Source organism: Jaculus jaculus, chromosome X (assembly GCF_020740685.1).
Source record: "Jaculus jaculus isolate mJacJac1 chromosome X, mJacJac1.mat.Y.cur, whole genome shotgun sequence".
NCBI lineage: Eukaryota > Metazoa > Chordata > Mammalia > Rodentia > Dipodidae > Jaculus > Jaculus jaculus.
The window spans coordinates 133062360-133134448 of NC_059125.1; the positions used below are offsets into that span (position 1 = coordinate 133062360).

At 40.9% G+C, this 72089-nt stretch overlaps 2 protein-coding genes across 2 annotated transcripts; both read left to right on the plus strand.

Moving 5' to 3' along the window:
- Positions 1-20770: 20770 nt before the first annotated feature.
- LOC101607328 (zinc finger protein 449-like) lies at positions 20771-31231 on the plus strand. Its single transcript, XM_012947797.2, has 4 exons — positions 20771-21130; positions 22648-22840; positions 23828-23929; positions 30423-31231. The coding sequence occupies exons 1-4, from the start codon at positions 20771-20773 to the stop codon at positions 31229-31231; spliced, it is 1464 nt and encodes a 487-aa protein (XP_012803251.2).
- A 4385-nt stretch (positions 31232-35616) lies between these two features.
- Positions 35617-49539, plus strand: Sycp3 (synaptonemal complex protein 3). The gene is made up of 8 exons (XM_004653806.1): positions 35617-35740; positions 36645-36696; positions 37169-37203; positions 38339-38456; positions 39422-39521; positions 43899-43997; positions 49257-49361; positions 49486-49539. The coding sequence occupies exons 1-8, from the start codon at positions 35617-35619 to the stop codon at positions 49537-49539; spliced, it is 687 nt and encodes a 228-aa protein (XP_004653863.1).
- The last annotated feature ends 22550 nt before the right edge of the window (positions 49540-72089 follow it).

Below are 72089 nucleotides of genomic sequence, written 5' to 3' on the forward strand. Positions count from 1 at the left end.
TCCCAGCAGTCAGTGTTAATTCCTTTTTTTCCCATGAAATAACAACTGAGAGACAATTATTTTCTTTTAACAAATACTACCTATGATCCTGGATAATAAAGAAGGTGAGGAAAAGTGGATATCTTACAAACTATTAATTTTCTGATGGTTTATTTTTGACAATATAAGAAAATATTTCATATTGTAAGTAATTTGCTCATTTTAAAAGAAAGAAAGAAAGAGAGAGAGAAAGAAAAGCAGGTAGAGAGAGAAAGAGAATTAGCATGCCAGGTCCTCTAGCCACTTAAAACAAACTCCAGATGTATGCCTCACTTTGTTTATTTGGTTTTATGTGGTTGCTAGAGAATTGAACTTGAGTACTTAAGCTTTGGAGGCAATGCCTTATCTGCTGAGCTATCTCTCCAGTCTCAAGAGCATCAAATTATTTCATGTATAATAAACATACATAAGATGAATTCACAATTGCCTCTGATACATGATTCTATGCTTAAAATACTATAGAGATATTAAGTTGCTTGATACAGCAAAGTCTATTTCTGTATATGGATGGATGCAGTAGTAATGAGGTCAGTTAGTAGTAGAGAACAGGATAGCTGAGAGTTAATTGAGAGACTACTGTTACAAATCCCAGTTCAGTTTTGTGCAGTATTGAGATGCCTGTCCTGAAATACGAAAAAATAAAATAAACCATTCGCTACTCAATTACTAGTAAAGACATTATATTGCATGTTAGTGGTAAAATGTTGCATTACTTAAAGTTGATAATAATAGTCATTAAACTAAATGTTCAAAGCATTGACCGTAGGGCTGGAGAGATGGTTTATTGGTAATGGCACGAAGTATCACACCATCTGGAGTTCCATTGCACTGGCAGGAGGCACTGGCAGGGTCATCTTCACTCCTTCTGTCTGCCTCTTTCTCTTTGTGTCTCTCCCTCAAAATGGTAAATAAATAAAAATGTTTTTTAAAAGGTCATGGGTGGCTGGAGAGATGACTTAGAGATTAAGATGCTTGCCTGTGAAACCTACGAACTTGTGTGCAACCCCTCAGGCTTCACAAAAGCCAGATGCACGAAGTGACACAAGTGCACAAGGTTACACATGTGACAAAGTGGCTCACACGTCTGGAGTTCAATTTTAGTGGCTGGAGGCCTGTGCACACCAATTCTCTCTCACACAAAAAAGTTCAGTCTGTTTTTCTTGCCACAAAAATACTTTAGAAAAAGATTCTGGAGCAGGGTGCGGTGGCGCACACACTTAATCCTAGCACTAGGGAGGCAGAGGTAGGAGGATCGCTGGGAGTTCAAGACCACCCTGAGGGTATATAGAGAATCCCAGGTCATCCTGGGCTACAGTGACACGTTACATTTAAAAAAAAAAAAAGACTATGGGGAAACATTTTGATAAATATTTAGAAAGTTAAGTGCTCTTAATTTTAAGTTGTTTCTGGCTGAAGTGAATATCTGGAGCTTAGTAATAAATTTGTGATAAATGATCAAGGCAAGAGATGGAAAGTTAGGAATTTTACATAGAAATGAAATTTTCCTACATGAAGTCTAGATTTTATTACCATAGTAGTGATAATTCTCTGTTTAACTGATAGTAGATTTCTGTATATAATTTCTGTGCCCCTTTTATTTGCATGTGTTGTGGTTATTAAGTAAGAAGTACTGAACTGAGAATACTCAACTTTTATGTAATTTTCATATGCACCAAAAATGGGTTACTGTTATGTTAGCACATTAACTTAGTAAAGTGGCAAAAATAAATTGATATTTACATTTATAATCATAAAAGAAAACTTACAATATAAAAGAGAGTTATAAAATAAAAAATGTAGATTTATGGAATGGAGTGATGGTTGGTTAAGGTGCTTGGCTGTGAAAAGCCTAAGTGCTTAGGCTTATTTCCCTAGTACCCACATAAACTATATGTGCAAGCTTTTGCCTTCATCTAGAGTTCCTTTGCAAGGGCTAGAGGCCCTAGTACACCCATTCTTTCTCTCTCAGAAATAATATTTAAAAATGTAGATTTAGAAGTAATAATGATTTATACACATATTAGCAAAAAAGGACATAAATAATAATTTTAAAATAAATATTTCCAAGGATGTTAAATAATTTATATGAACACAACCTTATTTGTGTTTTCAAGTACACTTTAAAAAATTTTTTTAGGGACAGCATATGAGAGAGAGCGAGAGAGAAGAGAATTAGCGCACCAGGGACACGGACACTGCATTAGAGTTCCAGATGCTTGCACCACCTAGGGGGTACCTGTGACTGTGTGCTTCCCTCACCGTTATGCATCTGGCTTAAGTGGGATCTGGAGAGTCAAACATAGGTCCTTGCACCTTAACCACTAAGCCATCTAAACTTGCTCTAATGTTTCCTGAGAAGAGATTGTTAATTGGCATGATGGCTTCATAAAGAAGTAGCTAATATTTCAGGCAAATACTATCATAAAACATCATATATCACTTAGCATAGGAATTTTAGAATAGTTTTTTAGCTTTCTACATTTTTTTTAATTTTTATAATACATATTTTTATTGACAACTTCTATACTTACAGACAACAAGCCATATATCCCTCCCCTTCCCCACTTTCCCCTTCATAAGTCTGTTCTCCATCATATCCCCTCCTTCTCTTCATTAGTCTCACTTTTAATTTTATGTCATTATCTTTTTCTCCTATTATGAGGGTGTAGTGTAGGTATTGCTAGGCACTGCGAAGTCAAGGATATCGAGGCCAATTTCTGTCAGGACAGTTGTATGTAAGGAGTGGTATCTATCCTTGAGCTCTTACATTCTTTCCTCCACCTCTTCCACAATGGACCCTGAGCCTTGGGGGGTATGAGATATTTCAGTGCTGGACACTCCTCTGTCCCTTCTTCTCACACTATGTTACCTTTTGGGTCATCCCAGTGGTCATCACCATATGAAAAGAGAAGCTTCTCTAACAAGAAGTGAGAGTAGCATTAATATATGAGTATGAATATTAAGTGTAGTGCTTTCAGGGCAATTTGGTGAGAGTAATATATGCATTTATCCAGACAACAACGGGCTTTATACCCCTAAGGATCATGACCACCCCTGCCATAGGCTTTTGGTTAGGTTTTCAGTACCAGGCATGTATTCCCTCCCATAGAGTGGGCCTTCAGTCCAATTACATTAGAGAGCAGTGGTTTCCCCCAGAGCAGACATGCTACTATTGCACTCGTTCAGCCATTTGGCCTGTCTGCCTGAAATTGAGACTTCCAGTGTCCACTGTTTTCACCACTGATGACTTCTGTCTCCCATAAGGCTACCTGTAGTACAGCTTTTTCCAGCTTTCATTTGGCTGGTCTACAAGGAGAAGATTTTCTGCTTAGCACCAGCTTGATTTCTCAGTGACTTTGCCGCTCAGACACGTGAAGTCTTCTGCAGTAGTGTTTTACCATCTCTTTCTCAATGGAAGCCAAGGGTCTTGACAATAGCTTATAATATTTTGGAGGCAACAGGAACCTCCCTGGCCAACAACTCACTGGAAGGTATCCCATTCTTGCAATGCAAAATTTCTAGTAACAATCTATGGCTTGTGGATGTGCTATGATACAAAAAAGTAGGTTTCCATGTATCTTATTCAGAATGTGTTGAATTTTGATTGACCTTCCTCCCTGCCCTGCTTTTATGCAAACTCTTCCCCTGAACTCACTTAGGCCTTTCCCCTCCCTGAAAACTCTTCTTCTACTTACATATATACAGTACCATCCCCTTTCCTTCCCTCTCCTCAATCCTTATAGCATTTTTCTGACTGACTTGCCTCTGCTACCAATTTTTTGGTCCAGCTCACACATAGTTCTATATATTTGTAGCTAGGATCTACATATGAGAGAAAATATGCGACACTTTGCATTCTGGGCCTGGATTACCTCACTTAATATAATCCTTTCCAGATCCATTCATTTCCCTGCAAATTTCATAATTTCATGTTTCTTTACTGCTGAATAGAAGTCCATTGTATAATGTACTACATCCTTATTATCCATTCATCTAGGCTGGTTCCATTTCCTAGCTACTGTGAATAGAGCAGCAATAAACATGGTTGTGCAAGAATCTGTAAGGTAGTGAGAAGAGTCATTTGGATATATGCCTAGGAGTGTTATAGCTGGATCATATGGCAAATCTATTTTTAGCTGTCTCAACATCCTCCACACTGATTTCCACATGGCTGTACCAGACTATATTCCCACCAACAGTGTAGAAGGGTTCCCCTTTTAGCACATCTTCTCCACCCTTTATTGTCATTTGTTTTCTTGGTGGTAGCCATTCTGACAGGAGAGAGATGGAATCTCAAAGTAGTTTTAATTTGCATTTCCCTGATGGCTAAGAATGTAGAACACTTTTTTAGATGTTTATCTGCCATCTGTATTTCTTCCTTTCAGAACTCTCTATTTAGTTCCATAGCACATATTCTAATTGGGCTGTTTTATTTCTTATTGTTAGGTTCTGTGAGTTGTTTGTATATTTTGGATACTAATCCTCTGTTTAATGTGTCAAATATAGCTATTGTATTCTAATCCAACTGCAGAACTAATCCTAGGTGTTGAGTTTGCTGCTATTCAAGTATTCTAATGGGCTGGGTGAAAGCAATGTACTGGGTTCCCTTTTTTCTGCAGCCTCACCAACATTTTTTGTCATTTGTTTTCTTTATGATGGCCATTCTGACAGGAGAGCGATGGAATTTCAAAGTAGTTTTAATTTGCATGTCCCTGATGAGTATGCAGGCAGAACATATTTTAAGATGTTTATATGCCATCTGTATTTGTTTTGGTGAGAACTCTCTATTTAGTTCCAATTCCCATTTTATTTGAGTCATTTGATTTCTTATTGTTCTGTTTTTTTGAGTTCTTGATATCTTGACGTTCCCATTCATACCTTCCTATTAGCTTGTCTTTCTCTTTGTTGGACCGTATTAAGTCTGCCATCTGGTCTTCTAGTTTAGATATTCTCTTCTTACCCTCATTCATTCTGATGGTGAGACTTTCCACAGAGTTTTTTATTTGATTGTCTGTGTTCTTCAGAGATAGAATTTCAACCTGGTTTTTCTTCAGTATTTCTACTTCCTTACTCAAGTCGTGTAATGACCACCTTATTTCATTAAGCTGCTTTCCTGTGTTCTCTTTCAGAAGTTTGTTTTCTTCTTTAATTCCTTTGTTTTCTTCTTTGGTTTCTTGGAGTATAGATACAATAATTTTTTTAAATCTTTGTCAGGCATTTCATCTAAAACAGCCCGTTATTAATGATCATTTTGATGGATTTAAAATTTTTGGTGGGACTGTATTGTCTTGATTCTTTGTGTTTCTTGTATTACAGTGTAGTGACTTTTGCATCCTGAATTGATTTGATGCTTGGGTTTTCTACTTATCTGTAGTGTTCTTAGATGTGGCAATCCACCTTTATATACTTTCAGGATATGAGTTTATGGTACCAGCTATAGCTCTTGCACCCCAATCCAGCCACAGAAGTAATCCTAGGTGTTGAGTTTGCTTGCGAAGCAAGTATTCTAGTGGACTGGGTGGAACAGTTTACTGGCAATGTCTAAACTTCAACTGAGCAATATACATACTCAGTGAAAATCAGCACAGGGTATGCAATTGTGGGGATTAAAACAAACAGGTAGTCTTATAATGCCCAAATCCCTAAGGGTGCATGTTGTTCTAAATCCTTAATCTTATCAGTTGGGACATAGAGATTTCTGTTCGGAATTGGATTCCAGGTCAGCCTGGATCTGAAGTAGCCCCTGCCCCCAATAATGACAGAAGCAAATGACAAAGGCCCTGTAAATCTGAAAGCATCAAAGGCAACAATAGTCCACCCCCAAATACAGCTTATTTGAAAATGCTAAACCCAACCAAGAATATGTAACCCATAACCTGCCCTGACATGGAAAGAGAGATTAGCTCTTCCAATGCAGGCCTATGTACCTGTAATTTTTTATTTTTATTTTTATTTTTTTTTGTCAGTCAGCCTCGTTACCATTTGGGGTGGCTTCCAAGCACACCAATGCTGAGTGCCCACTTCAATCCCTTCATGTTGTGCTGGGGAGCTGGGTTTCTGATCAGCTGTGCTGGCTGCGCTGCCACTGGGGACTGAATACAAAAGCTTCCTAGTTCTGATGGTTGGGGGATGGGGAGTGCAGACTCCTGGAGTTGCTCACGCTGTTCTGCCTGTGTTCCTTTCAGTAGCTCCTTAGTTGATCTCAGCTGTCTTTCCTTTAGATTTCTTGACTTTGCAATAAGGCTGATGAGGTTGAAATATCCCCTTGTTTGGTCTCTGCTTCTGCTGCTGCTTGACAACCCTGGTGGTATGGTGCCGTGTGGGTTTGCAAATCATGCAGATCAGCAGGCTGCAAGCGCCTCAGTGGGATTCTGGACATTTTCCTCCTTTTTGGTGGGTCTTGGTCTCTCTTGCTTCTCCCTTGTGTCTAAGAATAAGTTATACTCAGTCACTTTTCAGAAGAAGAGTGAGCTGGCCGTGGTGGCGCATGCCTTTAATCCCAGTACTCAGGAGGCAGAGGTAGAAGGATCACCATGAGTTCGAGGCCACCCTGAGACGACATAGTGAATTCCAGGTCAGCCTGGGCTAGAGTGAGACCCTACCTCAAACAAAAAAAAAAAAAAGAAGAAGAAGAAGAGTGTATTTTGCTGTGGTTTTGCTTAGTTCACTTCCTAGGCTGGATTGGCATGACTTCTATGGCGCCATTATACACAGAAGTTCCCTAGCTTAGTTTTTGACTGCACCAGTCCTTTGTATTTACCATTCAGTTGTTACAAGGTTGTATAAGCTTTATATCTACAATTGTTTATTATTTCTTTAAAGTTCTACTGTTATTTCCCTACTTCATTCTTTCCTGTACTATTAAATTTTCACCATCCTTTGAATTGTGAGAACTGTATGTAATCAGTTATACCATCCATCCTACACAGGTATGCTTATTATCTTTCTAATATATCTCTTTTTTTCATGGAAATCATTCAGCAGTTTCCAGTATTGAATTACTTTCTCAATTCCTTGACTGAATTCTTTAAGGAAGGAAGGGTTTATTTTATCTTACTATTCAAGTTATCAGTCCATCTTGGTAGGTAAGGTATGGGTGCAGGAGTTAAAGTCACTGATCACATTTAGTCCACTGTGAGGAAACAGAGAACATCTAGGTTCTTAGGTATTAGTGCATAAATTGCTTTCAAAGTTTAAGCTGCATTTGTCCATGACACATCTCTGCACAGTAGCTTTCTCTGAACCTACTGTTTGTGTACTATGATGCTGTGCTAAAACACTAAGTATAGATTATTTCTTTTGTTTCCTTCTTTTTTCATTTTTAAAATTTATTTATTTATTTATTTTATTAGTTTTGTACTCAGTGAATACAGTCAAGTTGGTACCATTGTTAGGCTCATCCATGTCCTACCCCAGCCCCCTGGCCCCTCCTTGTTGAGTTATATGGGTCATGCATTGTGGAGTTAGCCCTCAGTTATGGGTAGGAGAATGTCTCTGTGTATCATGACCCAACGTGTGGCTCTGACATTCTTTCCATCCCCTCTTCCGCAAAATTTCCTTGAGCCATGTTGGGCTCATTTTAGGTCTGCTTCAGTGATGAGGCGGGGCCTCTGTGTCTCTGGCTTTGTGATTTGGTAGTAGTTGATCTCTGTGTCAATGTCCTTCACCCTTGTGCTGGTACCTGGTTCCTTTTTATTGATTGAAATCTTAACTGTTTTTCAACTAGACTGGAATTAGTCCCAATTTTTTATTTTATACTTATAGTTACATGAATTCCCAGTATAAATTTTAGAATTATTTTTTCTTTTGATGTTTCTCCATACTGGAAAACATACCAGTTGCAATTTATCATTTATTGTCTCCCTAGCATTCAGCATAGTACATGTTTTATAGTATGCAGTAGGATAACTATATATTGAGTGTATATTAAAGATTCAAAATGTTAAGTTTTTCACTGTGTCATGGCACATACTGATAGTATCAATTCTGGGGAGACTGAGGCAGGATGATAGGGAGTTGGAGGATACCCTGAGCTATTCAATGGAACCTGTCTTCAAATGAAAATACTTGAATGTACCACATATGTTCATAACATTAAAAAGATCTACTACAGGGGCCTGGTGAGATGGCTTAGTGGTTATGGCATTTGTCTGCGAAGTCTAAGGACCCAGGTTTTATTCCCCAGGACCCACGTAAACTAGATGCACAAGAGGGCACATGTGTCTGGAGTTGGTATGCAGTGGCTAGAAGCCCTGGTATGCCCATCCTCTCTTTCTCTATCATAAATAAATAATTAAAATATTTTTAAAAAGATCTACTACAGATTATTTTCTCCTTTCATGGATTAATGTGATATTGACTGTTATAGGTAGGCTTTAACATGACCACAGAGTAAATTGCTAAAATATTATACATTTACATTTCGTGATGAAAGATTATAGCCTTTTGTATCTAGACCTTTTCTTCCTTTTTTTTTATTTAATCCAGGGTATCACTGTATTGCCTAGGCTGGCCTAAAGCTCTTGATCCACCAACCTGAGCTGCTAGAGTACTTTGCATGTTTGGGGAACTATGCATGTTTGGATTCCCTGTCTTGACCTTAATAATTCATTAAAATTAGTATTTCAACAAATTATTCAAGTTTTATACTTTCTATTATTACATTTGATTTATATCTGGTATATTGTAATTCATTATGTAGGAACTTCAGTCATACGTAATGTTAAGAAATTTTTCAACTTGACGTAATTAATGACCATTATTTGGTCATTTGAAGAGATGTGAAAGTATGGCTGGAGAGATGGCTGAGAAGGTACAGCACTTGCCTGCAAAACCTAAGGACCCATGTTCGACTCTCCACGTTCCACATAAGGCAGACACACAAGGTGACACAAGTGCTCAAGGTCACATATGCACGTAAATAGACGTACTCATGTGGAGTTTGACTGCAGTGGCTAGAGGCCCTGGTGCACCAGTTCTGTCTCTTCCTCTCTCTCTCTTTCTCTCTCTCTCACTTTAGCTCTCTTGCATAAAAAAGGCGTCTGTTGTACTTGTCTCTCAAAAAGAAATGTTGTGAAAGTAAGAGGAGACCTAGTTGGGGGAAGAAGAAGGAGTAGTAATACAGGGAGATACAATCAGGATAACTATATTATATATGAGGATAGAACAACTAAAATAGTAATATATGAATTTAATTAAAATTTCTCACATTTGAAAATTACTTTAAAATTTTATTTGTTTGTCTTATTTGGAGATAGGAAAGAGAATGGGTGCTCCAGGGCCTCTAGACACTGCACATGAACTCCTAATGCATGTGCCAACTTGTGGGTATGGCTAATATGGATATTGGGGAATTGAACCTGGGCCTTTAGACTTCCGAGGCAAGCACTTTAACCACTAAGTCATCACTCCAGCCCCTAAAAATTAATTTTACTGTAAAGAACCCAAGATGAAAAATTGCACTTTATACTAAAGTAGATTTTATGCTTTAGGATTTGGATGAATTGGAAAAGAATATTATGAATCAACTTACTTATGTTAAATGGCATCATCTATCCCAGTTCCATGAATGTTTGCCTACTCAGGCATCCTGTTGCCACAGAGCAAAGATTCAACAACAGACTTTTGCCCAAAGCCCCCTTCTTCTCCACCAAGCATATCTCCTTCCTTCCTCACATCACCTGCTCAAGACCTGGAAACCCTAAACTCTTTTGAAATATCGTCTTATCTAGCTACTTCCTGCAGTGAGGTTTGGAAGCTTATGTGACCAAGATTTCTACTTTTTGCTGTCAATGGAGTCAAGGACACCCAGGGAACTCCTATAAAAGGAGATGGTGACATCAGATAGCAGTTGGTATCCCAAGGCCATCATCATCTGAAGTTTTTGGGACCTAATGTCTAGAAAGAATAACATCCATTTCTAGAAGCCAGAAGTTAGTTAATATGACTGATGCCCTCTTGTGTCTTATATCCTCCTCAGCTTTCTTAGATGATACACTGCTTGTGTTGTATGTGACTAACTCTACTTTTTAGTGTCAGTATTTACATTTTGATGATTTGTGATTTTGGTAAATATGGTGTGAGATACTATTCCCTATAGCCAGCCTCCTGTTACTACATTTCATTTCATATACATTTATTTAAATATTACTTAATCCAGGACCCTCCAGAGTTATGCTGATAGCCCTTCGTTCTGGCTTGTGTTATGTTTTCAGTTAGTAGTAGTCCATCACTTACAACATTATTACTTCCTGGTGTGCTGATCAAGTTAGAGGGTAAATAGTTTGAAAGTTGGGGTCATGTCTTGGAAAAAATGTTGTAGTTATTATTAGTTCATTTCTATCTTCAAAATATTAAATAGATATTTAAAAATAAGCAGTGGGGAACTATACTTATTATGTACCTCCAATTAACACTAGAACAATACTTTGAGTTCAAAGAAATGTGGAAAACTCGTGCTGAAAAGCTCCCCCAACATGTAGGCAAACTGGACCTTGGGTAGGGTGCTGGATTCCTGAGCAGTTCCACATGAGTCCCAGTTGGCTAACCTGGAGGGTTGCTCCTTGTCTTCTGAGGTCTCTGCTGGAGGAGACCCAGGGACATGAGTCTGACAGGGTGCACAACTAAGTGTGCACAATACGTACACACTGACTGGTCACCACAGCCCCTATGCCCACCCCCACCCTGAATTCCCAGCACCAAGAGATTCCTGCGTGAACTCCTTTCAACCTACAGGGGGCCTCAGGAATTCAAAGTCACTTAGGGACTAACAAGGACCTACTGCTAGTTGCTCTTCTCACCCGATGTGCCCAGGTCCATCATGTTTATAGGCAGCCTGTTCGGAGGTCCTTGCAGACCCCATGTGGAGCTCCCCAGATATGCCAACAACCCAGAGGATAAAGGGTGAGTTCAGACCTTTCCCAGTAGCAACAATGTATTATGAGGTCAACGGGATGGAGTTTCAGAAAAGGTCAACTTGCGCCTACTGGGACTGGATGCTGTTGGGTGGCTTCATTTTCACTGGAGTAAGGAATAAAACCAGGAGTGGCTAAATATTTAAGACTCTTATATTAGAACACACATTAGTCAGACGAAGTTGAGATTTTGCTGTGCCATCCAGGATCAGAGCTTCAATCTTTCTGTGAGTGAATACAAAGCCATTAGGGTTAGGGCGTTCTGAAGCACGGAAAGGGCGTGGCTGACCCGTCCTTGACCTGATTAGTGGGGACCTGTTTTTCAGACCCACGGGCAGGGCACTGACTCCACTTCGTCCAGGTGCGCGCTGAGGAGCTGCCGCACTCACGGCACTGCACGCTTGGAGCTTCCAAAGGTTCGCTTGGCTGCGCAAAGTGGAGCTTCAGCAGGGCGGTCAGAGAGGCTCCAGAGCCCCGAGACCCGGGAACCTGGGCGCCCATTGTCGGCCTTCTACAAGTAAGCCCCGAACACAGAGATGGGCTTGGGGGAGGGAAGAGGAAGGGAGGGCCTGTGAACACTTGGGAGTCTGGCTCCAGCACCGGGAAGCTGCGGCACTTGTGCCCAGGGCTACTAGCCCTGGACACCTGTAGGCGGAGGTCCTGCAGAAGGTGATAGTTAGCGGCCAACTTCAGCCCTCAGCAGGCTTGGGAAGGGTGATGGAGCCAGGAGTTCGCGTGGATGTGTGCGATGGGAGCCTTGTGCACTCTCCGGACACGGGTCCATTCATGGTGGAGGTAGGGGGTTAAGCTAGGCTTCATTCGATTTTTCCTTCTTTTTTGATTTTTCAAGGAAGGGTCTCATTCACTCTAGGCCAGGCTGACCTGGAACTCACTTTGTTGGCCCAAGCTGGCCTCGAACTCACAGCAGTACTTCTATCTCTGCCTTCGGAGTGCTGGAATTTATGTCTTACATTACCATGCTCAGCTTGGCTTTTTTCTAGTGAGGGCCTAACCACCTGCTTCTTCCAGCCTTGGCCTGTGCAACATGTGAAAGCCAAGGAGAATGGAAGGAGGGCAAATATTTGGAGCAAATGAGAGCATTGTGATGTGTTGCTTTGGGATCCTGCATCACAGACAGAAAGATAGGTGCCTTGCTTGTGCTCCTAAGTGAGTGCCTCATATCGCGATGAATGTGGGTAGAGGGAAGAGTCATGACCCTTTGCTTGCTTTCCATTGAATACCAGATCACCTAACTGTCCTCTGAGAGTAAATCACTCCTTGGTAAATACATTTCATAAAATGACCTACTTTAAATATAACCACACTTATTTATTGGACTGTGTGTGTTGGGGGGAGTGTGACAATTGTCCCTACCAAATGAAAACCAGATGCTTTTGCCACATTTTGCATCTGGGCTATGTGGACGGCTTGGAAATTGAACACAGGCCTATAAATTTTGCAAGCAATCATGTGAATAACCATGAAGCATTCTTCCCAGCCAGAAATATTATTTGACCTGATCCGTTTATGACCTGGGCTGATCCACTCCTCCTTGGGCAACCTGGTGGTCCCTGGCTCCTTGGAAGTTACCATACTGATGCCAAACTTGGTGTGGATACATGTTGGGCTCTGTACAGCCCAGAACTGTATAGTTCCACGTTGGCCTCTGGAGTAGCTGGTACTACAGGCAAGTGCTACTGCACCTGGCTGGAAATTATATATGTTTTTATTTATTTATTTGAGGGAAAGAGAGAGAGAGAGAGAGGTGGATGGGTACACCAGTGCCTCCAGCTTCTGCAAAGGAAATCCAGGTTCGTGTTCCACTTATGTATCTGGCTTATCCCGGTCTTGGGGACTCAAACGTATTTCCTTTGGCTTTGCAGGCAAGGGCCCCAACCATTAAGCCATCCCTCCAGCTCAAGAAATATTTTTTTAAATACAACCGACAATGGATACTTATAACAAATAAATAGTGTGATGATACGTTTGCATAACAAAAAGTATATAATCTCTACCTATTAGTTTACTATAAGGAATTTACATGCATAAATTGATTATCTGAATTATGGACACTATGGAAAACATTATAGATATTACTTAAAAATGAGAAAAATCGCCGGGTGTGGTGGCGAACGCCTTTAATCTCAGTGCTCAGGAGGCAGAGGTAGGAGGATCACCATGAGTTTAAGGCCACCTTGAGACTACATATTTAATTCCAGGTCAGCCTGGGCCAGAGTGAAACCCTACCTCGAAAAACAAAAAAAAAAATATTTTAAAAATTGATTAATCATTTAAGTTATTCATCTTTCAAGACAAGTGGGGAATAGAATATTGTTAACCATGTACATAATAATATAGTTAATTGCTATGATTTTGTTGTTTTTAGTTAGTGCACAAAATAATAGATTTCAATACCTTAATGCCATTAACCCTCCTCATACCACTTACCGGTTCTGATGTTTTCCTTACTCTCACAAACAGTTGCCTTTTGATTTTCATGCATGGATAAATGTTCATATACATTTGTATGTGTGTTTATGTTGTTAAATCTAGATAGAAGGAAAACATGCGAAATGTGTCTGTTTTGCCTGTCAATTTCTCCCCACCACCATACTGGTCCCTTTCATCGCTGCCCCAGTTTTTTACACTTTTACATACATATAGTTATGTATACATTTCCATATATAGGCATGAATTGCAAATCAGCATAGGAGAGAAAACATGATATTTGCCTTTCCAAATATGGCTTAATTTTCATTATGATCATAATGATCTCCAGTTTCACACATTTTCCTGCAAATGTTGCTTTTTTATGGCTAGATAAGTAAAATGTCATTGTGTATATGTACCACATTATCTTAATCTCTTTTTGTTTTTGAGGTAAGGTCTCACTCTAGCTCAGGCTGACCTGGAATTTACTATGTAAACTCAGGATGGACTCGAACTCATGGTGATCCTCTTATCTCTGCCTCCCAGGTGCTGAGATTAAAGATGTGCACCACCATGCCTGTACAATATATTGAACTTTTATACTTCCCTCCAGAAGTTTCATAATTATGGGTGTTATGTTAAAGTTTATAATCTATTCTAAAGTGAATTTTGTGCAGGGTGAGGGATATGTGGTTTTTCATTTATTCTGCTGTGGCAGGAACCTTTTTTTCAATGGACACACAAACATAGGACACATATATATTGACCCCAACTAGGGCTCAGAAGACAGACCAAAATGAGTTGTGGTGAAGCAATGCGTTTATTGGGGTTACTTACAGAGCAGAGTAGGGGGCTGTTCATAGGAACAGTGGATAACTCAGAGGCAGCTTCATCACTGAACAGCCCACCCCAGAAGATGAAGAGGTGGTGATGACTCACAGGGACTGCAGCTGTGGGGCAAACTGCACCCTTTTCTGGCAGCTGTGCTGGTCGAAGCGTACGCAGCACCCTACAGGACTCGCAGTCCCCTGGGCCTGGCCACTGGGAGAGAATCAGGCACACTGTGCAGGACTTATACTATGCCAGGTGGCTGGAGTCTCCCAAAGTAGTTGTTTACCTCTTATACAACCTTAGGGAGGGGGCTTGCAACCATTTTCCCAAACTGGCTGACTTCTTGAACCCAGTTTGCCTGAAAGGCTTTTTTTTTTCTTTTCTTTCCTTTTCCTTTCATCCGGCTTCCTCCTCTGACACCCTCCCCTGCCCCCCCCCCCCATCTGCCTGCCTGCCTGCCTTCCTTTCTTTTACATTCTCAGCACAATCTATTATCATATCAAATTCATTATGTATTCAAGGATGACCTTGAACTCCTAATTCTCCTTCACCCTCCTCCCACATAGCAAGATTACCAAAATGTGTCAACACACCAGCACTGTTGAAGAGGCTGCGTTTTCTACTATGTATGATTTTGATACCATTGCCCAAACTCAGTTATCCAAGCTCACTACTTACTCAAGGATGACCTTGACTACATGACACTTTGTCCATGCTCATTATGTAGTCAAGGATGACCTTGAACTCCTGATCTTCCTCCCACATAGTAAAATTACCAAAATGTGTTAAGACACCAGCACTGTTGAAGAGGCCATGTTTTCTGCAATGGATGTTTTTGATACCTTGTTAAAACTCTGTTATCCAAGCTCATTACTTACTTAAGGATGACCTTGACTGCATGATACTTTGTTCAAGCTTATTATGTAGTCAAGGATGACCTTGAACTCCTGATCTTCCTCTCATACAGCAAGATCACATAAATGTGTCAACACACCCTGTTTCCAGCACCATTTGGAGAGTGTGTGTTTTCTTCAATGTGTGGTTTTGATACCTTTGCCCAAGCTCATGTGGCTGTTGTAGCTGTATGGCTTAGTTCTCCATCGTGTATTCTGTTATCTTGCTCTAGGTGTCTTTGGTTGTGTGTCAGTACCAAGCTGTGCTCATTACTGTGGCTCTGTAGCATGATTTTAAATCAGGTATTGTTATAGCTCTAGCATTACTTTATCTGTTTAAGACTCCCTTGGCCATCTAGAATCTTATGTATTTTCAAATGAATTGTAGAATTGCTTTTCGAAGTCCTGTGAGGAAGATCACTGAAATGTTGACAGGGATTCTATTGATTCTTTAAATTGCTTTGAGGATTAAAAATGTCCCCAAGTTTTTACAATAGTAATCTGCCAATCTATGGAAGTGAGGAGGTCTTTTCAGCTTTTTTCCTGAATGTTTTAAAGTTCTCATTGTAGAGTCCTTTAACCTCCTAACCTCCTTGAGTAGCTTCATTCATTCCTTTTTTTCTTTTAAATCAGGCATTTATAAACAAGAAAGCATACATTAATTACATAAAAATAGTTCTCAAGTAGCAGAGTAAGCCATCGTATTGTTATTAGCAGCAGTGTCATGGGAAGATGCAGGGGTTCTGGTGGTCATGAAGGTTCAGGTGAGTTTTTTTCCTTAATTGATGAAAATGTCTTTTGAGACACCTGACTTAAAGCAAGAGCCTTACCCTCAGTCCTGGGATGGGGTGTGTGTGTGATTGCTTTGAGGATTAAAAATGTCCCCATGTTTTTCAGAATTTTAGTAATCTGCCAATCTAGGAAAGTGAGGAGGTCTCCTTAATTTTTTTCCTCAATGTTGTAAAGTTCTCATTGTAGAGTCCTTTAACCTTTCGATTAACTTTATTCTTAAGTGCTTTATTATATTCTTTTTGAAATAAAGTCTCATTTTGTAGCCAGGCAGACCTGAAATGTGCTATGTAGTCCAGACTGGCTTCAATCTTGTGGCAATTCTCCTATCTCAGCCTCCTGAAGCTGGCTGGCATTGTAGACATGAGCCATCATGCCCATGTGTATTTTAGTTTTTGAAAGCCATTGTAAATGGAACTTTTGCCCCTGGTTTCCTCCTCAGTAGATCCATTATTTTTTAAATATTTATTTGTATTTATTTATTTGAGAGAGAGCTTGAGAGAGAGAGGCACATAAAGTGAGGAGGTGCACTCCAGGGCCTCCAGCTGCTGCAAATGAACTCCATACACATGGGCCACCTTACATCTTCACTATGTAAGATATTTTCATCTATTCCCACTTGGATAGATTTTGGTTTTGTTTTGTTTTCTTTCATTTTCTTAGGTTATTCAGACTTCTTGTCATGAAGGTGTGTTGAACTTGGTCAAAGGCCTTTTCTTCATTTATTGAGGTGATCATGAGATTTTAGTCCCCGAGTCTATTTTCTGAATTAAATATAATGTTTTGCAATGCTGGAAGGAAGCCACTTTGACAGACGTGTATGATGTTCTTCAATGTCCTACAGAATGTGGCTGGAAATTCTTTGGTGCCATATTTTTGCCTTTGTATTCATTAGGGGAGTTGGCATATAATTTTCTTTTAGTTGGAGAATATCTGGTTTGGGTTCCAGAATAATTCTGGTTTTTTTCCTTTCAAATTTTTATTAACAACTTCCATGATTATAAAGAATATCCCATGGTAATACCCTCCCTTCACCCACTTTCCCTTTTGAAACTGTTTTGTATTTTATTTATTAATTTGAGAGGGGAGGAAGAGAATGTGTGTGCCAGGACGTCTAACCACTGAAAATGAACTCCAGAGTTAAGCACTACCTTGTGCAAATGGCTTGCTTGGGAACTGGAGAGTCAGACCTGGGTCTTTAAGCTTTATAAGCAAGCACCTTAACCACTGAGCCATCCCTGCAGCCAGTAATTCTAGTTTTAAAAAACAAAATTGTTGGTGTTCCAATCTTTTAGTGTTTATATAGTACCCTAAGGAACCCTGGTGTTAGTTCTTCTTTAGCGGTTTTGGTAGAAAATGGGAATAGACTCATTTGTTCCTGGGTTTCCTTTATTGGCAGTCTATCATGGCTTCCATCTAGCTGCTCCTCACACATCACATCGTTTTAAGTTCTTTATATCCTCCTGATGTAATTTTTCTCAGTCATCCATGTCTAAGAATGTATCCACTGTTTATACATTTCCTGGTCTTTAAAATACCCATTCCATTTCCCATTTCTCATTTTGAAAATGTCTCATTAAGACCCATGATGTCCTTGAACTTGTATCCTTCTGTATAGGACCCACTTTTTAAAATCTTAAATGTTTATCTTCTCTCTTTCTGCTTCTGGTTATGTTGTCGAAGGTTTTGTGGATCTCATTCTTACCAACAGGCAAATCATTCTTAATTCTTTCTTTGTATTGCTCTTTTAGTCTACATTTCATTAATTACTGCCCAAATGTTATTATTTCTATCATAGTTTGCATTTGTGTTTGATTTGTCTTTACTTTTTCAATGTTTTATTTATTTGCAAAGAGAGACAGACAGAGAGAGAGAGAGAGAGAGAGAGAGAAACAGAGACAGAGAGAAAGAATGTGCACACCAGGGCCCCTCACCACTGCAAACCAACTCCAGATGTATGTGCCACTTTCTACATCTGGCTTTAGGTGGTTACTGGGGAATTGAATTTGGGCTGGAAGGCTTTCTAAGTGTCTTTACCACTGACCAGTCTGTCTATTCCCTCCTCTTATTTTCCAAGGCCTTGAGGTACATTGTTAAATTGCAATTCACTTTCAATGTGAGTGTTGGTAAGTACTAACAGTACTCTTAGACATATCATTTCAGTACCCCAACATTTCCAATAAGCTATGATTTTGTTTAAATTTGGTTCTAGGGATTTTTTTTTTTTTTTTTTGCTTTTTTGAGGTAGGTTCTCACACTAGATCAGATTGACATGAAATACACTATGTAGTCTCAGGGTGCCCTCGAACTCATGGCAATCCTCTTACCTCTGAATCCCCAGTGCTAGGATTAAAGGGGAGAACCTCCATGACCAGCTTCTAGGGATTTAAAAAAATTCTACTTAGCTGATTCTACTGACACACACAGTTTATACCAGGTAAAGGTAGAAGGATCATTGTGAGGTAAAGGCCATTAAGGGACTACACAGTGAGTACCAGGTCAGTCTTGGCTAGAATGAGACCTTACCTTGAAAATTTGTTTTCCTTTTGATTTCCTCAAATATACACAGACCATGCAAATATGTTGTTCCATGTGCATGTATTTGTAGAGTAATTTGTGTGAGCTTAGGAAGCTTGGGGGCATGGAAGTGATCCTCACAGGATGGTGAGCAGGGAGCCTAAAATTTGGTCTATTTTGTAACTAATCTGGGTTTCAATGCCATATTACCAACCAACTATTCTGTCTCTTTGTTCACTATTTCTCCCTTGTATAACCATGAGACCTCCCATGCACTGTGGTCATATTAAAAGTCTTGTGGTAAGCACAATAAAAGTTTTTGTTGGTAGTTATGAGTTGAACTGACTGAAGAAGATCGATTGGAGAGGAAACTTTAAATGTTGGATGTTAAATGTTTGATGAACAAAATTGTTACAGAGTGGATACGTGGATTGTAAGGTAAAACTATGTAGATGAAGATATGAGTAAGCTTAAAAAGAAGGCTAGAGACAAAGTACTTAATCAGATTACAGATTTCTTGAGATATAAAATGACTGTTAGCCTAGGGCTTGCATCAGACTAATAAAGTATGGGGCCCTGGTTGGTAGCAGATTGCTATGGTATGTAGGTTGTAAACTTAAATTTAACTCATTGATGTTAACCTGGTCATAATAATGGTCATGAAATACTGAATTTAGAGAACCTGACCAAGTTAACTAGGTTCCTCTATTTGTCAACCTTTTAACTATTGATAAAATGTTTTCAGGACTACTAAAATGTTCTGCCTAGACTTATAACTAACACATATTTAAAAGATAAAATGTATATGCCTTTAACACTGAGCAATCTCTCTGGCCCCTCCTCTTGTTTTTCCAAGACCTTGGGGTACATTATTAAATTGCAATTCCTTCTCAATGTGAGCATTGATAAGTACTAACCATACTCTTAGACATGCCATTACCGAAACTCAATATTTCCAGTCAGTTCTGCATTTGTTTATCTTTGGATCTACGAATAAATCCTCTCAGCTGGGTATGCTGTCACACATGTTTTATCACAGCACTTGGGAGGCAGAGGTAGGAGAATCACTGTGAGTTCAAGGCCAGCCTGGGACTACAGAGTAAGTTCCAGATTAGACTTGGCTCGAGTTAGACCCTACCTAGAAAAAAATTCCTCTTGATTTTTTTTAAAATATGCACTGACCATGCAAATATGTTGTTCTATGTCCATGTATTTGTAGAGTAATTTGTGTGAGCTTAGGAAGCTTGGAGCATTGAAGTGATCCTCACAGGATGGTTAGCAGGGAGCCTAAAATTTGGTTTTCTTTTGTAACTAATCTGGGTTTCAATGCCATATTACTAACCAAATATTCTGTCACTGTGTTTCCTACTTCTCCCTCATATACATGTGAGACCACCCATGCACTGTGCAGTACAGTAGGTGCCTGTCCACCCTCCTTCTAATTGATCTCACCATTCTGGACCTGAACATGGGCTGTTCTCATCAGCACTGACATTCGTTTGTCCGTTTCCTAACCTGCACACTAAAGGAGTGTGTCATCGTAAAACACTGTCCACACTCAGAGCTTCTGACATTAGGCCTGGCTGAGAAGTGCAGAGCTAGTTCAGCGTGGGTCCAAGAGGCTCAATGAAGCCAAAACCACAGAAAGGACAGTTTAGTCCATTTCTATATTCACCCAGAAGTGAGCTCAGAGTGGAGAGGTAGACACGTGTGGCACTGGTGATCCTGTCTCCCCCTGGCATGCCAAATCCTGACTTTGTCTACATGAACCAGAAGGCTATGGCAGGTTTTCCACATGCCCTTCGGTTGGCTCTTGCAGGTGTTGATGGTTATGAATTAATTTTGGGCACTGATTAAAATGCAGAGCTGAAGTCCCCTTCAACAACACCAGTAGGCTCCAGTTCCCAAATTGCCACCAGCTGGGGAATCAAGCATTTAGAACACATATGTTTATGGGGGCGGGGGAGTACCTAATTCAAACCACTACAGGGGGTGGAGAGATGGCTTAGCGGTTAAGGCACTTGCCTGTAAAGCCAAAGGACCCAGGTTCAATTCCCCAGGACCTACGTTAGCCACATGCACAAGGGGGTGTACACATCTGGAGTTTGTTTGCAGTGGCTGGAGGCCCTGGTGTGGCCATTCTTTCTCTCTCTCTCTGTCTCTCATAAATAAAAATAATTTAAAAAAAATGCAGAGCTGAGAAAGAGCTAGGAGTTCATGCCAGTGTGTGGGAAATGGCAAAGGTCATGGATTTGTCTCCTTTCTTGTAGGTGGCTCCTCCTCCACGAATGAACTCCCAAACAAGCTGGAATCTGAGAACTGTGGCTCCAAATAAGCTGTAAGCACATACCAGGCCCCATGGCTAGAACCAGCAGCCATGCCACAAGAACCTCCTCCTTGTTTAGCCAGCTTCCTCTTTGGCAAGATTATGGCGTGCAGTGTGAGGCGGCACGCCAGCGCTTCAGGCAGTTCCAGTACTCAGAAGCTGCAAGGCCTCAAGAAGCTTTCCTCAAGCTCTGGGAGTTCTGCTCTCAATGGCTGAAGCCAAAGATGCATTCTGCAGAAGAAATTGTGGAGCTGCTCGTGTTGGAGCAATTCCTACGTATTTTACCTTCAGACCTAGGGACCACGGTGAGAATGTATGCCCCAAGGGATCGAAAGACACTTTTCTCCCTGATAGAAGACCTGCAGAGAGATTGTGGCAGACCAGAGTGGCAGGTGAGAAAATGATGCTGTAGTCTTTGTTCTTAGATGAAAGGGGAACCGCACACAGCTGGGCCGGGCCGAGACCACCCATTGTGTCCCTGTGTCATTCAGCTGAGTTCTCCAGTGTTGTACACAGCTTTCTCTTTGGGTGGCATTCAGCACGTGGTGAGAGGTTCTCCACTGTGTGTGGCCCCAGCACTCTCTATAGTCCACCTATGTGAGTGTCCCCTCTACTACTAGGCCACAACGTTTTCAAAGAACATAACATGTACATTGGCCAAAGATGTAAGTGCATTGCTCTGTGCTCTGAAACGTTTTCTCCTTAGCTCTCCTCAAGAAGAGTGTGAAGAGCCTAATGGACTAGAGGGTGGATAGGCTGTAAAGAAAAAGATTCTCATTTATTATACAACACATGCATTGTCAATAGTCATGATTGGGTTTCACCTCACAGGAAGACATCATGAAGTGATGGCATGCTTGGGTTTGTATCTACTGTTACTGTGTTGGGACAGTCAGGAATTCAGGCCATGGAATGAGTGGTATGGGAAGTTCTGACTTGGTTGCATGGTTTCCTCAAGTGGAAGATAAGTCTTGGCAAGCTCAAAGAGTCAGCAGTGTGGACTTCTTTTGATTTGTGCACTGGTACATTCCTAGCACATTCAAGTTAGCCAAATTTCTTTCCCCCTGAACAATAGGAAATTGCTTATGTTACATATTAGATATTTGTGATCTGTATAAGTGTTTGAGAGGGAATTCCACATATGGAAGCATCAAGCAAGCACTCTGCATGGTGATGTTCCCACCACTATCCCACCAAATTCCAGTTGCCTCACCTGTCAGCATGTCTAGAATAGCGCTTGAAACTTCTCTGACCCAGTCTTTGAAGCCTGTGTTCAGGGATGGCATGTCTGAGCAAAGGGCCATGGAACACAGGAGAGGTAGTACAAGCTTCCAGCTGAGATTCAGCACCTATTTATTTTGGGTGTAGGCCCCTCCTAGTAAGATGCTGGCTTCAGGGCACCCACAACCTGCAAAGGAGTCTGCCAGTCTTTCCTGGCTCCTTAAAGAAACCTGGGTATGCAGTTTTACTTGCTCTGGGTCTGCCAGGTTTGTGTTGATTATATTACTGTGGAGGGTCTACACTTATTCTTTGTAGCACTGTAGACACAGGGCACTTCAATTGTATCAGCACTTGGAATGTGACCAGAGTATCTGGACATCTGGTAGGAGAGTGGAATGTCACCCCACCTAGGAAACTTTGGTGTGGACACAAGAGTAGCTTGAACATCTCACTCTTCCTTGTTGCATGGCTCATGTGCTGAAATTCTGGGGGCTTGAAAATGCTGGAATGAATTTGACCTGGTACCTCTACGGTGGATCTTTTCTCTTCATATGTGCTGATTATGATAGTCTTTAGAAACTTTAACTCTGCATGTCTGGCTCTCCTCCCATGGCTACTGGTTCATGGCACATTTAGAATGTGATGAGGCTAGCAGTATTTCCAGTTACAGTTTCTGTCTTTCCTCTAGGCCAACATAGATGGTAAACCCAAGGACAAACGTGGGCCAGAGCATCAATTATCCATGCTTCCACACACGCTCTCTCATTCATCTGCACTCCACGTAATGGAACCTGGCACCAATCTCCTTGGCATCCCAGAAGTAGAGCCACAGGAGCTGAAAAACTATGATGATGGCCAACATCATGCCTCTCTTGGCCTTGGTAAGGCGAGGTTTGGATTTCTCCTCTTTGTTTCTGTGGGATGTGTTGGGTTCTGAATATCAATTCCCAATGACATTGGACCCTTGGGTTAATGAAGAAGATTGGTGAGAGGAGGAAGGTGTTAAAAATTCTGCTAATGGGAGGAGTGAAGAGTGCACTTACTCACAAGGCTTTTGACCAAGAGTGTCACATGGGATAATCTCCAATGATTGTTTGAATCTTCCAGTGATGATTGAGTTGACCACTAAATTTTGAGCTATGAGGTGGCATCCCAAAGCCCACAGCCCACAGTTGATTTCATGGCATAAAAGCCTTATTCAGATGAAATACATTATAATGTGTCATCTTCTGCTGATTGGATTGTCTATCTTTTTAATTCCCAAGCCAAAATCATGTTTCTCAGAACATAATGCAATGGCTCCCTTCCCCCAACTTGCATCATCCAGGGCAGTTTTCTTTATTAACAAAGTGTCCTGTTGATTGCTGCAGACATTCCTTAAGACCTTCTATTCCCGAGAGGGCAAAGGGAGTTCTAGAAGGAGTAATACAGTGGAGAAAGGCAGCCAGTCCCAGGAGCCCCTGCAAGTATCTCCCTTTGGCTTTCTTCTACAGTGTTATCCACATGCTTTGCCCTAGCTTTCCCCATGCTAATGAAAGAACTGATGCTAGGCTTTTGCATGGATCCACTGTGCTGGTGAAGCCAAGAGTCCAAGCTTAAGCCTGAAATAAAGCTCTTTGTCCTTGAAAAAAATAAAAAGAGGTGGGTGTGGTGGCGCACACCTTTAATCCCAGCACTCAGGAGGCAGAGGTAGGAGGATCGCTGAGAGTTTGAGGCCACCCTAAGAATACATAGTGAATTCCAGGTCAGCCTGAGCTAGAGTGAGACCCTACCTTAAAAAACCAAAAAATAAAAATAAAAATAAATCAATAAATAAATAAAAAGAAAAAGAAAGAACTGATGCGAGAGTGATCACAATCTTCTCTTAGTGCCACAGGCACAGCTGAAACATGGTGATATTTTCACCAAGCTGTGTACTATTGACACAACAGTGGAGATCAAGAAAATGGAAATCAGTGAGAATAGTCCATGTGAGAAAATAAAAGTGATAAATGTACCATTTGCACATATGCTGGTCTTATGATCCATGTCCCTAGTCATTATTGCTTGGCATGGATTAACTCAAGTAACATTGTGAGGACCTGTGAAGAACCAAGCCCTTAGCTAAACTCTGGGAATTCAGGGATACACAAGGCAGAGAGAAAATCCCACCCACCTAGCAGCTCATGTTCTGGCAGGCAGTTGAGTCTCCCCATTGAGTTGCACATGCTGAGGGTATTGGGTCCATAGTGCAGCCCCTAGGAGGGCCAACTCACCAGAGAAGAAGGGTGGCCTCTGAAGAAAGGGGGAAGGACTGGATTGGACCTGTTCAGTGAGCCTTAGTAGTGAGGTGGGAGATGACTATGGGCCAGAGATACAGCATTTGCATAGGGCTGGCTGGTAGAGAAAATGTTGGCATTTATCTGAGCATGTACAAGTTTGGGTGATCATACATTTCTACACTGAACTGATAAGTGTGGAATTGGAGCTCAGAACAAAGAAAAAAAAGCTTTAGACAGATTTTCAAGTCAAATTTTGTGAAGGAAGTAGAGGTTGGAAAACAATAAAGCACAACCAACAAACACATTGTAATCAGAGCTCAGGAGCTATCTTGTCATCAAATACCATTGTGTGCAAATTCAAAGACTCAGAACCTTACTTGGGTTCCTTCATTTGCAATGACCATGGTCCCTCAAGGGAACAGGGATTGGACATTTTGACCCTTTCACACCTTCAGGCAATCTGTTTTCTCACCACCACATCCCCAGGCTAAGCCCATGTGGAGTGAGATGTACACATTAGGGGGCTGACCCACAAAATAACTGGGGCCAGGAGCACCTTGCTGGAGCTTTAGGGGAAACACTGGCGTTGCTCATTGTGTGATGCTAACCATCAGATAGGCAGGAAGGTAAAAGAAAGGGACAAGAAGAATGGAAGTGAGGTTATCCCTTGCCTTGTTCACACTCATAAATGGGGGTTCACTCTCTTTGTCAAAGGATGTCCAAGATAAACTTGGGAGATTATGTGCCAGAGGTTTCATTTCATCAAGAGCCTGTAGATATGGAGTAAGGAGTTGCAAGATCTGTCCAGCAGGTGGGCTAAGAATTGGTCAAGTTGTGCTATTAAAGGAATTGAGTGTGAGGGTATTTGGGACTATGGGGGAATAGTCTTTGGAGCAAACAAGTGTCAGAGCAGTGGGACCAGAATTTTAAAAGCTACATTAGGCTCCTGTAGTTAAATTTGTTCTGAGGCTTTGTGTCATAAAACAGAGTGACTGGCATTGAGGCTAAAGATGGCAAGCCAGCCTGGTCACAGAAGTATGCACAGTGGTCTGATTCCATATAGTCACTAAATGTGAGTACCAGCATCCCGGTGTGAAGCTGTATAGCACAGTTTGCATCTTCCAGTGATCACATGATCATAAAAACTATAGAAAAGTAGAATTGATTTTTTAAAAAATATTTTATATCTATCTATTTAACAGAGAGCAGGGGAGAGAATGGGCACACAAGGCCTATAGCCACTGTAATCAAACTCCAGACACATGTGCCATCATATGCATTCGGGTTATGTGGGTCCTGGGGAATAGAACCTGGGTCCTTAGTCTTTGCAGGCAAGGGCCTTCACAGTTAAAACATTTCTACAAGACTCAATTTTTATTAAATTACATTTTAGTTTGTGTGTGTGTGTGTGTGTGTGTGTGTGTGTTGGGGAGCTGTGCATACACATGCCACACACATGCTGCTTTGCATCCAGCTCTAGTAGGTCCTGGAGAATGGAACGTGGACCTACAATCTTAGCATGAGCAGGAGCCTTTAACTGTCAAGCCAACAGCCCCAGCCCCAGTACTGATTTGCAGCATAGAAAGGCATTCCAAGAAACAGTAGACATGTTCAGTTGTCCTCCCAAACTTGCAGCCATTTTCTTTCTAGCAATACTGTATATGCTAGGTTTTCAACCCTATCCCAGATTTTCATCTCCACAAATGGTTTGATCTTTGCCCAATTGTGAGACCTGCCTTTCCACACCCCCTTGGTTGCTAATCATAAGGAAACAGTACTGAGATGAGTGATATTGGTAACAAGTGTCAAGTGCATTCAGGATCAATGATGTTGCTGCATTTCATGTAGAGAATGTTATCAAAGGCTAGAGCACAGAAGCCTAGTGGATTGACCTGGCAAGAGTGAGTGGTGAGCAGAATGTCAGAAGATGGGATGGGTGAGAGTGTTCAGAGGATGGGTTAATAGTGCAGAAATGGAGACTTTTGTCTTCCTGAAGCACACATAGCTGAATGTGACTCAAGACCATATGGGATTGGGTGGGGCTCCAGCCTGCATAGAGAATGCATTGGGTCAACATACATTTCCATCCACATGTCATTGCAGAGCAGTTATGAAGGAGAGGGAGGGGAGGGACTTAACAATAGACAACTAGTAGGACCCAGGGCCCTGTGGTAGAGAAAGGTCTTGTGTTTCTTGATCAGGATTGGTAGTTTGATTGGCTCTTGAATCACCTAGAAGACAAATCTCTGGATTTGTCTATAGCGAAGTTTGGAGATATTTTTTATGGAGGTGAGAAGTCCCACTCTACCTGAAAGTGACACTATCCCCATGGGCTGCTGTCATGGACCCCATGAAAAGGAGCAAGCTATGTAAGCAGCACCACTCCTCACTCTTTGCTTCCTGAGCGAAGATTCACTGTGACCAGCTGCTTCATGCTCCTGCCACCATGCCTTCACTGATGGACGGTAATCCCAATCTGTGGGCCAAAATAAACCCTTCCTTCCAAAAGTTGCTTTGTCATGGATTTCAACACAGCAAGGAGAAATGTAACTTCTACAGAAAATTGGTACCCAGAATTGGAACTGTTGCTATGATACACCAGAACTTATAATTTGTATGATTTTGGCATTTACTACTCATGTCCCTTATCCAGGTCTACAGAGGAAAAGAGTAACAATTGGGGCATACAGATAATTTAAAAATGAGAAGTTTGTTGAGAGAGTGTATGTGACCAAGTTTAAGAGTGCAGAGAAGGGCTGGAGAGATGGCTTAGCAGTTAAGTGCTTGCCTGTGAAGCCTAAGGATCCCAGTTCAAGGCTTGATTCCCCACGACTCACGTTAGCCAGATGCACAAGGGGACGCAAGCATCTGGAGTTCGTTTGCAGTGGCTGGAGGACCTGATGCACCATTACCCCCCCCCCCTCTCTCTCTCTCTCTCTCTCTCCCTCCCTCCCTCCCTCCCTCTTTCTCCCTCTTTCTCTCTGTGTATGTATCTCTCAAATAAATAAATAAAAATAATACAATTTTTTTTAAAAAAAGGAGTGCATAGAAGGTGTCTACGAAGGCTGGTGTACATCTTACAGAGAGTAGTGCCATTAAGCTGAAAACTACTGCTCTAGGCTGATGCTATAGAGAATATGTACTGAGGACAATGACCGTTCATGCTAGACTCTGTCCTGTGGAAATCCACACTCCTTTCAAAGAAGAGAACCTGAACTGACTATGTCACTGATGTGATTCTCCTCTACCCAAACTAATGGCCTAGGACAGTTTTACTCATGGATCTGTACACAGAGGATGCCACTATTATCCACCTGTCCAGCATCCATCCCAAGCTGCCACAGAACTTTTCCTCATCATCTGTGTGGAATTTCCTTTCCAGACATGAGAAAAGCAAGAGTCAGGGAGTCATGGAGTTCTACTGCATAGTTTCAGAGTGCCAGCTGAGGGCAGACATTGTGTGTCAGAGGTCAGAATCCCTGCAAGAAGGCTCTGAGGGGTCTTGGTGTGAACTGTGAGAGGGAAGTCTTAGTTGCAGTGGAGACCTCATTAAGTTGGAGATGCCAGGAGAGCTGCAGGCTCAGAGTGGAGACAGCCCAGGAGAGAAGGGGGAGTGTGTCAGGCAGCAACAGTTGCCATGGTAATGCTGCAAAGCCCCTTGGAGCCCACATGATTCCATTGGTAGACCCACTATTCCCCCTTGGGCCTCGCATGTTGCATGTTTGCCTTTTTGGGACCCAGTATTTGTTGCTGTTGTTAAATCTCTTCTGCTATTTCTTCCCATTTGGAAATGGAAATGTTTGCTATGCCCCACCATATTTTGAAAATATAGAACTTGCTTATTAATTTCCCAGGGGCTCTCATTCAAGCAATTGCTTGAAGTCTTAGAACAGGCTTTGGACTTTGGACTTTTGAACACTGTTATGTCTGCTACAGACTTTGGGGACATTTCAACATTGAAATGCATTTTTTACCATGAGATATCCATGAGAATATGGGGATAAGTGATGAAAAGTTATGCCCTAAAAGTCATGTTTTGATGTCATGTTGACAAGGGCTGGGAATGTGGCGGTAATCTCAGTGGTTAACTTCACTAGAACTAGATTCACCTACTTGACATATCATAAGGGATGTCTGTGAAGGACGGTCTAGATTTGGATCAATGAGGTGGGATGACCCATCCAAACTCTATGTGTGGCTACTAGACTATTTGAATTAAAAGGAGAAATATGGCTGGTGGGGGAACGGCTGAGTTTTTAAGGCACATGCCTATGAAACCAAAGTTCTCATGTTTGCCTGCCCAGGTGACATGTACACCAGATGCAGTGATGGAAGCACTCAAGGTCACAATGTGCACAAGGAGCCCACACATATGGAGCTCGATTTCAGTGGCTGGTGGCCCTGGGATGCCAATTCTCTCTCTCTCCCTCTTTCACATAAAATGGATTATGTTGGCCTTGCATCAAAAAAGGAGAAAGCCGGGCATGGTGGTGCATGCCTTTAATCCCAGTACTTGGGAGGCAGAGTTAGGTGGATCCCCGTGAGTTTGAGGCCACCCTGAGACTACATAGTGAGTTCCAGGTCAGCCCAGACTAGAGTGAGACCCTACCTCAAAAAAAAAAAAAAAAAAGGAGAGACATCTGAGCAGCAATATTCATCACTCTATGCCTCCTGACCTAATGTCCAAGTTGGTGTATGGTTTCATCATTCTGCCACCACACCTTCCCTATCACAATGGACTGTCAACTCAAGCATTCGACCTAAATAAACCATTCTTTCCTTTGAATGTGTTTGGTCAGGTATCGGGTCATAAGAATGAGTAAAGTAAATGTGACAGGGCTGGGATCATATAGATTATGGTTTGCCTGAGGTTGTCAGACAGGAGCATTATGTGAGCATTATTTGACTTGCTTTCAAATACTACCACTTGACCTCCTCTGAAACCAAGAGGTGGAGATTTTCAGAGCTGGTCACCAACCTATTCCATTCCAAGTCCCCTTTTGATTTGAGCAGACCTTGTTGAAATTACTCCTATAACCACGCTGTTTTCCAGCTAGTCGCCAGTCTGTGCCTTTTCCTCTCCTGTCTCTGTCTCCTCCACAAACTCCTCCTTCATGCATTCTGGCAATCAATATGAAAAAATCAGTCTCCATTTGCCAATAGCATTGTAATTTGTTCTTGGTGATTAGTCTCTCATGTCAAGATCTGTGTGAAACTATGTCACTTGTTTGACTTTAAACCTGGATGGAGTTCCACCCTTTCCACAGATATGAGAATATCCTTGAAATGAGTTCCATGACCTCTTCCCTTCATCAGCTATTTGTTGTTAAATTTTGGGAGAATAAAAGACAGCTTTTGTATGATTATCCTGGTAATGTAACCCGAACAGAGGAAAATATACATGCTGAGAGGGCATATGTCAACGACAGCCTGAACTCGGAAGTAGCATGTGGTGGTAGGACCTCTTTCCTTCCATATTCCCTGTGAACAGGACATATAATACCAAAGCCTCATAATAACTGACCCACTGAGACTGACCGAGTAAAGGGACTGCTGAATTCCATACATGAAGGATGTGGTGGTTTGATTCAGGTGTCCCCCATAAACTTTGGTGTTCTGAATGCTAGGTTCCCAGCTGATGGAGATTTGGGAATTAACACCTCCAGGAGGCCGTGTATTGTTGGGGGCAGGCTTATGGGTGTCATAGCCAGTTTCCCCATGCCAGTGTTTGGTACACTCTCCTGTTGCTATTGTCTACCTTATGTTGGCCAGGGGGTGATGTCCACCCTCTGCTCATGCCATCATTTTCCCTGCCATCGTGGAGCTTCCCCATCAAGCCTGTAAGCTAAAATAAACCTATTTTTCCCACAAGCTGCTCTTGGTTGGGTGATTTCTACCAGCAATGTGAACCTGGCTGCAATAAAGGACAATCACCAGTTCCCAATAGAGGGAGAACTGTAAATCCAGGATGAAAGAGAGAAAAAGCCTTTATCAGGAAAAAGGGGTGGTGCCATATGAGGAGTAGCAACTACTCTTTAGGCATTTTCATTTTTTCCTTGTCTATATTTTTCATGCAATACAAGAACAACCATCATCTACTTCTGCTAGCTTTTTTGATAGAAAGTGGGGGAAATGAAGCACATGCATTAAGGCAGAAAGGAAAAAGTGAATAGTGTATTTCAATTTTCTGTTTAATTTCCAGGTACCAGTTTCCACAGATGGTATGAACAGCTAGAATCTCCTGGCAAAGAAACCCCAGAACAGTTTCTGGATGACTGTCTGGAGCCCATGACCTATGAGAGGCACAGCCCAGGAGATATTGCTGGGAGCTCCCACCAGGAGCAACCTCTGGGCCCACAACCCCACAAGCAGAAGAGCCCGACTGAGCAAGCTCACTGTTTTGATCAATGTGGTCAGCTCCTTACTCACCAGAAATTTCACACAGGAGAGCCAATTCCCGGTGGCCCCAGGTGGGGGATAGAGTCCTTTCAGGGGGCAGACCTCTATGAGCACCAGTACTTTGACAAGAGTCAGAGGCCCTGTGAGTGCTCTCTGTGTACCAAGTCCTACAGTCATGTTACACAGCTTAGTGTGAGCCAGGGAAAATACCCTGACAAGGAAATGTACCACTGCTCACAGTGTAGGAGGAAGTTCGTGTATAGGTCCAGTCTGCAAGCACACTTGAAAACTCACACTCAGGTCAAATCTCATGAGTGCCCCATTTGTGGGAAGTCTTTTAAAAGGCCCTCTACTCTTGCCACACATCAGAAAATGCACACTGTAGAGAAGACTTTTGCTTGTGAATACTGTAAGAAAACTTATAAATATATGTCAAGCCTGCTGAGACACTTAACTGTCCACACAGGGGAGCAAATCCCCAATGGCAGGTCTGGTAGAGTAGACACCAGGAAGGAAGAAGGCCTTGTTGCTGACCAAGCTGCCGCTTCTGGAGCTGAATTCCCCATGAATGAATTTAGCTGCACTGGTCCTGCAGAGGACACAACCCCTTAAGAACAGCCCCACTGTAGTGGACAGGTTAGTTGGGCTCATGGTAGAGATGAGCTTTGCATTTAGCTTCATGTGAAGCCTGCTTTTTCTATTCTAGAATATTCTACTTTTGTCATGGTCTCAAGTTTGTTTTCTGCAGCTAAGCAGATCTTGTTTTATCCTACAATGAATATTCACTGGTCCCAATCTAGCATAGCATAGACATAGGTAATAAGCTATATATAGTGTGGTGTTTGTTCACAGTGGGGCAACCAATCCCAGTACCCAGGTCCATGCCTAGTTGTGCTGTAGCTGAGTTATGTTTGCATTGATAACTGCCTGAATGTCACAGGAAGTATACAATTACTTCAATTTCCATGTCTTCATCTCAATGCTTGAATGGCATGACTATGTTGCCCTGAACCATTTTAACAAGCACTTGACTTGACTGCCTCCTAGCACATACTATAATCTCTGGCATCTGTACAGATTGGCCCTGTTCTTGCATCATTTGAAATATTTACAAGGCCTCCTTTGACATGAAGTGTGGACCATGTGAGAGACATATGGTAGTACCCACCACACAAAGAATTTGATTATGACATTCACACAGTGCACACACAATCTATAGATCACATGAACAATAGTGGTATGCAGACTCTGCCCTCGAGGAAGATTCCACTAGGAAGACTGTGCACCTTGTCTTTAATGCTGTTGGAAATGATGCCATCAGACACATTTTGTCTTCACATGTACCTTGGTCCTGTTTCATTAATTTGAAATTATGTTCCAATTTGAGATTTTGATAGTTTATTGTTGCACTTTCCACATCTCTCCCCTTCTTTCCCCAGAGACTTGGACAATGTTTGCACTTTCCTGTTCAGTTTAGTTTTTACTGCATTTGACTGATAAATAAATCTCCTTCTGGTTTGTGTCCATTTTGATTTTCTGAAACACTTATGTCCACGGCTCCACCAAAATAATATTTCTCATTCCTCATCAGCCTGAAGCAAGAAAATCACTGCATTCAAGACCACCTCTACTGCAAGAGCCTATCTCAAACATGCAATGAAAATGATATGGTGGTCCCTTGGTTCTTGTGTTCTCTGCAAGAAGTTTTCCATAAGATGCCCAAGGAGTCTCAGTAAACACAACTGGTTAGAGTGAACCAAGTTTCCTAGACTCAAGGCACACTTACCAGATATAAGTGGACTATGTAGAGAGAGGAAACTAGCCCACATGGTCTCAGGCTACATTGTAGTAAAGTGTATGTGGTTTAAGTAGAACTTAAAAATGAAGAAGACAGAACAGCCATGGAAATTTTTTCAGCAATACTATAGGAGTCATTATACAAGTATTTGGACTTTTCCATACACAGCCAAATGACTGTTTAGATTGAAGGATAGGCCATATTGAAAAATATATTCATGGTATGAGTGTCTGTGTTGAGAGAGAGAGGGTTTGGGTGCACAAATGCCACAACACACGTGTAGCAGCCAGAGGAATCCTCGGATGTAGACCTCCGTCTTCTGCTTCGTTTGAGACAGTGCATTGCTCTCCACTGTGTTGTCTGGACCAGCTGGCTGCAGGCCTTCAGGATCCTTTCCTGTCTCCACGAACTTTCTTGTCCTGGGTGCACTGTGACAACTGACACTCATGCTACCACATCTAGCTTTATGGGAGTTCTGAGGATCTGAACTCAGGGACTCATGCCTGCACGGTCAGCACCTTATCCAGTAAGCCATTTCTTCAGCGCATGAAAATATGGCTATAGAAGGCAACAATGCACTTTCCTGGTGGGTCACAGTTAAGGATAAGCATAAGTGTCATCAAGACATTTTTCCATAAGGATAATATCACAATCATGAGTCCACAGATTTACTCATCTAGAATTGACCTTTGGGGCCCATTTTGAAGTGAAAGTATGGGTCCTTACTCGTTGACTACTGCTCCAAAAGGGATCTCTCTAGTCTCCATGTGAAAAGTTTGGAAAAATAGTTTTATTGCACACAGGTCAGCTAAGTTAGTAACACACTAGAGTTTGCTAGCTGTGGAGTACTGTTCATGTTTCCTTTAGCTGCAGCTGGTCATCTGCATGACTGTATTTGTAGGCTTTTAGGAATATTAAAACTCTGTGTGTTAACCAGGTTAAGATGATAAACTAGTTAGGGGCTGAGAGGGTTGTATTTTGAAATATCAATTATCTTAGTTTTTTGGTCATAACCTGTTTGGTGCTTAACACCCTGTAAGTCCCTAGGAAGTATAAAAAACTAAAACGTTCATAGTTTCACAATATATAGCCAGGAAATCTTACATTATCGTAAATCAAATTTAGGTTCAATGTTCTTAATAAGTTTTTAAATTTGTTTTTCTTATTTATCTGTGTTATCATACTAAGGAAAATGCATTGTCTGATAAAACGAGATGTTTTCCTAAGATAAAACTACGCTATATCATATTTTGTCAAAATGGTGAAGAATCAACAAGAAAAAAAAACAAAATAATTAAAAATACCACCAGGACACAGGCATGGTAACACACACCTTTAATGCAGCACTCTGGAGGAGGAGATAGGAGGATCATTGGGAGTTCAAAGCTAGCTTGGCTTTATAGAGCGGTTACAGATTAGCCTGGGCTACAGGTAGACTTTACTTAGATAAAAAGGAAAGTGCTGGACAATAGTGGTGTATGCCATTAATCCCAGCACTTGGGAGGCAGACACAGGAATATAGTAGTGAGTTTCAGGCCAGCCTGGAACCACAGAATTCCCTGGGCTAGAGTGAGACTCTACCACAAAACAACAACAGCAAAAAAGATTAGACATGAATGCCAGTGGGAGATTTTATAGCTTCCATGATTCCATAGATGTACTCATCTAGGGTTGACACCTGGGCTCTCTTTTGAAGTGAAAGAATGTGTCCTTAGTTGTTTACTACTGCTCCAGTAGGGATTAGGCTCATCTCTGTGGGAACATTTTTTTGCTAAATAATGTGCTTTTGCTAGTATCACCTTAAACAATTTGTTAAAATAAAATTATCAATTATGATTTACTTTTTCCACAATTTCATTAAAATAATAAAAACCAATCTTAATCATGTAGTTGTTATGAACTTTTTATTCAATAGATTTTTGAATTCAATGTGGATTCATGTTTCTTTTTTACTGTAGCAAAATTTTAACTTTTTGTACATGCATTGTTGGACAGAGATGATATGATGAGGTGTGTTTTATATGCCCTGTGTGCATGGTGAGCTCTGGCAATTTATGTTCCTGTGAATCCTGGCTAGAATGGAGCTGGCTAGCTGTCTAAGGATTCTTCCAGTGTAAAGCACCTAGGTGGAAATTGTGGAGAGGTGTAATTCCGTCCTCCGGTCAGCAGGGGCGCCACTTCCTCCATCAGCGTGTGGTGCACCTTCCCTTCTGGCATCGGTGTTCTCACTTCCCTCCAGATACCATTTCCTGTCAGAACGTGAAGCATCAGCAGCGGCGGCAGCAGTGAGGAAAGGAAGCACACTCGTGGGTCTGTCTGTCTTCCCTCAACAAGTACTTTCAGGTTGGTGGGTTAGGCAGCTTTGATAAGTGTTATTTTATTTGGTGCCAGTGTGAAAAGAAAAGCTTGGGCCCTCTCTCCCTTGAGGAGGGTAGAAGGGAGGGAAGCCCAGTGGGAATCCCGGCTCCATTCCTCACTAACGGCTATTCCTTGAGTCTGTGTGGAGGCAGCCGCCATGTTGCTGTAATGGCTTCCTGGCAAGGTGCTGGATGGATCTCTCCCTGTAGAGAGCCCTGGTGACTGATGTCTACACACATGGCCGCCCTCCTCCTCTTCTTCTTCATACTTCCTGACCGTGCCTCGTATATGGGGTGGGTCGTCTGTTGACTTCCACATACTTCAGCATCAGAGGCTCATTCAGGGCTCCAGTCAAGGGGTGAAAGAGCGCTCGCTGGGATACGAGAGACGTGGGGGGGGGCTCTTGGTGCTCTCCACAGCTCTGCACAGCAACAACAGCAGCAACCGCACTTGGGGTAGTTGGGGTGTGTGATACATGAGAAAAATCAAAAGTAGTCTCGTGCTCTGAAGGTTTCTCTTGATCAATCACAGATACATCCACATGTCCCATCAGTGCAACGCCTTCAATCTATCCATCCCTAGCACTTACAAAAATTAAAATGTGTATTGACTAGTTTTCAACAGAAGGATTGGAATTTGCTGTTGGTGTGCTGTCACTGGGTAGCTTAGTGCTCTAGAACTGGGTCCTACTCACAAGGTACAAAGAAAAAGGGATAAATGAGTAAATGCTTTTGAAGTGAGTTGAAAGTATATCACATTGCTGGAATGTCATCTTGAAATATGAAAGATGGCTGGAGAGCTTGTTTTGGGGTTTGTATTTTAGATCAGGAAACATCTAAACATGTCTTCCCATGGAAAAAAGCGCTCTAAGAAATCTGTGGCAGCAACACCCTGTGAGGACCCACGTCTTAGAATCTTTGACTTTAATGAAGACAATGAAGATCAAAACCTGAATTTTTTTGAAGGTACAGCATATCCAAGGATGCACCTGGATGGGGCCATGCACTTCATTTGTTTTGAACCTATTACACTTAGAACTGAATACAAGTTTCTTACACCTTTTCATGTACCTTTTCTCTCATTTCATCTTCATATTCCTGCATCAGAGATCAAGACCTTAATATCGTCATTTTTGCCTTTGCAGTCCCAACATGTCTGTACATAGGATATGACTGGTATTATTTACTCAAAAAAGAGCTGAAAATATTTTCTTAAAATGATTGCAAACTGTAATTTACTTTCACGTAACCTTCAAAGACAACTTTTATATCTGCTTTAGATGTTTATGTTGGCCAACATCTAAATTAATATCAACGATAGGATTTATTATGTTAAGGATTTATTATGTTAAGCGTTTACCAAAATGGCTTACATAATCTCATGTGCCTTTTTTTCTTTTCAATACAGTAAATCAACCTTGGATGGAAACCACATCGTCAGAAAATTTTGGTGATGTTAGGTAATATATTGAAAAGTAATATTTGCTTATTGAAAAATTTACTTTAGGAAAAGTTTTTTGTGGTTGTCAATACTGCTTGGTACAAATTTAATATTGTTGAAGCAGGGAAGAGAAGGTTTAAATTATAAATATATGTAAATAAAAATTTTAAAGTGAGTAAAAATTATTTTTATGTTATTTCTTCACAGTGGTGAAGTACAGAATGTAATGAAAAACTTTGGAGGTATGCTTAGGAGATATTTACACCTTATATATGATTGTTTAAATCCATGTAATTAATTCTGTGAAGGCATATTTTAATTTATGTAGGCAAACATCTAAATGAATATCAAAGATAGGATTTATTTTGTTAAGAGTTTACCAAAATGACTTACATAATCTCATGTGCCTTTTTTTTCTTTTCAAAACAGAGAGTCATCCTAGGATGGAAACCACTTCGTCAGAAAAAGATGGTGATGTGAGGTAATATGTTGAAAAGTAATATTTGCTTATTGAAAAAATTACTTTAGGAAAAGTTTTCTATGGTTGTCAAACAACTTGAGTATGTAGAATACATGCTTTGTCAAAGCTCTTCTAAACCAAACCTATTATATTATGAGCCCTTAAGTAAAAAGAGTGCTTTTGGTAGTATTGGGTAATAAAATGGATCCATTTTACTGCTTGGTACAAATTTGATACTGTTGAAGCAGGGAAAAGAAGGTTCAAAAAATCTAAATATATGAGCCGGGCGTGGTGGCGCACGCCTTTAATCCCAGCACTTGGGAGGCAGAGGTAGGAGGATTGCCATGAGTTCAAGGCCACCCTGAGACTACAGAGTTAATTCCAGGTCAGCCTGGACCAGAGTGAGACCCTACCTCGAAAAAAAAAAATCTAAATATATGGAAATAAAAATGTAAAAGTGAGTAAAAATTATTTTTATGTTATTTCTTCACAGTGGTAAAGTACAGAATATGATGAAAAACTTTGGAGGTATGCTTAAGAGATATTTATACCTTATATGTGATTGTTTAAAGCCATGTAGTTAATTTTGTGAAGGCATATTTTAATTGATGCATTGTATGGTTTTATATGAATTTCAAAACATATTTATGGTTACCATCATAGATTTTGTTAACCTTTTCCAAGATATGAAAAGTACAAGTAATGCTTTTTAAATATTTATTTGTTTATTTGAGGCACACAGAGAAGCAGATAGAATTGGCACAACAGGGCCTTTAGCTACTGCAAACCAACTCTAGAGGCATGTGCCACTTTGTGCATCCTGCCATACATGGGTACTACAAAATCCAACCTACCCCAGGCCAGAAGGCTTTGTAAGCATGTGCTTTACACAGTAAGCCATTTACCAAGTCCAGATGCTTTTTAAATAGAATATTCTTATGTATTTTATGTAATTATTTATAATAATAAAACATCCATGTGAACCCTTTCAACTGAAATTCTTTCATAAATTCAGAAACTCATATCTTTTACTGAATTGTTTTCCCATGAAATAAGTAAGCACTATACTTCCCCCCCACACACCGTTTTTTTTTTTTCTTTGTTCATTTTATGGTTCCTAAATTTAAAAGTGATCTGGAGAAAAATAAAAATTGGGATAAAGTTGTTTCACATGTCTTTCAGCTTTCAACCATTTTGATTTAGCAAACAAGCACCTTTACCACCTGAGCCATCTCTCCAGGATCCTTTGTTGATTTAGATACTTTATTGACTTTACTGGTTGAGCATCTGTCAGAAGGTCCAAAGTGCAAAGTACTATAAAATATGAAACTTTGGGGCATCATGTTCATGCTATTCTTAAATTAATTTTAAATATATTGGATATTATCAAATGAGCCTTACCCATTTTGTAATTGCCTCCACCACGACAGTGCTTTTTTTTTTTTTTTTTTTTTTTTTTTTTGAAAACAGCTTACAAAATGGAAGGTTTCCTGGCAGCATTTTCCTTCACACTTAGATTTTATTGACTCTCCCTCCCATCATCTCCTATTTCTCCTTCCTAGTCCCCATCCCTGTGTGAGCCCTTCAGCTTCCAGTGGATCCCCTTCCACTTTGATATCTCTTGCCATGCTTGATATTAACAAATATTTATTATTCCTCATAGCTCACATTAACAAGGCTGTTGTTGCTAAGACACAAAGAATGGAAACTTCTACTGAAGCATCTTTCCAGGCTGGTTACCAGAAAATCCAAGAAACTTTCAAAGCAGAACATGAGCTAATGTAAGATTGTTTCTTCTTTATTGCCATGTTTATATCATTTCACAGTACACAAAGTGCAAAATATTTTTGAAATACCATTATCTTCTATTGACTCTTATCTCTCGGGGAAATATTACACTTTAATTTTCACTACGAATGTAGTCCTGTGGCCTCCAGGTATATAGAATGGATATATTTCACAACAGTCAAAGGTGGTTAACTTTTTTCTCTAGGAAATAATAACTAGGGTTTTTAAAATGTAATTTATTTGACCCTGGAAACAAACTAGGAAAGAAAAAGTAGATATCACATGAGCTTTTAATTTTATGATAATTATTTTTGAAGTGTAAAAAATATCTATTTTAGTCGGCCGTGGTGGTGCACGCCTTTAGTCTCAGCACTCGGGAGGCAGAGGTAGGAGGATCACCATAAGTTCAAGGTCACCCTGAGACTACATAGTGAATTTCAGGTCAGCCTGGGCTAGAGTGAAACCCTACCTTGAAAAACCAAAAAAAAAAAAAATAATCTATTTTATATTGTAAGTAATTTTCACATTAAAAAAACCACTGCTCTTTGTACTGAAACTCTGTTGTGACAAAACAGGGGAACACTTAGTGATATATTTGTACTTGGAAATCACGTAACCTTTTCATCAGAACCTATACTAGGTCAAGAAAGTGAAAAATAAACTACCTTGAGGTAAAATGTACTATAAACTTGAGACATTTCATAAATATTCCATAGTTTACAAGAGCCAAAATATTCAAGAAGAATTTTATGTTATATTCTTTGAAAAATACTTCTGAAATCATCATAAGATTAGTTTTTCTTCTAAGGTGTGCCTCACAATATTGGTATTGCTATAATATTCTCCTTTTAGCATTTAGAAGCAATAAATCAACATAGATTAATAAAATTTAGCCTTTTCACTCAGATATGCCTTGCATATTAGTTTTAAAAGTAGTATTATCCATTATGTTTTATAGGCAGATGCTTCACAATGAATATGGTCAGCAGTTTAAGACTCTGTTTCAACAGTGGGATTCGGAGATGCAGAAATTTAAGGAAAAGCAAGAAACCCTAACTGTTAGTATCATGATGACTTTCTATTATAACCCAAGTCTCAGTAGGAATAGAGAAACTGGCCTTGCATTGGCTCCAAGGCACTGAGCTTGGCTTCCTCACTCATTTGACTATGTGTTCTGTTTGTACTGAGCCATATACCACAGAAGTATAGCCAATTTTGTGGAATATACATTTGTTTTTAAATATGTCACTATGTTTCTCCCACTTTTATTGGTATCTTTTTCAACACCTACTTTTTCTTCATTGATCTTGTTGTTTAGAGACTTTTCTGTGTTTTCCTTGAACAATATGGGCAGGGCTTTATCAATCTTGTTTATTTTTTAGAAAAAAAAACAGCTCTTAGTTGCATCATTTTTTAATTTGTTTTATTCACTTACAATACATTGATTTTTGCCTTGCTCTTGGTCGTTTCTTTCCATCTCTTATTTTTAGTTTTGAATTGTTCTTGTTTGTCCAAAGCCTTCAGTGGACTCTATTTATTTCAGATGTCGCTATACTTTTTTTTTTAAATAGAGAATGGGCATACCAGGGCCTCTAGCCCCTGCAAACAAACTCCAAACGCATGTGCCTCCTTGTGCATCTGGCTTACGTGGGTCCTGGGTAATCAACCCTAGATCCTTTGGCTTTTTAGGCAAACACCTTAACCGCTAAGCCATCTCTCCATCCCACGCTATACTTTTTATGTAGGCATTTAGTGCTATAAAATTGTCTCTTAGGACTGCCATAATTGTTTCTGGTAAGGTTTGGTATGCTGTGCTTCAATTTTCATTCAGTTCTAGGAACTTTTTGAGTTTCTTTATGACTTCTTCAAATACACATCCATTGTTCAATAGCATGTTGTTCGACCTCTAGAAGTTGTTATAATTTCTGTTGTTTTTTTTTTTTGTTCTTGATTTCTAACTTTATTGTATTATTGTCAGATCTAATTACAGGTAGTCATGTCTGTTTTCCTGAATTTGTGGACTCTTGCTTTATGTCTTGAAGGTGGTGTATTTTAGAGAGGATTTCAAGTGCTGCTGAGAGGAATGTGTTTGTAGATGTCTGTTAAGTCCATTTTATCTATGGTTTTCTTTAGCTCCTTTGTTTATTTTCTTCCTCCCTCCCTCCTTCCTTCCTCCCTTCTTCCCTCCCTCCTTCCCTCCTTCCGTCCCTCCCTCCCTCCCTCCCTCCCTCCCTCCCTCCCTCCCTTCCTTCCTTCCTTCCTTCCTTCCCTGCTTTGCAGTCTTTCTTGCTTGCTTGCTTTGCAATCAGAGAGAGACAGAAAGAAGAGAGATAGACAGAGAGAGGGAAAGTAGATGTACTAGGGCTTCCAACCACTGCAAACAACCTCCAGATGGATGCGACACTTTTTGTATCAGGGTTTTATGTTGATACTGAGGAATTGAACCCATGTCATTAAACTTTACAGACAAAATACTCTTACTGTTGATGCATCTCTCCAGCCCCTCATTTTTGTTTAAATCATCTGTCTTTTGGCAAGAGTGGGTTATTAAAGTCTCCCATTATTACTGGGTTGGGATTGATTTCCGAGTTAATATCTTGTACATTTTGCATTAGAAAATATAGTTCAACTGTGTTTGGTGCATATATATTTATAATTGGAATATCCCCAGGTTGATTTTTCCATTGACTATTAAGATGTATCCTTTTATATGTCTTATTTCTTTAGTCTATGGTCTATTTTGTCTAATATTGGTATAGATACATGTGCTGGTTTCCTATTTCTATTAGCTTGGAATGTTCTTTTTATCTTTTCACCATAAAGTAGTACCTGTCTTTAGTAGTGACATACATTTGTTATAGAGAGCAATTCAAGGACTCCAGTTTTCTGATCTGGCCTGTGAATATGTGCCTTTTGTTGGAGTAGTTGTGACCATTGTATTCAGAGTTATAATTGAGAGGTCTGAGTTCATCCCAGTCAAGTTGAAGACTTTGTGGAGTTTAGTGTTTCCTTGATCTTCATTTATTTAGAGTTATAAAATACTGCTCTAGTGTTGATTATACATTTTGCCCTCCTGTATCCTTGTGAGTATGTTTGTTCTTCTCCTCAGTATTCCTTCCAGTATTCTCTGTACAGCTGGGTTAGTACTTATCTATCCATATAGCTGACTTTTCTCATGGGAAGGGTTTTTTGTGTTTTTTTTTTTTTTTGCCTTCTATTTTGCAAGATAATTCAGCTGGGTATTGTAGGTTGGTTTGGCAACCATATCTTTTAAAATTTGAAATATTCCACTACAAATCCATTGAAAAATAAGGATTAATTCTGATCAGCTTACCTTTATATAAGACAAGCTGCTTTTCTTCTGCAGCTTTTAGTAGTCTCTGTTACCTGTCTTTACTGTTTTAACTATAAAGGGATGTAGGGAAATTCTACTCTGATTCTGTATATTTGGTGTTACATATGTGTCTTGTACCTGCATGGACCTCTCTTTTTAACATTTAGAAAAATTTCTTGTATTATTTTATTGAAGGTATTCTGCATGTCCTGTTGTTTCCCCTACTTGTATGCTTATAATGAGAATATTTGGTCTTTTCTAGGTAGACCACATTTCTCTCCCTTCTGTTTGTACTTTAAAAAAAAAACCAAAAAACTTGTCACTGGTTTTGGACTCCAGGTCTGTTTCCTCTGTCTTTGAGCTCACATAGTCCACATGATCTATTCTGTTGGCAAGGCTTTCTTTGGAGAACTTTTCAATAAGTTACTTCATTTTGTTTTCCCTTTGGTTTTTCTTTAGTGTCTCCACCTTTTTCTTTAATTCCATTTTTATTTCTCATTTTTTTCTTTCATTTTTTTAAATTCATTCTTGCATTTGATCATGTCCACAGTGAGTTCATTCCACTGTTACTTGAGTTCTTTCTTTATTTTTGTTAAACTACTCTGTCTATTGAGATCAAGTTTAGTCTCTTCTATTTCATTCATCCATCTATTGAGTTCTTTTTTATTGTTTCTCACCATTTTCTCCAGCCATTAGTTCATGGTCTCATTAAATTCATTGATTATGCTCATCCTAAATTCATTTAGGGATTGTATGACTGGAGTTTCCTCTCAGTTTTGATTTGACACTTCCAGTAGCACTAGTATTTCTTGGTCAGCAGAGAATGCCTTGGATTCATAGGCTATTTGTTATGCTTTTTATTTTGTCCCTCTGGTCATAGTCATTTTGTCCTTCTTAGAATATATCAGAAGCAGCTGTTGGTGAGTATGTATTGAATGGCCTGGGTAGCCTTAATTGAGCCATGTGTGGGGTGCCAGTCTATCTGTAGGATTAGTCTGGGGCCTGCAGGATTAGGTTGGGTCTCCTGGAATCTGATAGGCTCTTCCTTGTGAATGCAGTCTCCATGCAGGTCTGGGCTGGACACAGAAAGTACTGACCTACTCAGTGCCCAGGCTATGGAGTTTTATCAGCTTCAAAGTCCCTCTCAGTACAGTCCAGGCAGGCAGGCAGTGCAGGGAGTGAGGCCATTGGCAAGTGTGGCTGATCACTATTACTAGGGAGTTGGGGCCAAGAGTGGAGCCATGTGGGTCGAGAGTCAGCCCACCCTCTTAAGTTTTCAAGTCATTTGTCATGTAGGTAGCTTCTAAGTCCCATTCTGGTGTTAGCACTGATAGTATAGGTTCAGTATGACAGGCTGGCTAGGAAGGTAGATCATTGCAGCTGATCCTCACTTCCTGCACCTGGAACTGTATACATCATGTGGGGTGGTGAGTGGGGGAAGATCAGCTGGGCCCTGGTTGACCTATTCTATTCCATGTCCCAGGTTTTGGACTGGGATCAACTCTGGAGTCACATCTCTGGAGGCAGAGGGTCAGAAGTCAGGCCAAGGGTAGAGAGGTCACTACCTAGTGTGGCTTTTCCCCAGCCTCATCAATTCAGAGCTGTTGTCACTCAGGCGAAAGGAGGGTGCTCATCTGGACCCTCGCCAGTCTACCCCTACTCAATGTCTTGGAACTTGGAGTGCAGTCAGCTACTGGGTCCATACTGTTGTGGCAGTGGTGGTAAAAGCTCAGTGGGTAGGGTGGGAAGGGAGGTCTATCCCTAGTGTGGCTAATTTCCCAGTCCCCAGAAGTTGATTAGTACAGACTCTTCAGTGGGAGAAATGAAAATAACAACAGGTATAATGATGAGTATATTCAAGTGAATAAAATATTTTAATGCATTAATTTAAAACCATTATATATGTATGTATGTATATATAATATATATATATATATATATATATATATATATATATATATATGAATTATTTTTCCAAATTTTAAATTAGGGCATGGTTAGATTGTTTGCCTACCACACATAAACCCACCCAACAAGAATTGCCAAAAAAACCCACTTTGATCATATTTATATTATACAAACTTTCCTTTCATATTTGTAGAAACTTACTAAAGAACAAGAAAAACTTTTTCAACAAGCTAGAATGGTTCAGATGCAGAGAAAGAAAACAATTGTACAGGTACATGAGGAGTTCCTAAAGGTATGTTACACAGGATAACATGATACTTTCTTGTAAATTTAATGCATGTTTTTGCTTTGCAAGACAATATGGAAGGGCTATAAATAAGGCTCAGCAGTGAAAAGCACTTACTTGCTGCACCTAATGACCTGGATTTGATTGGCCCGTACTCACTTAAAGCCAGATACCCAAAGTGGCAAAATCATCTGGGGTTCCTTTCCACTGGCAGAAAGACTTGGCTTGCCCATACTCATTCTCTTTCTGTCTGTACCCCCTCTCTTAACTCAAGTAAATAAATAAATAAAATATTTTAAAAGATTATAGGGAAAGGCTAGAGAGATGGCTCAGTGATTAAGATGCTTTGCTAAAAGGCCTAATGACCTAGTTTCAAATACCCAGTATCTACATAAAGCCAGATGCACAAGTTGTGCATGCATCTGAAGTTTGTTTATAGTGGCTAGAGGCCCTGGCATGCCCATTCTCCTCTCCCTCCCTCTCTTTCTTTCTTTCTCTCTCTCTCTCCTTGAAAATAAATAAAAAGAGATGGGTAAACATTTGGATATATATTTTAAAAGTTAAGTATGTTAAATTTTGAGTTCATTGTTTTTTATTAATATTTTATTTACTTATTTGAGAGTGAGAGAGAGAGAAAGAGGCAGATATAGAGAGATTGAGAATGGGCGCACCTGGGCCTCCAGCCACTGCAAACGAACTCCAGTTGCATGCGCCCCCTTGTGCATCTGGCTAATGTGGGTCCTGAGGAATCGAGCCTTGAATCCGGGTCCTTAGGCTTCAAAGGCAAGTGCTTAGCCACTAAGCCATCTCTCCAGCCCGAGTTCATTGTTTTTGATCAAAGTGATAACTATATCTGGAGCTTTGTAACAATTTGTGAGAAATTTTCAAGACAGGACATTGAAAGTCAGGAATTTTCATAGAAAGGAAACTATGTGCAATCCAGATTTTATTGACATGGTAGTGATTGTTCTCTGTTTCACTGAAAATAGCAAGTCTGTATACAATTTCTGTGGGCCTTTTATCTAAGTCCAGTGATTATTAAATAAGTAGAACTGGGGCTGGAGAGATGGCAGTCGTGGTTTGATTCAGGTGTCCCCCACAAACTTAGGTGTTCTGAATGTGAGGTTCAGAGCTGATGAAGATTTGGGAATTAATGCCTCCTAGAGGCAGTGTATTGTTGTTGGAAGGCTTATGTGTATTATAGCCAGTTTCCCTTGCCAGTTTTTGGCACACTTTTTTGTTGCTGCTGTCCACCTGATGTTGGCAAGGAAGTGATGTCCACCCTCTGCTCATGCCCTTGTTTTCCTCTGTCGTCATGGAGCTATCCCTCGAGTCTGTAAGCCAAAATAAAACTTTTCCCCACAAGTTGCTCTTGGTCAGGTGATTTCTGCCAGCAATGAGAACCTGAATGCAACAATGGCTTAATGGGTAAGGTGCTTGCCTTGCAAAGCCAAAGGACCCAGGCTCAATTTCCCAGGATCCACCACATAAGCCCATTGCACATTGTTGTACATGCATCTGGAATTGGTTTGCAATGGCTGGAGGCCCTGGTGTACCCATTCTCTCTCTCTCACTCTAATAAATAAATAAAATATTTTAAAAAATGAGTAGAACTGAATTGAAATTACATAATTTTTTTTGTTTCCCCATGTTTTAAAGATGGATTTCGATTATGGTAGTTTTTAAATTTTAAATATTTTTATTTCTTTACAAACATACAGAGATAAAAGAGAGACAGAGAGAGCACACCAAGGTCTCTAGCCACTACAAACGCATTCCAGATGTATGTACCACTTTGTGTATCTGACTTTAAGTGGGTACTGGGGAATCAAACTTGGGTCATTAGGCTTTTCAGGCAAGCTTCCTAGGCACTTAGACATCTCTCCAACCCCATGGTAGTTTTTAAGTTATTAAAGTGGCCAAAATGACTTGATGTACAAATTTTTAATGCTGAGAAATCCCACAATATGGCAGTCACAGTTTAAAATAATTAATATGAACACAACATATGTGTTTTCAAGTAGATGTTTTGTCAGCTTGCTGTAATGCTTCCTGAGAAGAGCTTGCTAATTGGCATGATGGCTTGATAAAGTACTACCAAATATTTCATAGTGGGGGAATTTTAGTTTTTTATGACTGGTTCTTGATTTTTCTTTTAAAAAATCTTTTATTATTATTATTAACATATTTTGTATGGTTACATCATGTGTTGGTATCCTTTTCCCCTCGTCCCTGCCCCCATTCCACTGGACACCATCCTCAGTGGGGTGCAGGTATTCTCTATGGGACTATGGTTTATGCGTTGTGGGAGCAGCAGTCAATTATTTGGGCGGGGGGGGGGGGGAGGAATGCCTCTGGGCATGATGGCTCAACCTGTGACTCTCACAATCTTCCCACCCCATCTTCGACAAAATTCCCTGAGATTTGGTGGGTGAGTTTTAAGTCTGCTTCAGTGATGAGCTTTTAGGAGCTTCTGAATGTCTGCTTTGGTAGGTGTTGAGTATCCTCAGGCTCTGATTATCAGGTTCAGCATTAAAGTAGCACTCAATTTCATCCCACCAATTCCTCTATGGTTTCAGCTGTGGCTTTGCCAAACTACAAGGGGTAGTTTATCTCTTTGGGTCTTGCTCCCTTCTGAAAAAGAAGAATAGGTTTGCCAATGGACAGTGGAGTCACCATAGTTTAAATGGGATAAGCATTGCTAATTTAGGGAGAATTTGATGTATATAATTCCTCTTTTAGCCAAAGACTAGTGAGAGCTTGACACTGGAGAGCATAATCTTTGTCTCCATAGGATTCTGATCTGGTTCCCAATTCCAGATATGGGTTCCTTTACACTGAGTGGCTCTCTTAGCCAATCAGAAAGCTATTGCTTACCTGCTGAAGCTGTGTGCCACTATTGCACTGGTGTGTACATCCTGCCAGAGTGTTTGCTCCTGAGTAGGTTAGACCTCTGGTATCTCAGACTGTTGTTGGCCTCTTCCCCCAGTAGCTCGTGTTGTGCTTTCCAGCACTAGACAAGCTAGCTCTCTGGGGACTGGCTTTCTTCCAGATTCCAGCCAGGTCTATCCATACTCTTTGGGTGGCATATGGTGTCTTCAACAATATGGTCTTACTTTTTGCCTCAAGCAGATAATCAAGTGAAAATCATTCAGCAGCTTCCAGTATGAATTACTTTCTCAATTCTGTGGCTGAAGACTTTAGGGAAGGAAGGGTGTATTTTAGCTTACTAGTCAAGGCAACAGTCCATATTGGTAGGCAAGGCATGGTGTCAGGATTTGAGGTAGCTGGTTACATTCAGTCCACTGTATGGAAGCAGAGAGTCATAAAAGTTGGTGCTCATCTATGTTTCTCCTTTTATATAGTTCAGGATGCTCAGCCCATGGAAGAATGCCACCACATTTAGGGTGGGTCTTCCCTCCTCAGTTAACTGAATGTAGAAAATATCTAACTGACATGCTCAATTATTTTTTCCCACGGGGATTATAAATCCTGTCAGGTTGACAATCAGAAATTAGGCATCTCACTTTGACTTCTAAATTGTTGGATGTTTATGACATAAATTGATTTTAAGCATTATTTACTTCATTTGTCCATGACACTGTTCTACACAATTGTTTTCTCTGAACCCATTAACTTTGTACTGTGATGCTGTGGTATGACCCTTAACTTAGATTGTTTCTAATAACTTGACTTATTTGAAATTTTGTTCCTTTGCAGATTAACCTGGCATAAGTCCCATGTTCTATTTTATAGTTACATGAAGCTGCATTGTCATTCCCATTGTAAAGGCTTTTGTTATTTATGTTTAGATGTTTCTCTACACTGAAAAAAATGACTAGTTTTGATTTATTATTTTTGAGTGTCTCCATAACATTTCACATAGTAATTTTTGCATGGTATGAAGTAGGATAAGTATATATTGAATAAATATCCCACCAAGACCTAGAGGACATTGTGGAAGAGTAGGCATAAAGCATGTAAGAAGCCAGGTATGGTGGCATATGCCTTTAATCCCAGCACTTGGGAGGCAGAAGTAGTAGGATCGCCATGAGTTCGAGGCCACCCTGAGACTACATAATGAATTCCAGGTCATCCTGGGCTAGAATGAAACCTTACCTCACCCCCCCCCAAAAAAAAATAGAACATAAGACCCTCAGGTGGGTGGGAATAACTGGAGGCACTATGTTTCCCCATCCCTGCAGAGACTGACTGAGGCCTCTTGGTCCCCATATAAATACCAATAACCCCAGCAAATAAGACCCTCAGCAGAACTGGGGTGGGGGAGTGGGACTTTAACAGTACAACTGTTTTATTTTGAAAAGCAATAAATAATAACAAATCTACGTGCAAATTTTTCACTGGATGGTGGCACATGCTATAGTATCAGTCCTTGGGAGACTGAGGCAAGATGATAGGGATTTGGACACTACCTTTGGCTATTGAGTGTAAACTGTCTTAAAATGAAAGTACTGAAATGTAATGTTTGTTGTTCATAACATGAAAAAGGCCTACTACAGATTATGTTCCCCTTTTGTGGATTAATGTCAAACTGACTATTATTAAGTAGGTTATGACTTGACCTTGGAGAAAATTACTAGCAATTTTCAAGTTTATATTTATTGATGAGCGATTATAGTTTTATTATACCTCCATATTTTCCATTTTCTTTTATTTTATCCAGGTTCTCACTGGTTTGTCCCAGCTGTCCTCTGGCTCTCGATCCACTAACCTGAGCTTCCAGAGTACTTTTGCATGTTTGTGCCACTATATCTGGCTTTTATTCTCCATTTTTACCTTAATGGTTCATTAAAACTAGTACTTGAACAAAGTATTCAAGTTTTATGTCATCTATAATTACGTTTGGTTCATATCGGATATACCTTAATTTTTAATTTTTTAATTTTTTAATTTATTTGAGAGCAACAGAGAGAGAGAGAAAGAGGAGATAGATAGAGAGAATGGGTGTGCCAGGGCCTCCAGCCACTGCAAACGAACTCCAGATGCATGCACCACCTTGTGCATCTGGCTTACGTGGGGCCAGAGGAATGGAGCCTCAAACCAGGGTCCTTAGGCTTCACAGGCAAGCGCTTAACCACTAAGTCATCTCTCTAGCCCTATCTTAATTTTTATATGGGAATTTTGATCTGTATGTAATAGTAAGAAAGTTTAAATATAAAATCTTTTTTCTGAAAATTAACTTTACAAATAAAGACCTCAAGTTGAAAAATTATGTTTTATACTAAAGTAACTTTTGTATTTTAGAATTTGGAGGACTTAGAGAAGAATGGTGATACTCTACTTACTAGTACTCTAAAGGGACTTAAAGAAAGTATGACTGTGCTACAAAAACAGATTATGACAAAAACTGTAAGTTATACTACAAGTTGGAAAGATGTAAATTAATATAAGCAAGAGAAGACTTAATTTGATGGTAAATGTGTATAAGTTAACTGAAAATTAAACATATTTAATATCTACTTTTCTGAAACAGCAGGAGCAAGAAATGGCAAACATTCGAAATTCTATCCAGTCCATGCTACAATAATGAGATGACTATGAAGAAGGAATATGAACTACATGATGTCTTCCCAACATTTCTTAAGTAGCATGCCTTTAAGAAGAAATTCTAGTTTAAATTATAGTAGCTTTAGTCATAGCATGTTTACGTACAAGACCAGTCTTGTTATATACCAAAAAAAGTTAACAAGTTTTGTTAGTAGCAACTATTCCTGTATATCAAGCTTTGGGTTCTTTTGTAGTAATGAGGGGATTTTTCTAACACTGCTCATTGACTTTTACCAATAAAGATGATTTAAAATTACTTTTTGGCATCATTCATCACCTTTAAATTATACAAAGTGCAATTGTAGACTGTTACCTTTGGACATTATATTATCTTTTGTTTTCTTTATGTGTCATATTCCCACCAGGTTGCCAAGACTGATCTAGCTGGGACTATAGGTAAGGGCCACAGTGCTAGGATTATGTTGTTCTTTTTTAAAATTATTTATTTATTTATTTTTAATTATTTAATTATTTATTTTTTAAATTATTTATTTATTTTCTTTAATTTATTTATTTTTAAAATTTTTACTCATTTATTTATTTTTAGTTAATTAATTATTTATTTATAATTTTTTTATTCATTTATTTTTTTGGTTTATGTTCTTCTTGAAGGAAAGACCTACACAATTTATGTATATTATATCCTTTTCTATATCCTTACTAAGATTTATAGTTTACAAACTCTCTCTTTCTCTCCCCCTCTCCCTCTCTCTCTCTCTCTCTCTCTCTCCATATATATATATATACATATATATATATATATATATATATATGTATGCATATATGTATGTATGTGTATATATATATTTCTAAAATACATAGTTTTTAATCTAAAAAATAAAATCTGTTATTTTCACATAAAGTTTATTAACAAGTTAAATTTGTGTCATGTAATAGAATAAATTGCTACAAATATTAATACAATTGACAAGATTTCTGAACATTATTTCTAAAGCACAAATTTGTGATTGTCACTTCTATAATGGCATCTATACATACTTTTATTGGCTTTGCTCTGCTTTTAAGTTACATAGGGCCATAGTGAAGATAAGAGCACATCATGAAAGCAGCTAATTAACAGGTTAAGAATATCACATGTATCACTAAAAGTAAATTTTCTATACTGAATCATCAGTTTAAATGTTCAGTGAGTACTTTTTATTGCTTTTCAAACACAGATGATTTCTAGACCTTGTTTTATAAAGTGTGTATTTTGTAGAAAGAGACTTACAAAACCTCAATTCAATAAATATTAAGCTGGTTGTTTTGATGTATGTCTTGAATTCCAACACTAAGGAATCCTAGGTAGGAGGGGAACTGTGGCAATTTGAATCTGTGCTCCCTAATAGACTCAGATTGCTGTTATGGGGGAGGTGAATCTGAATTCTAGCCTAAGGTATACAGAGTGCTTGAGCTCTGCCTGGTGTTCCCAGAGTGTGCTTGTTTGTGGTGCTGGTGGTGGTTTTTCTCTCTATGTCGATTATGGAACTTCCCCTAGCCTAGGTTATCTGCAGCATGAATTATAAATTCATTTATAAATTATAAATTTTAACTAAGAATCAAGTTTTGAGAAATTTTAGTCAGATGTGCTGAGAAAAATAATGCCTTAATCTTGCTTAGAATAAAGCACACATTCATTGTGCCTTTACTGTCCAATTATTTAATCATATATCCTATGGAACTTCATGTCTCAGGAAATTCTACGCCCTTTCTTCAGCACCCCCAACATTGCATTTTCCTTCCCCACTCCATGTTCCCTCTTAATCTTCAATGGTGGGATTTATAAAGATGTCCACCTATGTCCCAGTCACTCCCTTCCTGTGACAGACATGTTTGTCTATCATGGTCCTTATTCATAAGAACAGATGTAGTTTCAGAGTCAATTCTGTAACAGTTTTGAATTCCTACAATGTCTGAGTTTAGGTGTCAGGTTCCTGTTTCCTCCAGCTTGTCCTGTGCCAGGCAGCAGGCCAGCAATTTCAGAGGAGGTTGGGCATGTGTATGAGGACATAGGGCATGAGAGTTAGAGCTTAGACCAACTTCAGGAAGAGTCTGTGAGGTACACAACATAAGCCTTCCTGTGGTAGCTGAAAAGTATCTTAAAGATTTCAGAAAAGATTACACTGTCCCTGAATCTCCATTTTAGTTTTGTGTTCCAAAACTGTGCTAAAATAGATTATTATTTCCTTCTGATATGTCATCTTTTCCCTTTAAAGCTCTGTCATGCGAAGATGGGTGTAAAGCATAGGCAACAGGTTTCAGAAGCTGTGGAGAAATAGGCCTCAGGTTGTCAATCTCACAGGCTTGTCTGCCTCCCAATGAGATTTGCACATAAAGGGCTTGTGGTGTCCTGGGTGATGGCGTAGTCTGTAAAGTGGCTGCTGTGGAAGCATGAGGCCTTCAACTTGAACCCCCAGCACCCACACAAGAGCCAGACACATCGGTCCACAATTTTAAAACCAGAACTGTGGATGTGAAGACAAGAGAATTCCTAGGGGTTGCTGACTAGCTAGTGTAGTGTAACCCAATACAGGAGCTTCAGGGCCAGTGAGAGACACTGTCTCAAGAAATAAGTGGGTGGAGAGTAATTATGGAAAGCTACCAATATCATCTTTCCACTATGGTATGGGTGTGTACCTACACAGTCATGTGTCAACATACACATATGCCAAAACACACACTCGTGGGTGCATATCCATGAAGACATTCACACACCACAAAAAGTGGGAATTTGTGCATGTATGGGTGTGTGTGTGTGTGTGTGTGTGTGTGTGTGTACATAGAACAAAGTATTCTTTACTGCACCATATCTGGTCTAAAGGCACACTCAGCTTCAGGAAGCATGAAGCTACTAGGTCAAGCCATGCACAGCAATCAGATGAAACCATATGCGACAGACAGACCCACTTTGGTTCCATTAGTTCTTTCTGTTTCTCACGTTTCTGTCACCATCTTTCAGATCTGGACTGGTAGTGCTATTATTAATGTCCTCATTCCTTTGCAAAGCTTAACCATGGGACTATAACTACAACTTAAATAGTAACTTTCCATGGAGAAATGTCAGCCATAGCTGACAAATTAGTCCCTCTTTAACAAAGAAGCCACCTCACCTGCTTCATGAAACTTTTGCCACCTCCAACTCTGGCTTGACTGATGATAGGTTTCTCTCCATTCCTACTCAACACTAGACCATCATCCAACTGGATGCTGAGCAGATGAATTGTCCTCTGCCTGCATTAAGAATGTGAGCTGGCCGGGCGTGGTGGCACACGCCTTTAATCCCAGCACTCGGGAGGCAGAGGTAGGAGGATTGCCATGAGTTTGAGGCCACCCTGAGACTACATAGTGAATTCCAGGTCAGCCTGGGTTAGAGTGAGACCCTACCTCAAAACAAAACAACAACAAAAAAAGAATGTGAGCTGTCTGGGATCTGGTGGTAGGATGAATACATTGTTTGTAATTTGCCATCTATAGCACAGTTTGATTGCACAGTATGTTTTACAGTCAAATTAGTGTAGTTACTGTGCCAAATGCTAGGAAGTTAAGTACTTTCACATTTATTCAGATATGATTGACACACAACTATGTTGTAAAATATACTTCAAAGACATGGAAACATGACCTTAGGCCAAATATTGAACAGTGCAAATTTCAAATTACCTTTACTTCCCATGTCCCAAAGTTGATTGTATTAACAAGAGTCTAGAGAAATACCTTTATCAGAATATTGGTGGGAAAAGCCACACAGGACATAAAGATCCCACATTTCCCCATTTGGTTGAGAAGGACAACGCTAGTATAGCATCCTTTTTCAAGAGCCTTGGAACATGTTTGAATTCTCTGCTGTGTTGGTCTTGTTTGTAAAGGGAAAACAATAACTTGTAGCTCAGGATTTATACATATGTACACACACACACACACACACACACGGAAGTTTCACAGAAGAATTTGCTCACAGAATTTTGGTATTTAGAAGTCCCCCAGTAGGATAACTAGAAGCTATAAGATGACAGGAAAGACAACGGTGTAACTATCAGTATAAACACGCATGAAATTCCTGATATCAAAAATCTGCAGAAATTCAAATTATAGGTCTCAACTCCACACTAAAGAGTGTAAATTTGTGTTCTTCTGCCAATTTTTATTCATTGTGAAATTTACTGTATGTATGTATTATATGTTTGTCATATTCCCATCAGGTTATACTCTTGTCTTCTTTCTCTGGCACGGCCATTCCCCTGAGGACTCTCCTTAGTGAAGTTAATCAGTATCCACTGTGGGGGCATGAATTCACTAGTCTGTGACTGTGAGGGGAAAAGGACTCAAGGAGAATCCTTTCCACCCTGTGGCTCTTACAAACTTCCACTCCTTCTTCCTCAATGTTGCCTGAACTTTGGTGGGTGTTTTATAAGTTGAGCTTTCTACAGCCTCTGATTTCCCACTTTGGTGAGTTTTGAATCTCCCTGGAGGAAGCTAGCAATGAGAGCAACACTCATTTAATTCTTGACTTCCTCTACCTGAACCCTGACAGCTGTGAGAGAGATGACTTCTCTCATGACAGGCATTTGTCATATTAACAAATCCTGGGTCTCCCCAGTACTCCCTGCTGCCATTTGGGCCTTGGTTTGTCTATCCTACTTGGTGGAGTCCAGGAATTTATTGGGTGTATTTGTCAATATATTTCTTGGCAGAGAAGACACATTTACTTGTTGAAAAGTAGACAATACCTAGTTTATTGTATTGTTTTTGAACAGGACACATAGTAGTGGTTTCAAATGAATGGTCTATTTGTTATATCCTCACTTGGCTTTAAGGAGGAACACAGAGAAAGGACATAGCGGTATAATGATGCAGACAGCAAGTCGGTAGAAACATAGAAACTAACATGGTACATGCTATGTTCTTTGCAACACAGAGATACCCTCAGAACAACTAATGCATGACATAGTTCAGGGGAAATTATGTCTCCCAAACAGCTTCTTTATTGTCACTTCTTGCTTAGTATAGATCAACTTTCATTGGTGAAAACTTAGTCAATTCAATTCTATCAAATTTAATCTAATTTTTAACGCCACTGTTAACTTGAGAAAGGGCATATATCACATTGACTTTTTATTTTATCACATAAAGGTAACTAATAAAATCTGTAAGCTCATATATGTCACAACTGAGAAATTTTTAAAAACATGTATTCCTTTGATATGTGCAATAGTTTCCCTAGGTATAATTTCTTATTATCTCATATCCAAACTGTCAATGGTCTTGTGATATAATTGTGCCACTGAGTGGCAAGAAAGAGGAAGCTCTCCAGTCAATAACAGAAAGTCACACACACCTGAGAGACTGAGAAAGTCAAGTCCGGTGACCATCCCACACTCTTAAGTCTAGGCACGGAAGAGCAACGAACCTTCACTTTCACTGGAATATGGAAGTGGAAACTGAGTGTGCAGACCCTTCTTCCATTTGCACTCCCCCACTTTGCAACAGATCACATTTCAAGAAAGGGGATGAAAGGAGGAAACCTCATTTAAAAGGCGAAACAATCTTTTCTTCTTTGGAAGGATGATCCACACAAAGGGAGGCAGAGGTCTGGACCACTGCAATGGAGGCAGGCAGGGAGGGGCGGGATGAAAGACACTGAAGTGGTTGTGACAGAGCATCATCTTGAAAGCAGGAATAGAAAATGTCTTTAAAGTTTTCACTCTTGTTCTCTCTAAGTCCTTGTCAAGAAGGATGTTCTGGGACCACGGACATCCCAAAGTATCTCAGCAGCACCACCTTGGCAACTTGGGAATCCCAGACAAGGCCAGGCAGGTTGTCCTTCCTTGGCCTGATCCAGCCCTGTCTAGACCCTTGAGTAGATACCTGACATGCTCCGTAGTGGGCCAGTTCTAGCTTCATCTTGGCTTTACTTATACCTAGGAAACATTTCACACAAACTTAGTAAGAATCAGGTAATTGCTATGTCCTACACGTGAGCAGCACTGCTCCCTGGTGGCTACTCTAGGACATGCCTGCTTTAATTTGAGGGAGACATGTTTTCATCCAGAACACAGAGCATAAACCACTGAGGGCTCTTTACAGGGCAGAGCTTAAAGTTTATTTCCATGTGAGCAGTTGATAAGGAAACTGGATAAGTTGTCCAGGAGTTCTCTGGAATTCAGACCCTCTCAATTAGCCTCAGGGTGGTAGCATGCTCTGAGCTGCCTCCAGAAAGAACAACAGCCACACCAGGAAGAGGAAAACTGGTCCCAGGGTGAGCTGGGTGCTGAGACAGGATCTTTCCCATTGTGGGTAATGGAGGAAAGAGAGTTAGGGATGCAGTACAGACTTAGGTGTGAAACCTCAGAAGTGGGGGCCTACTGAAGAGAGAGTCAGGAGCCCAACACTTTTGGTAATTCTACTTGGGCACCAGTAAGAGAGTGGAGATGAGCACTGGGGATGACTGGGAAGGTGGTGAGGCCCCACATAGCTAGATCTCAATATGAGAAGCAACTCACTTCTGCAAGGTAATCATGGAATCAAGCCACACAACTTTCCCTGAGCCATGACCTTCTTCATTACTAGGTTGTTTTGTGGAACAAGACACTCTTCAAGAGTACTGGTTTTCCAACTCTTCCTGAGCTGTATGAATCCTCCCTGCCTATGATTTCAGGGCCTGTCCCAGCCCCACCTTTCCACGCACTGCTTTGTGTGAGGCTCTGACCAACTTCAATACACGGTTAAGGGTTTGCAAAATACAAGAGGAGAAAGAGAGAGACACTGTATTTTCTGTTAAAATGTTTAAAAAAGACAGTGAAACTCCATTTTGAAAGAATGTCATTCTGTGGAAATCTCCCTCTCTGAGTTAACCATTCTTGAGTCCAAAAGTGTCATCTTGAAACCAGAGTCTACAAGCCTTGAAAACCAAGCTTTTATTTCTGTGTTTGGTAAAAGTTCTCTAAATCTTCTGTTCCTCCAACTTTTCTCTAGAAACTATGTGACTTTTATATTTTAGCCAATCACATATAAACCCCAGCAGATTCCTCCTGGTTTTGTTTATTTTTATTTATTTGACAGAGAAAGAGGCAGAGAAAGAGAGAGAGAATATGGATGTGCCAGGGCCTCCAGCCACTGCAAAGGAACTCCAGACACGTGTGCCCCCTTGTGCATCTGGCTAATGTAGGTCCTGGGGAATCAAACCTCGAACTGGGGTCCTCAGTCTTCACAGGCAAGCACTTAACCACTAAGCCATCTCTCCAGCCCCTGCCAGAACTTTTTATGGCTATGCACCATCTGCTTCCATCAGGCAAAGCCCCCCTTCCTATTCCCCATGCCCACTTGTGAAATGAGTTATTCCTAGGCTAAAGCATGGATTATACAAGATAACAAAGGGCCATGTCCCAGGGGCAGTAAACACACACACACACACACACACACACACAAGGATGGAAGTATTATTTCAAAGGTTCATGGTCAAATAAACTTCCATATCCATGAGCTGGGTAGTTTGTGTATATGACTGTAGATTCCACATTTCCCATTTCCTTTGAGGCAAAATTCTTATGATATAATAGAAGACTAGACTCATCAGAAAGTGGTCCCTGGGGATGGAGGGGTGGCTTAGAGTTTAAGGAATTTGCCTGCAAGGCCAGAGGACCCAGGTTCAGTTCCACAGAACCCACCCACATTAGCCAGATACACAAGGGGGCACACGTTTCTGGAGTTCATCTGCAGTGACTGGAAGCCCTGGCACTCCCATTCTCTCTCTCTCTCTTCCTCTCTCTCTCTCTCTCTCTCTCTCTCTCTCTGTCAAATAAACAAATAAAAATAAAATATTTAAAAGAAAGTGGCCCCTGGCAGTGAGGGTCACATTGCGGAACAAATGACTTGTATACCTGGAGAGATGTTGATGGGTAGTGTAGACTCCTGGTCCTTGAGGATAATCCACTTTGTGGTAGAAAAAGCAGCTATGGAAGCTGCCCCTGCAGGTGATCCTAACAACTGTTGCTAGGCACAATGTGCAAGTGTAGAACTCAACCAGCAGGTGTCAGAGTTATCCAACGACTCCTCTGTCCTCTGAACTCAAGGCTCTACTGGAGCTGCGTTCTCTTTACCATCAGATTCCACGGGCTAAGTAGTGCCTCTCTGACATACAGAACATTTAAGCTGACACTGTCCCTATTGGTCTGTGTTCAGGTAATGGAGAACATTATGAGTGTTCACGTTGTGGTTAGGGACATGTTTCTTTGGGACAACTGACTATATGCTTAGATGACATGAGGATTTACATTAGGCTCTACAGGAGACCTATCCCTTGTGGCCCAGGTGAGGCTGTGTGCAGGGGTGTGGCCAGTTTCAGAGTAACACTTTACATGCCCTGTGCTCATCTAACCACACATCCACAACAGCATGCCAGATATTTCTTGAAGGAGGAACAGATATGGGCCCCACTCTGTTGACCAAGGTGACAGGATGAAGGATGGAGGAAACAAGCAATGGCAAAAGGGAATGACACACCTGAAGCACTGGGATATTTCAAGGAACATAAGCATAGTTTAATATGGGTTGTTGGTAAAGTTGTATAGTGATAGTATCATATTAAAGACCATGACATTGTGCACTCTGAATGGGAGAGTTGCGTGTCTTAGCTATCAATGGGCATCTTTACAATATAATGAGAAATAGTTGACATTTAGGATGTAAATCCCAGTGTGCCAATCCCTTCTCAAGTTTACCAGGAGTAAATTGTTCAAAAGTGTGTCTGTTGCTGGCCCTGGTCTAGGAAAGCAAATGGGCTTTTTATTACCAAAGATAAAGGAAAAGATATATCTCTCCAACAAATGCCTCATTCCAGGGAGGACTTGGGGCAAGCAGCTACTCTGACGGAATTACCTGTAGTTCTTCCTACATGATGCTCCATGTTACAGAGAACAGGATACACATGAGGGAAGGTATATGTGGTAGTTTGAAGAGATGGCCCCCAATATATTCAGTGTTTTATTAGCTTGTAGTTTGGATTGCAGCCACCTAGCTGGAGGCAGTATCACTGGGTGGATATTAGGGTCCAGCCCTAAGGTGTGGTGGTGGGTTTGAGATTCCAATCTAAAGATATGCAAAGTGTGCCTAGCTGGAGTTACTGAAGTGTGCTGTGCTATGTGGCTTTTGACTTTTTCTCTTTGCCTGGTCCTGTAAGAGAAGACCAGCTTCTTCTGCCACTATGGAACTTCCCCTAGACTTGTAAGTTTCAATAAATATCTCTTCCTCCATAACTGTCCCTGTTCTGAAAGTTCATCTCAGTGACCAGAAGCTGTCTGCCACTGAAATTGGTACCAGGAGCAGAGTGAGCTGAACCTGACCCTGTGGATTTTGCTCTTTCGGAATCCTTGTTTTGCAGGAATGGGCATTGACTTGGTGCTCACAACTAAAGATGTCTTCTAGAGCAGTAAGTCAAGTATTATGGACTATTACTGTGAGAGATTGAAAATGTTAAATGCAGAGAATATTGAACTTCGAGACTTGGCTTATGAGCTTTCTGAGGGGAAGGAAGGCTACAGAGGACTTTGTTGGAATTGGGCTACTAGCATAAAGGCTGGCTGTGTTTGCTGCCCAAGTCCAAAGAGTTTGATCAAGGTTAAATGTATAATGGACTGATGTGCTTGGCTAAAGATAATGGACTGAGGGGCTGGACAGATGGCTGTTGCAGTCAGGTTTGCATTGCTGGTAGAAATCACCCAACCAAGAGTAGCTTCTGGGAAAAAGAGGTTTATTTTGGCTTACAGGCTCAAAGTGAAGCTCCATGATGGCAGGGAAAAACGAAGGCATGAGCAGAGGGTTGACATTACCCCCTGGCCAACATAAGATGTACCATAACAACAGGAGAATGTGCCAAACACTGTCATGGGGAAACTGGCTGTAACACCCATAAGCCTGCCCCCAACAATACACTCCCTCCAAGAGGTATTAATTCCCAAATCTCCAGCAGCTGGGAACCTAGCATCCAGAACACCTAAGTTTATGGGGGACACCTGAATCAAACCACCACATTCCTCCCTGGGCCCCCATAAACTGATAACCATACATGATGTAAAATTCAATGCATTCATCTAACTTTGGCGGTTAAGGCATTTGCCTGCAAAGCCAAAGGACCCGGAGTCAATTTCCCAGTACCCATGTATGCCAGATGAACAAGAGGGTGCATGTGTCCAGAGTTTGTAGTGGCTGGAGGCCCTGAGGCACCCATTCTCTCTCTCTCTCTGCCTCTTTCTCTTTCTCACTCTTTCAAATAAAGAAATAAAAACAATTAAAAATAGGACAATGGACTGAGAGAATTAAGATTTTAAGTTGGAAAACCTCAAGCAAGTTAAAATTATAGACAACGAGACTGGTTTTACATTACTGAAGCTACTATAATTAGCACATTATCAATCTTAAAACAATGGAGAGGATGCCTGTGGAAAGACTGTTCAAAATGCAAACTCTTCTGGAAAGAGTTGACTGGAAAAACCTTGCTTTTCAAGGTTAAAAGTTATTTCGTCCCTGAATTAAAAATATTGCTGTGTTGGGCTGGAGAGATGGCTTAGCGGTTAAGCGCTTGCCTGTGAAGCCTAAGGACCCCGATTCGAGGCTCGGTTCCCCAGGTCCCACGTTAGCCAGATGCACAAGGGGGCGCACGCGTCTGGAGTTCGTTTGCAGAGGCTGGAATCCCTGACGCGCCCATTCTCTCTCTCCCTCTATCTGTCTTTCTCTCTGTGTCTGTCGCTCTCAAACAAATAAATAAATAAATAATTTAAAAAAATATGGCTGTGTCCTGCACATCTGGTATTGGTTTTGGAAGCATGAAAAATGCATGGAGTGGGTCACGAAGTACACACAGTCCCAGGAGCTGCTGCTGAGATGCGGCATGAGGCAGAGCATGATGCCCTCACAGGCTAGAAGAGCCCTTGGAAGATGGACCATGGTTTACATGAAGACCTAAAGATATTTTAAAAATACCAAGACTGCAAGAGCTATAATGGAGCACACTATTGGCCTGGGATGGAAATGTTCCCTAACTACTCTTCCCAGCTGGAGCGGCAAAATTTTAAAAATCTAAGGACTGTCAGTCTCTTGTTGTATTGGACTTGAACTGCAGAAGTTTGATGTTTGGTTGATGGTGGTTGAGTTTGCATTGTTTTGGTCTCTTTTTGCTATGCCTTATACCAGTTGAACATGTTTACTTTGTTCCTTTATATGTTAAAAGTATTTAACTTGTTTGATTTGACAGGACTCACTATCTTAAGTTGGTCAAGACTGTGGGGACCTTTGAAATTGGACTGACTGTAATTTACAATGTGTGATAGTTTTAAATATATCGGGAGCCAAGGGCGGAATGTGGTAGTGTGAATAGATGACCCCCAATATATTCAGTGTTTTATTAGCTTGTAGTTTGGATTTGCAGCCACCTGGCTGGAGGCAGTATCACTGGGTGGATCTGAGGGTCCAGCCCTAAGGTGTGGTGGTGGATTTGAGATTCCAATCTAAAGATATGCAAAGTGTGCCTAGCTGGAGTTACTGAAGTGTGTTGTGCTATGTGGTTTTGGCTTTTGACTTTTTCTCTTTGCCTGGTCCTGTAAGAGCAGGCCAGCTTCCTCTGCCATTATGGAATTTCCCCTAGATTTATAAGCTTCAATAAATATCCCTCCATAACAGTGCCTGGTCTGAAAGTTCATCCCAATGAACCTGAAGATGTCTGCTACAGTGGAAAGGAAAATGGAAGTTGGTGGAATAAATGTCCCAGACAGTCTTCAATACCAAGGGTGGCCTTCTCTGTGATTACCACAGATGGTGGTGCTGATGAGGAAGGCTGATTTTCACCAGGAGCTGGGGCTTTAAGAACTCCTTGCTATCTTAGTACACACTGCTCTGAGTCTCAACATGTATGGTGCCAGATCCAACAGACACACCTGATGCCTCTCTGATTGGATGAAGCCAGCTCCATTGGAGGGAATCCAAGTCTGATTCTGAAAGCCTAGTCAAAATCCTATGGCTGGGATAGGCCATAGGCACTAGGTTGGAAGCTACTACAGTTCTTTGGAAAAATAAATGTGTTATGTCCATAAAATTGTCCTCTAAATATTTAGTTTTATTCCCATAAATTAGTGCTGCTCTCACATTTGATGAAAGAAGCTTCTTTTTGCAGATAGTGATGAGTACTACGGAGACTCAAAACTTGTCAAAGTGCTGTGAAGTGACTACTGAGTGTTCAGTCCTAAATGGTACATCTACCTCACCTCCTCCAAGGCTAAGAAAGCATTGCATACTAGGAACCACAAAGAGTATCAGAGCAACAGGATGGGGAGTACTCCTTTTGAGCAGTCCATAACCCAAAGCAACAAACTGCGACATCTTCGGTAGCAGCCAAGTCCAGAATTCTCATGGGGAGGGGAAAACGATGGCTTATTAATAACACACTCACTTGCAACAAGACCACACTTTCCTGTTTTGCACACAGTAACATGAGTTGTTGACCTCTGAGCATGCATTGCTTGTCAATTAAAGGACACCTGAGGTTCTCTGTCAAGAGCAGCAAATTGCATGCTGCAACTAGTCAGTTTTTTTTTTTTTTTATCCCACAAGAAGTCTCTAACTTCCTCAAGTAGGGGCTATATCTAACAGTGTCATTCCATTTTTCCTGATCAGAACAGCACTCAGTCTTTGAAAAATTATTTATTTGCAAGAGAAGAGAGACAGAGAGAATAGGCATGCCAGGGCCTTCAGCCATTGTAAACAAACTCCAGATACATGTCCCACTTTGTGCATCTGTCTTAACATGGGTACTTGGGAATAGAACATGAGTCATCAAGCTTGGCAGGCAAGTGCTTTAACCATTGAGCAATCTCTCCAGCCCCTCTCGGTCTTTTAAAATATATATGCTTTTAATTTATTTTTTGTTTATTAATGTGTGTGGGGGTGTATACATGATAGGGCCTCTTAGCAGTGCAAATGAACAGCAGGCTTGTACCAGTTTTTGCATCTGGCTTACACAAGTGGGATGGGAAATGATCCTGGGCTGGCAAGCTTTAAGAGCACTTGAACTGGAAGAGAGTCAGTCCCCAGACAGTCAGCTCATCTAGTGCCAGAAGGTATTACATGGGCAACTGGGGAAAATGACCAATATCTGTCCAAGCAACTCATGGTCTAACCCACTTAGCAACAAATAACCTGTTGTGATGCTCACACAAGTGCAATAGTGGCACACAGCCATGGTGGGGAACCAACTGCTCTTTATTTGGCTAACTGACACCCTCAGTGGTACGGGACCCATAGCTGGAGCTGGGAAACAAGTCAGAACCATATCCAAACATAAGCCCACTCTCTATTATCAAGTTACCATCAATCATGGGCTACAAGAGGGCCTACACCTATTAAACTCTCTATAAAAAAAGTAAGGGTTATATCATTTGTCCTGGTGCTAATTTACTCTCTGTTGGAGAATCTGCTTCTGTTTTTCAGATAGATGTAGATCCTAAGGAGAGAGCCACCCCATCATACCTCAAAAGAGCCCCTGCTGAAAGTAAGAAAAATTGGCAAAACAAGCAAGGGTGCTGGGGATACCAGCACAAGGGGGAAGGAGATCAACACAGAGAACAATCAACTCCTACCAAATCAGAGAGCCAGATACCCAGAGGCCCTCAACACCTCATCACTGAAGCAGACCAAAAATGAACCCAACACGGGTCAGGGAAATTTTGCAGAAGAGGGGGCAGAAAGAATGTCAGAGCCACATGTTGGGTCATGATATGCAGAGACATTTATCGTACCAATAACTGTGGGCTAACTCCACAATGCATGACCCATATATCTCAACAAGGAGGGACAAAGGGGAGGGGGTAGGTCACAGATGAGCCTAATAATGGTACCAAACTGACTGTATTTGCTGAATACAAAACTAATTAATAAAAAAATAATAAAAAAGAGCACTTGACTTGATCTACAGAGACATCTTACAGTCCCAGCTCTCATACTTTCAAACCCCCCAAATTTGTGACTTATGTCTGTAAAACTCTAATGATATTTTGTGAATATTGGTCATGGGAAGCACAGAAAGAGAAAAAGAAAGAGTAAGGCATTTGGCTCTGTGGTAGACAGTTGCCTAGAAAATGCAGAAACTTGTGTTCAGCCCCTACTACATATAAATTAAAGATACTTAGAAAGACAGATAGATGGATGGATAGATATGTGGATGGATAGGGATATGTGAAATATACCTGGTAATAAGTCATGAAACCCATTTAGATCAAGATATCCAATGCAAGTGCTATGGGAAAACAAAATACTTAATGATCCAAAGTGATATTCAGAGATAACAGGAGGCATATGCATTGTAACTACTGTTAAAAAAAAAATGAACTCACAGAACTGGCCAAAGTAGACTTTATAAATACTAAAATACTTAAAAACGTTAACTTTCATAATGTAAGAAATAAAAAGATAATTAGAAAAATATTTTCCTCATTTGTGAATTAAATGTTGTATAGAATTGTAACAAAAAACTTTTGACGCTGAACGGATTCCACTATTATTAGAGAACAGTGATATCACACAAACATACTGTAAAGTAAAAGGACAAATTGGCTGTAGTGGTGTCTAGCAACAGAAAACTAAGTGCAATGCTGACTTTAATGTATCAGAACTCTACAGACTGAATTCTGTATTTATAAGACATGACCATTACCAAATATTTATTTTTACATGTTGTTTCAAGTATGTATACGTATATTTTTAAGAGAGTTGATGATTCTGGAGGAAGAAGACCAGATGTCAGAATAGAAATCATGCCAAACATGCAGTGATGTTGTTATGGATTTCCTTGATTTTTCTCTAAAACTTGTTCAACAAGATGTCCAGGGAGTGTCAGTGGGAAAACTGTATTGGAGTGAGGCAAAGCTCCATAGACGGAAAGCACAATACGCATCCACTCTTTTGTCTTTTTGTTGTTGTTTGCTCTTTTTTGAGGTAGGGCTTCACTCTAGCTCTGGCTGACCTGGAATTCACTATGCAGTCTCAGGGTAGCCTCGAACTCAAGGAGATCCTCCCACCTCTGCCTTCCAAGTACTGTGAGTAAAGGTGTGTGCCACCACAATGCCTAGCTTCCTTCTGTCTTTTGGTTGCTGGTTTTAAAATGGGCTACTTTAAAGTTGATATTCCCATGTGTAAGCTCCTACCCATAACCTGGTTGAAGCAGGATAGATGATAACATGGTTAACACATCATGGCATCATTTACCCCAATTTCATCAATGTTTGCCTACCCAGGCATTGCCACAGAGCAAAGATTCAACGACACACTTTTGCCCAAAGCACCCTTCACCATGCATATCCTCCTCCTTCCTCACCTCACCTCCTCAAGACCTGGAAACGCTAAAGTTTTTGTAAATATCGTCTTATCTAGCTACTTCCTGCAGTGAGGTTTGGAAGCTTATGTGACCAGGATTTCTAGGTTTTGCTGTCAATGGGGTCAAGGCCATCCAGGGAACTCCTATTAAAGGAGACAGTGACAGCAGATGGCAGTTGGTATGCCAAGGCCATCGTCATCATCTGAAGTTTTTAGGGCCTTGAGTCCAGGACACATCCATCGTAGCATAGCAGGAGGGTGAGGCTAGCAGGGCACAAAGACTCAATGGAAAGTAACAAGAGCAAGAAAAGAGCCATAGCAGGTGACTTTGTTGCCTGGAAAGTCCCACTGATGTGTCCCCTTTGAATCCCTGCTGAGTAAGTTGCTTCAGAGTCTCATTCAAAGGAGGTAGGTCAGTATCCTTGCCGCAAGCGTTTTAAGCTTAATCTATTCCATTCTAGAAGGCACAAACAAGGAGTGACTGAAAACCTTTCAGTAAATCTGACTCAAGGGACTTTTCTTTTAAAAGGCTCTTTTCAATGCCAATTCAGTTGAGCACCTGGCTCATCATTTTCCCTCAAATTCTTCTGAAATGTCACCAGCCTCACAGGTGCTGAGCAGGAGAGTGAACCAGTGTGCAAAATAAGTCACTGGAAAATGTGAAAATTGTCCCTGAAAAGCGCCCCTAACATGTAGGCAAACTGGGCCTCGGGTAGGGTGCTGGATTCCTGAGCAGTTCCACATGAGTCCCAGTTGGCTAACCTGGAGGGTTGCTCCTTGTCTTCTGAGGTCTCTGCTGGAGGAGACCCAGGGACATGAGTCTGACAGGGTGCACAACTAAGTGTGCACAATACGTACACACTGACTGGTCACCACAGCCCCTATGCCCACCCCCACCCTGAATTCCCAGCACCAAGAGATTCCTGCGTGAACTCCTTTCAACCTACAGGGGGCCTCAGGAATTCAAAGTCACTCACTAGACTATACTTTGCTGCTTCCCCACCTAGGGACTAGCAAGGACCTACTGCTAGTTGCTCTTCTCACCCGATGTGCCCAGGTCCATCATGTTTATAGGCAGCCTGTTCGGAGGTCCTTGCAGACCCCATGTGGAGATCCCCAGGAGGATAAAGGGTGGGTTCAGACCTTTCCCAGTAGCAACAATGTATTATGAGGTCAACGGGAGGGCGGTTCAGAAAAGGTCAACTCGCCCCTACTGGGACTGAATGCTGTTGGGTGGCTTCATTTTCACTGGAGTAAGGAATAAAACCAGGAGTGGCTAAATATTTAAGACTCTTATATTAGAATACAAATTAGTCAAACAAAAGCTGAGCGTGGTGGCAAGCACCTTTAATCTCAGCACTCCAGAGGCAGAGGAGGAGGATCACCGTGAGTTCAAGGCCACCTTGAGACTACATAGTTAATTCCAGGTCAGGCTGGATGGAAGTGAGACCATACCTGGGGGGAGGGAAACAAATTAGTCAAACAAAATTGAGATTTTGCTGTGCTATCCAGGACCATGGCTTCAATCTTTCTGTGAGTGAAACCAAAGCTGATAGGGCGTTCTGAAGCACGGAAAGGGCGGGGCTGACCCGTCCTTGACCTGATTAGTGGGGACCTGTTTTTCAGACCCACGGGCAGGGCACTGACTCCACTTCGTCCAGGTGCGCGCTGAGGAGCTGCCGCACTCACGGCACTGCACGCTTGGAGCTTCCAAAGGTTCGCTTGGCTGCGCAAAGAGGAGCTTCAGCAGGGCGGTCAGAGAGGCTCCAGAGCCCCGAGACCCGGGAACCTGGGCGCCCATTGTCGGCCTTCTACAAGTAAGCCCCGAACACAGAGATGGGCATGGGGGAGAGCATTGGAGGGCCTGTGAACACTTGGGAGTCTGGCTCCAGCACCGGGAAGCTGCGGCACTTGTGCCCAGGGCTACTAGCCCTGGACACCTGTAGGCGGAGGTCCTGCAGAAGGTGATAGTTAGCGGCCAACTTCAGCCCTCAGCAGGCTTGGGAAGGGTGATGGAGCCAGGAGTTCGCGTGGATGTGTGCGATGGGAGCCTTGTGCACTCTCCGGACACAGGTCCATTCATGGGGTAGGGTTAAGGGAGGCTCCATTCGATTTTTCATTCTTTTTTGACTTGTCAAGGAAGGGTCTCACTCTAGCCTCAGCTGACCTGGAACTCACTCTGTAGCCCAGACTGGCCTTGAACTCAGAGCAATCTTCCTACTTCATCCTCCGCACACCTGGGATTGAAGGCTCAAGCCACCATGCCCAGGAAGGCTTTGTTGCTGCTGTTGTTGTGGTGGTTGGTTTTTCTGAATAAATTCTCACTCTAGGCCATGCTGACCTGGAACCTACTCTCTTGTCGCAGGCTGGTCTTGAACTCACAGCAAACCTCTTATCTCTGCCTTCCGAGTGCTGGAATTTAAGTCTTACACCACCATGCTCAGCTTGGCTTTTTTCTAATGAGGGCCTAACCCTTGCTTCTTCCAGCCTTGGTCTGTGCAACATGTGAAAGCCAAGGAGAATAGAGGGAGGGCAGACATATTAGACTTTGGAGCAAATGAGAGCAGTGTGAGGTGTTGCTTTGGGATCCTGCATCACAGACAGAAAGATAGGTGCCTTGCTCGTGCTCCTAAGTGAGTGCCTCATTTCACGATGAATGTGGGTACAGGGAAGGGTCATGACCACTAATTACACTCTTTGCATGTTTTCCATTGAAAAACCTCTGAGAGTAAATCATCCCTTGCTAATACATTTCATAAAATGACCTACTTTAAACATAACTGCACTTATTTATGGGACTGTGTGCATGAAAGGGAGGTGTAACAATTGCCACTGCCAAATGAACCCCAGATGCTTTTGCCACTTTTTGCATCTGGGGTATGGGAATGGCTTGGAAATTGAAACAGGCCTGTAAATTTTGCAAGCAATCACCTTCTTCCAGAAATATTTCACGTGCTCATTTACAACCTGGGCTGGTCTACACCTCCTTGGGCTATATGGTGGTCCCCTGTCCCCGGGTGGTCACCCTACGGATGACAAACTTTGTGTGGACACACGTTGGGCTCAGTACAGCCCAGAACTGGATCCCTCCGCCTCAGCCTCCCCAGTAGCTGGGACAACAGGCATAGCCACTGCACCTGGCTAGAAATATTTTTTAAATACAACTGCCAGTGGATATTTGTGAATATAACAAATAAATATTGTGATGATAGAGATTATATTCTTTTTGTTGTGCAAACTTATCTGTTTACTATAAGTAATTTACGTGTGTAAGTTGATAATATGAATTCTGGATACTATGGAAAAGGATAACAAATACCCTCTCCAAATATCATAGCTAATTTCTTTAAAAAAATCCTTTAAAAACTGACTAATCCTTTAAGCTATTCATCCTTCAGGGTAAGTTGTTAAACCATGTACATAATAATATATTTAATTGTTACAATTTTGTTGTTTTTGGTTAGTGCACAAAATAATAGATTTCAATACTTTTAGTGCATGTTTGTCAGGTGTTTCCCTGTTAGGCACTATGCCATTAACCCTCTTCGTACCACTTACCTGTTCTGATGTTTTTCTTATGCTGACAAATAGTTGCCTTTTGATTTTCATGCATGGATAAATGTACATATACATTAGTATGTGTTTTATGTGGTTAAATCTAAATAGAAAACATGCAAAATATGTCTGACTTACCTGTCAATTTCTCCCCACCACCCTACTGGTCCCTTTCATCCCTGCCCCAGGTTTGTCCACTTTTACATACACATAGTTATGTGTACATTTCCATATATAGACATGAATTGTGAGTCAGCATAGGAGAGAAAACATGATATTTGCCCTTCCAAACCCGGCTTAATTTTCATCATTTTCATGTTCTACTTCCACACATTTTCCTGCAAATGTTATTTTTTCTTTATAGCTAGATGAGTAAAATGTCATTGTGTATATGTACCACATTATCTTAATCTTTTGTGTGTTTTTTAAGGTAAAGTCTCACTCTAGCTTAGGCTGACCTGGAATTTATTGTATAGACTCAGGATGGAATCGGACTCACGGTGATCTTCCTAGCTCAGCCTCCCAAGTGCTGGGATTAAAGGTGTGCACCACCATGCCCATACAGTATGTTGAACTTTCATACCACTTTCTAGCAGTTTCATAATTATGGGTGTTATGTTAAAGTTTATGATCTATTCTGAAGTGAATTTTGTGCAGGGTGAGGGATATGTGGTTTTTCGTTTATTCTGCTGTGGCAGGAACCTTTTTTTCAATGGACACACAAACATAGGACACATATATATTGACCCCAACTAGGGCTCAGAAGACAGACCAAAATGAGTTGTGGTGAAGCAATGCGTTTATTGGGGTTACTTACAGAGCAGAGTAGGGGGCTGTTCATAGGAACAGTGGATAACTCAGAGGCAGCTTCATCACTGAACAGCCCACCCCAGAAGATGAAGAGGTGGTGATGACTCACAGGGACTGCAGCTGTGGGGCAAACTGCACCCTTTTCTGGCAGCTGTGCTGGTCGAAGCGTACGCAGCACCCTACAGGACTCGCAGTCCCCTGGGCCTGGCCACTGGGAGAGTATCAGGCACACTGTGCAGGACTTATACTGTGCCAGGTGGCTGGAGTCTCCCAAAGTAGTTGTTTACCTGTTATACAACCTTAGGGAGGGGCTGGGGTTTCCTTTATTGGAAGTCTATCATTGCTTCCGTCTAGCTGCTCCTTACACATCTTTTTTTTTTTTTAAAAAAAAGAAACCATTTTTTGTTAGTTTTTATTTATTTATTTGAGAGTGACAGAGAGAGAGAGGGAGAGAGAGAGACAGATAGAGAATGGGCACGCCAGGGCCTCCAGCCACTGCAAACGAACTCCAGACGCGTGCACCCCCTTGTGCATCTGGCTAACGTGGGACCTGGGGAACCGAGCCTCGAACCGGGCTCCTTAGGCTTCATAGGCATGCGCTTAACCACTAAGCCATCTCTCCAGCCCCTTACACATCTTTTTACATTTCTTATAACATCCTGATGTAATTTTTTTGTGGATGTTATTCTTACCAACAGGCAAATTCTTATTTCACTCTTTCTTTGTATGTTCTCTTAGTCTCCATCTCATTAATTACTGCCCAAATGTTATTATGTCTATCATTGTTTATGTAAGGTTGGGGAGTGACCAAGACCACCCAGACCACTCTGAGGAAAAGATGGAAGCTTTCATTTGGGAAAAACATGAGCTGCCAGAACTGACTCTAAAGAGCAGAGCACAGGGCTGGAGAGATGGCTTAGTGGTTAAGCGCTTGCCTGTGAAGCCTAAGGACCCCAGTTCGAGGCTCGGTTCCCCAGGTCCCACGTTAGCCAGATGCACAAGGGGGCGCACGCGTCTGGAGTTCGTTTGCAGAGGCTGGAAGCCCTGGCGTGCCCATTCTCTCTCTCTCCCTCCATCTGTCTTTCTCTCTATGTCTGTCGCTCTCAAATAAAAAAATAAAATAAAATAAAAATAAGAGCAGAGCACAGCCAACCTGAGATTCCAGATAGAGGGCTTTATAAGGCTTCTTTGGTTGGGGAAAGGTGAGGAAGGGAAAAGAACTCTTTTGTTGCTTACATTAGCCATTTCAAATAACAAGGGTGTGAAACCAGAACAGTGAGCATACAACTTGGGAGATAAGGGGGCAGGAAATCTTGACCTGGGGCGTTATTAGGCAAGGAAGGGATAATAGCTTGGTGGTTTCTTGAAGAATGTGGATAAGTCACAGCTATCCTGCTGTCCTTGGTGACTCCATTTTGGGAGGCTGTCTCAACCTAGAATAGATGACCTCACCCCGACAGCTCCTCCAGGTCCTCCAGCTCCCTCAGCCTTTCCTGAACCCCTCCCTGATAACAAGGTTTGATTTTAGTCTCTGGAGTTGTAAATAGAATAGAAATTTAAAATGGGAATGCATAGCTTGTAAATAAATAAATGAATGAATGAATGAAGGGAAAATGGTTGTCTAGAGTCTATATGAAAAGTGCACTTAAAGTGAATGTGTATATAGTAATATGTATGTGGCTTACAGCCCTAAGGGTGAAGAATGATTTCTGTTCTGAGCAGTGCCATTTCATTGTGGGTGATGTTCTCCACTACACCCGCTGTACTAGATGACATGGCCAATTTTCAGTGTTGACTGTCCCCAAAAGGAACACTAAAAGTAATTAAGATCATAGACAATAAAACATACATGATTCTCCTTCTCTTAAAGAGTTGTTAAATGGCAGGATCAGAAAGCTGCCTTGTAGCCCTGAGGAAGTCCAAAACTCTCCCTGGAATTTAGGAAGAAAAAAATGGCTCTTTCTTAGCTTCTCTGCCTTGCAGGGTCTGCAGGGACAGAGAATCTCAGAATCCTGGCCCCAGCATGATGATGGGTGAATGCCAAGTCACTGTGAACAGATGGGGACTTGTTATAAGAAATTTGTAACTGTTTATGTTTACTTTATCTTTCAATGCTTCTATGAAACTACTAAGAGACAACAGCCTCAAAACTTATGCTTGAATTTAGAAGTACTCGATACTGAGTTTGTAAGAAAATTTATAAAATTTCTAATAATGTTCAAATCTGTGTTCATATTTTTTAAAAATGTGTTTCAGGAAAGTTATTAAGAATCAAAGTTCCAAAATCAATATGTTTATTCTGGGTAAATAGTATAAGTCAAGTCTGGTCTACTCTTTTATAAAAAGATTATTTATTTCAAAAGGCCTTTTGAGAAAAAAAATACTTAAATGGTCATATTAAAAGTCTTGTGGTAAGGACAATAAAAGTTTTTGTTGGTAGTTATGAGATGAACTGACTAAAGAAGATCGACTGGAGAGGAAACTTTAAATCTTGGATGTTAAATGTTTGATGAACAAGATTGTTACAGAGTGGTTACGTGGATTGTAAGGTAAAAGTATGTAGATGAAGATATGAGTAAGCTTTAAGAGAAGGTTAGAGACAAAGTACTTAATCATATTACAGATTTCTTGAGATATAAAATGACTGTTAGCCTAGGGCTTGCATCAGACTAATAAAGTATGGCCCTGGATGATAAGAGGTTGCTATGGTATTCAGGTTGTAAACTTAACTTTAATTCATTGATGTTAATTTGGTCATAATAATGGTCATGAAATACTGATTTTAGAGAACCTGACCAAGTTAACTAGGTT

What these genes read in the sequence shown, in the direction of transcription:
- LOC101607328 (XM_012947797.2), top strand. Translation starts at nt 20,771, where the DNA reads ATGGCTAGAACCAGCAGCCATGCCACAAGAACCTCCTCCTTGTTTAGC. An exon ending in GTGGCAGACCAGAGTGGCAG is followed by an intron (nt 21,131 to 22,647) that starts GTGAGAAAATGA and finishes TCTTTCCTCTAG; the next exon opens with GCCAACATAGATGGTAAACC. An exon ending in TCATGCCTCTCTTGGCCTTG is followed by an intron (nt 22,841 to 23,827) that starts GTAAGGCGAGGT and finishes ATCTTCTCTTAG; the next exon opens with TGCCACAGGCACAGCTGAAA.
- Sycp3 (XM_004653806.1), top strand. Translation starts at nt 35,617, where the DNA reads ATGTCTTCCCATGGAAAAAAGCGCTCTAAGAAATCTGTGGCAGCAACA. An exon ending in AAAGCAGAACATGAGCTAAT is followed by an intron (nt 38,457 to 39,421) that starts GTAAGATTGTTT and finishes TATGTTTTATAG; the next exon opens with GCAGATGCTTCACAATGAAT. An exon ending in TACATGAGGAGTTCCTAAAG is followed by an intron (nt 43,998 to 49,256) that starts GTATGTTACACA and finishes TTTGTATTTTAG; the next exon opens with AATTTGGAGGACTTAGAGAA.